This window comes from Neofelis nebulosa, chromosome 11 (assembly GCF_028018385.1).
Source record: "Neofelis nebulosa isolate mNeoNeb1 chromosome 11, mNeoNeb1.pri, whole genome shotgun sequence".
Classification (NCBI taxonomy): domain Eukaryota; kingdom Metazoa; phylum Chordata; class Mammalia; order Carnivora; family Felidae; genus Neofelis; species Neofelis nebulosa.
This window is the reverse complement of record NC_080792.1, coordinates 75,118,338-75,190,426: the sequence shown is the minus strand read 5'-3', so window position 1 is coordinate 75,190,426 and position 72,089 is coordinate 75,118,338. Positions and strand designations below refer to the sequence as shown.

The 72,089-nt window shown below is 46.2% G+C and overlaps 1 non-coding gene and 3 gene segments (V, D, J or C); all 4 read right to left on the bottom strand.

Annotated features, from left to right (window-relative positions):
- Positions 1 to 4,118: 4,118 nt before the first annotated feature.
- On the bottom strand, positions 4,119 to 33,375 carry LOC131489630 (immunoglobulin lambda variable 1-40-like). The segment is given in 4 exon segments: positions 4,119 to 4,222; positions 4,373 to 4,508; positions 32,814 to 33,130; positions 33,242 to 33,375. Coding segments are annotated over 4 exon segments (603 nt in total).
- A 4,734-nt stretch (positions 33,376 to 38,109) lies between these two features.
- On the bottom strand, positions 38,110 to 53,590 carry LOC131489629 (immunoglobulin lambda variable 1-40-like). The segment is given in 3 exon segments: positions 38,110 to 38,213; positions 41,021 to 41,347; positions 53,427 to 53,590. Coding segments are annotated over 3 exon segments (477 nt in total).
- A 10,135-nt stretch (positions 53,591 to 63,725) lies between these two features.
- On the bottom strand, positions 63,726 to 64,550 carry LOC131489669 (immunoglobulin lambda variable 1-40-like). The segment is given in 2 exon segments: positions 63,726 to 64,358; positions 64,472 to 64,550. Coding segments are annotated over 2 exon segments (501 nt in total).
- A 5,441-nt stretch (positions 64,551 to 69,991) lies between these two features.
- Positions 69,992 to 70,095, bottom strand: LOC131490655 (U6 spliceosomal RNA). The gene has a single exon (XR_009251169.1). It is a non-coding gene; the product is annotated as a U6 spliceosomal RNA (small nuclear RNA).
- Positions 70,096 to 72,089: the final 1,994 nt, after the last annotated feature.

Below are 72,089 nucleotides of genomic sequence, written 5' to 3'. Positions count from 1 at the left end.
TGTCTCCATTGCACTGGCCACTGTACCCCGACCAGGGTCAGTCCAGGTGTCCCTCTAGGGAACCTCCCATAACCTAAGCCAGACTGGATGCTCTACTCAGACTCCTCAGGGACAGTCAGTCCATGGCTGCCTGTATGGATCATGGGTCAGGAAGGAGGTGGTGTCTCTACCAAAAGTCCACTTAGATCAAGATCATGCCCAGTGCAGTGATGAGCACCACCGGACACGTGGACCCTTCTGTGTAGGATTCTGTGTCCTTTCCTGTTACGTGATTTCTCCCGGATTTCCAGAGCTCACCTTCCTCCAAGGTTCCCACAGCACTGAGGAGAGGGGGAGAGCTTCTGTTCAGGCTGTGAGTAGAAACAGTTGTGTGTATTCCTCGGGGCGTTACGCAAAAAAATCTTTGTCATCTGTCACTATGTCTGCTTGTTGAAAACAATAGCTCTCCTCATACTATGCGCAGTGATTCCTTCCAGGATCTGCTTTCCCAGCAAACAAACCCAAGTCTGCAGGAGCCTTGTGTGTGGCACTGACCTCAGAGCCCAAAGACAAACTTGCAGGCCGTTCTGGGAGGGAAGGAGTGACAGCAGCAGGTGCTCTGACGAGGATCCGGTGACACAGTTTATGTGTTAGTCAGCACTTAGCCCAGTGTGCCCTTTGAATGGGTGTGTTCTCCTTTATACAAAATTTCTCTCCATAAGATTTATTTCAACTCAATGACATTGTTATTATGAAAATGCAGATACAATCACTAGTATAGTTTTCATACAACTGTATTTATTGCAGAGCAAAGATGGATAGAAATTGTGGTTAAAAACATGGATGGAAAAACAAAGAAAAAGGGATGCCTGCTATAAACTTTTTCTAAAGTCATGTTTTCTTTGCCACCAGCTTACTATGGTGGAATTGTTCTGGAAGTAGGTGAGTCTGGCAGGCATGATTTGCAATGAAACCCCAGGGGGATTCTGTTCCTAGGAATCGGAGCCATCTCAGTGATTCAATTACTAAGCACACACAGAGCTTCTAGGAGCGAGGGATTTGGGGTCTGACTTGTCTCTGGGGTGAGCACAGCTCTACCTGCGTTCTTTGTGTCCAGCATATTCAGGAGAGAGCCATAGTTCATCCAGCCACCATGACTAGAGGAGTGAATTTCTATTCACCAAGGCTACGTCAATCTTCGGCGAAGATCCCACATGTGAGTGGTGGAGAGGTGGAGACGAGGGGGAATATGTCCCTGAGGTCACAGGCATTGTGGCCCCAGTTTGAGACAGAAGGAGTTTCAGCAGAGCTCCAACCTGGCTGGAGGTGTCGCTGGGGGGACTGAGGGAGTAACAGTCCAGCATTAAGAGCACAGGGAGGGTGTGATACATCCCCCTGGGCTTTGAGCTGTGTGGGAGCAACACTGAAGCTGCTATTCCAGAACTAATGTACTGATCAGCCTCAAGTGCTGACTGGAGCCCAAGGGCGTCAGAAGCTGAGCTGCCCACAGTGATAGAGACTCACCCTGGGATTCCTGAGCATCAACCTGTCTTAGGAGAGAAGGTGATCAGGGCAAGTCCTGGCTGCTCAGTGACAGGACACTGGTCACACTGGATGTCGCTGGAGTTTCCTGATGATGAGAATGCTTCCTCCTGGGCTTGTGACCCTGAGGTTGGCTGGATGAGCACAGGTTGACCATGAGTTTTGGGGAGGAAGAGAAGCCAGGAAGCTACAAAATCCCGAACACCATATACTCAGATACAGGAGAGATCCGTGTTTGTGTGTGTATGTGTGTGTATGTGTGTGTGTGTGTGAGAGAGAGAGTGAGAGAGAGAGAGAGACAGAGAGGGAGAGAAAGAGAGAGAGAATGGAAAACCTTTCCTTCAGAGGCCACACATGAAGACAAGTGTATCCCTGTCCCCTTGTGTCCTCTCTGCATTTGCTGAGTGTTGTGTTGGTCCCCATGCAAACCCATCCCTGGCGCTGGCTCTCTGTATGACCGTCCAGCGTTCTGGAGCTTGGAACTCAAGAAGACCAATGTCTGGAAGTCCACTTCTCTTGTACGAGTATGAAACTTACGCAAAGGGGAGGAATATGGTCTGAATTAGTTCTATAGGAATTTCACTGAATCAGAATGTCAGGCCTTGTGGATGGGCCTTCTATCCATTCTCATTCCTGTAGACACATTTCCCATAGCTGTGGGGTCTTCAGGTCTTCGGAAGCACAAGATAGGGGCTGATCACACAGCCCCTTCTTCATGCCCTTCACATCACAGCCCTCCCCCACTGTGCCTCTCGTACCCCCTCATACCTCCATTGGGTGACCGTCAGATAGTGTCTACTGTTATTTTGCAAAAGGTTTAATGCTTGACACTGCATTGCTTGGTGCCAAAGTGTGTGGCTGAGTGAGTGACCTTATGGTCTTAGAAACCAATATTCTCAAGACCAAGAAAAGCTGTCATGTATTGAAATATGCAGCCAATCCTTCCTTCATTCACTATGGCAAAAGTTACCCAGTGTGCAGCCTCAGTCATTCTGAAGGAGGAAGTAATTGCATGAATCGCTTCTCTGTGCAAATACTCAAAAGCTGGGTGGACATTCATTTCACGGAAATACGGTAATCATTTTGTCGTATTACAGAGATTGATGAGGTTGGTGGGGCATGAAAACTACAATCAGAGATGAGAGCAGGAATCACATGAGGAAGTGATTTCCTGCTGGTCCATTTCTGCATCGTCTCTGTAGAGATGGACCCTGGAGAGTGGAAACTCTTGCAAGATTATAGTTTTCTCTGAAATCCTAACATAGAGATGGAGTTCGGGCCTGAAGAGCCATAGAGAGAGACGGAAGGCCTGAGGGAAGCAGGAGAAGAGGGGAGACGAGCAGAGTGTGTGTGGGGGAGGGTGCAGTGAGGAGAGTCTGAAGACTTTGGGACTCACTTTTAGTCAGATGGGTGAGAGAGGAAATTGTCTCTGACCAAGGTGCTTATTAACATGTCAGATATGGTTGTGTCATCAGTAACACAAGAGACACAGTTTACGGCTTGAGATTTGTGGATGAACGTGAGTACCTCTGTCACCATTTTCAGTCCAGACAACAGTACTGTATGATCTCAGAAACTACACACTTGTCTCTACATCCTAGATGCTGACACCGAGTTGCTGAAATTCTTGTCATTTTCTAAATGAAAAGAACACTAGAAACATCCTAGTTCTACTGATGTGACTCTAGGTGGGCTCCCTGAAGCCTCCTGGATGGGGCTGGTCCCCAGAAAGACCAAGGCTTGGTCAGAGGCTGGGAATCTTCACCCCTCATACTTGAGAGACAGGAAAAAGGCTGACAGCGTAGTTAATGTCTGATCATGTCTCCCCGAATCCTCAATAAAATCACAAAGCACAGTGATTGAAGAGCTTCTGGTTTGGCGAACACATCCACTCCCAGAAGAGATGCACCTCAACTCCCCAGGGACTGATGCTCTGGTGCTCGGGACGCTCCCAGACTTGACACTAGGTGGCTCTTCATTACTTGTTCCCCTGTCCCCTTCACCATATCTTTAATGAACTGACTAAAGGAGTCAGTGTTTCCCTGAGATCTGTGAGCCCCTCAGGCGAATAAATGGAACGCATCGAGGGAGTTGTGGGAACCTCCAATTTGTCGCACGTTGGACAGAGGGTACAGGTGAGCTACTAGCTGCTGTTGGCATCAAAATGGGGAGCAGCCTCCTGGTGCTGAGCCCTTCACCTGTGCACATGTCTCCGTTTCCTGGCAGATAAACCTCGGTGTGAAATTCAGGTAAATTTGAGGACACTCTCCACATGTCCCAGAGAGTTCCTTGTTGTGGGAAAACACATAAACAGACAAACATATAATCAATGACCAGGAGTGTGTAAAGTGAATTATTCTGAGACTAGTAAAGGAGAGACAACAAGAGAGAGAGAGACTGAGGTTTATGTTGTAAAAGTATTTATTCTCCAGACACCATAAGCCTGTGCCATCGGGCTCTATTCCCTCACCTGTGTGCGCTCCTGGGACACCTGTGCTGTCTCAGGCAACAGCATGATCTGTGTGTTATTCCTTCTTCCTCAAGGACACGTGACCCCTCAGAGGACTCCCTCCTACAGGAGCGTCCACACAAGTGTCTCAGTACAGGATGTTCGGAGACAAGGCTTTCAGCCCCAAGTGTTTTTGTGTCACTCCCTCCTTGTCTGAGACACTGTAAGGAAAGCTGCTCCCACTGCCAGGATCTGTAGCACAATAGAAGCTTCGTGCTTAGGCTGCTCATCAGAGATGAGCAGAATTCCTGCATTGGCCCAGGCATCTTTGGATTCAGAGAAGCAACTGGGGACCCCGGACCCTGGTGCTTATTTGAGTGTGAAGAGAACCAAAGAAGATACCAGGGAGGGCTCCCTGGCTTCTCTGGAACCTGTCTATGTAGTAGCTGCAAACACGAAATCCACTGTTCATGGCGCAGGTGAGTCCGGCCGTTGCTTCTGGAGATGCAGGGATGGAGGGCGGCTGGGTCAGCACAGGCTGGGATAGGGGACATGCGAACACAGACACTCAGGGGGGATGGGGCTAGAAAGGAAAAAGAAAAAGCATCTCTCAGGTCACTGAGGACAGAAAGAGTGATTTGGAGCCCACCCTGTGTCCGCAAGGCCTGTCCCTACCTGTGCAGTGCGGGAGGAGCTTAAGGAAGACAGGAGTCCAGGCCATGGTGGCACAGCCTCTGGTCCCCACACTGGGCTGGGCTGCCCCAGGCTCTCATTTCCCCTCCACCCCTGACACAGGAGGGGCTGTCCATGCACAAGGGTCCCATTCAGTGACCGTCCAGCCCCTCCCTGAGCCCTGGTGCTGGAGCCCAGCCCACACCACACACTGAGGAGGGTGGAGGTAGGACTCATCCCCCGGGGAGAGCTCTGGAACAAGCACGTGCTGACATAGCTCAAAGCCTCCAGGTTGGGCTCCTTTGGGTGACTGGTCGTCACTGACCCGCACTGTAGGGTCCACAGGGCTGTTGCAAGCACATCCTATTGAACTCATGTTGAAACACGAAAAATGAATGGAAGCAACTTGTGAGCGATAGCTCCTATTAAGAATACATTGAATGCATACTTTCTCAAAAAGTTACAATTTGGCTATAAAAATATACTGAGTGTATAGACCAACTTTAATTGAAAAATGGAAAATGTTTTTCTAGAAGCACTCCATAGAAATGCATAAGATACAGATGTTTTCACAGAGGACAACTAACAAAACTTCAGAATTGAGAAGAATATTTTTTATTTGCTCCTTGTTTTTTCATAATATCAAAAGGTATATAATATTTTTTAGTTCGTTTACAAGGGTTATAAAACTCAAAAGTACACTTTCAAAAAACATTGCCCTAAAAGGAAAATTACAGACCATTATTATTAAATAGTGGTAGAAATACTCTGTATAAAATATTAACAAAGAGACCTCAATACCATATTATAAATTGATACACAATTATTAAGTGTGATTTACTCCAATGATAGTAAGAAAATCTTTACTTACATACCATCTTATTACATTAAGAGATACGATCATATTGCCCCAATTGGTCTCAAAGAGCCTTTGGCCAAATTTCACACCAAATCCTAATAAGAGCCACATAAACACAAAAACAGATCCATTTATAACATGGTAAAATGCACACTCTCACACACTTATGATGTGGTCCTGAGGCCGGCATGCTTGTTCATGGAGTAGCGTGGGGACCAGTTCCAGAAGGATCAAGAACTTGCAAAGGGAATCTTCACGTCCATTATTTTGCAACATTATTCCTCACGTGTTAGACAATGTAACTAAAAAGCCAAAATCGATGGTTACTACTTTGCATGGATGTGAAAGGAAAGTGGTCACTCTTGAAGTCCCAGATGGATGTCATGGCCTTAGATAGGGCCGTGCTGTGGCAGCAGTGACAGCAGAGATCTTAGTGAGTGATTAGTCTCAGTGTTGGCGACTTACTGGTGACACTGGGTACCAGAGACACGATGGGTGGAACAAACGCAGCAGAGAAGAGGTCTTGTCCCATGTGAGCGGGTGAAGAGCCCTTTGCAAGGTGTGGGGCAGTGACCCTGAATCTGAAGTGATTATTTCCTCCCATTCTGGCTGCATCCTATACGATGTCAAGCTTCACATTGATGGGGCATCTGTCCCACACCCAGAATAGTGCATATTGCAGAGGTTTCCAGTGGGGACCTTGCCTCAAGTGACCAGTTTACTAAGAGACGGGTTGTGAGTCTCGTATTGCTGCCCTTGCTCCTTGATGAACTGAGGAGAGAGCATGTCCTGTGTGACCTCAGGGACTGCTTTCTGTAAAATCTGGCAAAGTCTCCCTGTATAAAGGACTGAAGGAGACACTCCAGGACATGGTGGACACCACACAGAGCTCTGTTCCCTGAGGTTCCGTTGAAGGGATTCTGCCCACAAGCTGCCTTATCCTCTGGGTAGGTCCTGAGAGCCCACTTCCTCCTGGGAAATGTGCTCTGTCTATGCCTTGTGTATAAGCCTGCAATTTTCCAGACGCCAGAGGGAAAAAGGAAGAAGTGATCCACGTTGGAAGCAATGTGGTGACGCAGCCAGATGCAGGGGCTCACAGGGCAATGGACGCTCCCAGGTGGAGGCAGGTCACATAGCCCTGAGGCTCCAGGGCTGTGCCTACTGCCCCCAGGCAGCTTAGCTGCTGACCCTCACTCTGCAGGCCCCTGTTCACTCTGCTCCCCTGCTGCCCTAGGCACCATGTCCTCTGGCTGCTGTGATCCCCTCTGCACACCAAGCAGAATGTTCATTTGGACAGCAGTCGTACTGATGTTGTGAGCCATGGGAGCGGAGTACGAAAGGGCCTTTCTGGGTCCCTTATTGGAACCATGACACTCTCACGTTTGGAAAAGTATCTCAGTGGAAGCTTGTGATTTGGTTCGAAATGTCCATCTCTGCCAACAGTATCCCCAGAACTGCTCTGTGTCTCCTGTTCACAGATGCTGCACATGGTAAATGTAAGGACAGCGAAGGGGTGTTGCTGGGACACACATATGGGGACACGGCCCGTGTGCATGTGCGGCGTGCAGGGGAGCTGGGACAAAGAGGTCTTTACAGAGCTGCGGTACGTAAGGGGGGAACTGTAGGGTGAGCCAAGGGATGTCCCTGAGAGGGGGAGCCCTGGGTCGGAGGTCAGGGCGTGTGTCAAGGCCCGAGAAAGAGGGGTGGCTGCTTGTCGATGACTCTAGTGGACATCCACTGGAGGTCTAAGAGGTAGGCCAACTGACCACCTGAATCCAGCATCTCCAAATGGAATCGAAAGGCAAACCTAGGAAGAGAAATATACCTTCCTTAACGCTGAAATCTGGTTTGACTCGTGCATGTGTGTGAATGTACATATATTCAAGGGCCACAATATATGAATACTTCACGTAAAACATCTGATCCTTGTCTTTCATAGTGAGTCAGGTGATGACCCAAAATGCTCCATGACCTTGAGAGTTTACTTTGTCCTTTGTAGCACTAAGTGTCTGCAGCTTACTGCTATGTCCTTGGTGCTCAGGAAATGGTTTTGAATTAAAAAGAATCCATCAGTGAATTAACAAAGGAAAAAATACCAGTCTCCACATTCTTTACCTTATGGCTAAAACGGGCATCGGCTCTTTCTTTTGGGCCATCATCATCCATTCAAATTGTGAACCACAGACACGGGTGTCATCTTGGACACATCCTTCGACCTCACACACAGCCTCCACGTAATTCCTACATCCAGCGTTTTCTAAACCAAAAGCCATGTTACAATGTACACACTGCCCAAAGCAATCTATAGACTCCATGCAATTCCCATAAAAATTCCAGAGACAGTTTTCACAGAAATAGAAAAAAATCTCCCGACTTTTATACACAACCAGAAAGACCCCAAATTGCCAAACAATATTGAGAGAGAAGAACAAAGCTGGAGGCACCAGACTTCCTGCTTTTGAGTTATATTACAAAGCTATAGTAATGAAAACCAGTAGGGCATTGGCCTAGAAAGAAACACATGGATTGATGCGACAGAATAAAAAGACCAGTAGAATAAAACAAGACCCCTCTTCCCCAGTGTTCTAGGAGTCACCTGCCTGACTGTGGTCCCGCTCAAGATTCTGCCTGCAAACGTTTTTGTTCTGTGCGATGGCCCAGACGTCGGTGCCTGGCCTCAGGCCTGGGGAAGGGTGCCATGGGGTTGGAGGGAGAAAGGTGATGTAAGGGAGTGAGTCAGAGCTGAGCACTCCCGGGGCCCCTGAGGCCCAGGTGAGGGACAGTCACACTGCAATGTGGACCCTGTTTGCCTTAGTAGATGAGAGCCATTCGAGTATTTTCCTGCTGGCCTGGCCCAGAGCCCAGTCCTCTCAGGGCAGTCTGAGCAGCCCACCGATGACCCCTGTCCTGGTCACCCAGCTGCTCTGACAACACACAGCATCCCTAGAGGACGCTCTGACCTTTGCAGATGGATATTTGAGCTTTCAGTGTCCAGGGAAGGATCATGAGTGGATCCTCTCCTGGGTGCTTGGGATGGAGACATTTATTTTCTTCAGGTCACTAACAGCATCCAGGCTGCTCACCATAGGGCTTATTTTACAATATTTATGTTCCTGGACATATTAGTGTTCCCTGACATTGGGTTTGCTTGCTGCAGGGCCCTGCCATCACTACCAGTCTCCAATATGAATTTGTTTTAATGTTTATTTCTTTTTAAGAGAGAGAGAGGACAGAGAGAGAAAGAGAGAGAGGACAGAGAGAGAAAGAGAGAGAGGACAGAGAGAGAAAGAGAGAGAGAGAGAGAGAGGCAGAGAGAGAGAGAGAGGGAGAGAGAGCAGGGAGGTACAGAGAGAGAGCAGGAGACGCAGAATCAGAAGCAGGTTTCAGGCTCTGAGTTAGTGGCACAGAGCCCAAGGCAGGGCTTCGGCTCACGAACCATGACATCATGACCTGAGCTGAAGTCTGAAGCTTAACCGACTGAGCCACCAGGCACCCCTACCAGTCTCCAATCGAAACCAATTTCAAGGCCTCGTATTTCCCAGGATCACTCCCGGTTCGTATGTGATAAAAAGTCCATGCGGGTTATCCTTGAACTTTGAATACTTTTTGCTGTTGCTGCTGTATTATGAGAATCTCCTGTTATATCCCATCACCTCCATGGTACAGGCTCTGGGGCCTTTGAAGTCTCCGTTTGTCAAAGACTACCAGGTCTCCGCAGAGAAGTATCCACTGTACTTAATTCCCAATTTGGGTTTTGACTGGGCCTTTATACTTAGTCTGGAATTTAGTTTTCTTCTCTGGTATACTTATGACTCATTTGCCTCTCTAATAGTCCAGTTTTGTAAGTGTTTTCAGGATGACCATGATGTAAACCACTATACAGTACAAGGGAATCGATCTTCTTAGAAATTTGTTCTCTGCTCATCCATTAAGGGACATTCAGGGAAGGGAATCCCACTCACATTCAACCCTATTATATTTATTTGGTAAATGTTCCATTGGTTAAGAGTGAAAAGACGACAAAATGTCTAGATTTTTTCTGGTGATACCAGGGTTCTCTAGACAATGTAGGATGGGTTCATAGGCCTTTTCTCCAAAATAGTGAGATTCCTTTCAGCATCATTCCAGACCGAGTCAGAGGAAAAACAAAGACAGAGAAAGCTTAGAACAGATGCAGTTACACTCTACTGGTCTCACCCTGGTAATTACATCTGCAACAGTCTCATTTCCAAATACAGTCTCATCCTGAAATATGGGAGTTTTTAGAACTCTTAATCACATGAATTGTTGGAGACACAGTTCAACGTGTAACAATTAATATCCACAGTTTATTCAGGTTTTCTTAGTTTTTACCTAATGTCCTTTTTCTGTAGTAAGATCCAGTTAAGATTCTTTGCGACATTGAGTTGTGAATTGTCCTTAAGCTTCTCTTACTGTGACACTTCTTCAGACTGTCCCTCTTGTTGGTGCCTTTGTGCATACTAACTGAGTGGGGGTTATGCCTGACGTCATTCAAGCCAAGGGTTTATACCTGTTCCATGAAATTTCTGCACGGGAACGTGTCTCATCTGATTCCATTTATTTATACCATCAGTTAACAATATAGATGGCAGATACATGTGTAGACACTGAGTTTCAACCCAATCCTTTTATGTTCCTGTGGTTGAAATCGTTCTATTTTGCCTCATGGGGGCCCTTTAGGTTGGCTCGTGAGCTCCTAGATACAACCTGTCCTTGTGTGTTTGCTCACATGGGTATGTGTGGCCGTTGTGCGCTGATTTGCTTGCGTTTGTTTGGGAGACAATGCCAGACAATGACAGAGTGTCATTTAAGGGCCATTAGTATCATATAGAATAATCTGTGGCTCAGAGTGTTTTCCTCTGTTCACATGATTCTTTTTCAGCGTTTAGCACCCCCGTGACCTACAGATGTTTGCAGAGTTTTGCTTCTTCCAATGTTGGATATAATTATCAAATTATTTATAAAAGTGGCACCTCCTGGTGACCTCTTAGTTGGTTCCTGGTTGGGTGATTACATTTAAACGTAGAATAAATATCCATGTGCCAAGTTTAGGTTGCTTTCAGGCTTTGTGATTAGGAATAAGTTGTTATAAACATTGAAGTGCAGGGTTTTTCCTATGGACAAAGGTTTTGAAACTTATCTTCATAATTTTATACTTTTAAATTGGCTTTTTTTCACAAATCAGAGATAACAAGAAGAAACTAGCCACTGCCATGGACATAATAGTACCAGATGCAGATAAGGCTAACTTATTTTTCAGGCACCACATGGGTAGAGTGCAGAGGAAAAATGAAAATGCTTCATTTCTTTTTATATCAGAAGGAAAAATTGATATGATCAGGCCTAGAAGTAAAATACCTCAGCTGATAAAAGAAGAGATTTCTCTTTAATGGAGACTCTTTATGTCAGAAGGGGTTTCTGAGAGTGACTTTGAGGACAGAAAGGACAGGAGGAACCTCACTCACGGAGGTGCCCTTGCATGGACCTGGGCCCAAGTCATCAGCCACAGAATGAGCAGAATCACAGGCTAAGCTGAGGAGGCAACTGCTGATGTGTTTCCCTGTTTACAGATGAGTAACTAGGTTTTTGTCTCACTTCCCCACAGGCCTAGAGCATTGTGTGAGCATTTAGACTATAGTCCCACGATGAGCAGTAATAATCAGCCTCGTCCTCAGCCTGGAGCCCAGTGATGGTCAGGGTGCCTGTGCTGCCAGACTTGGAGCCGCAGAATCGATCAGGGACCCCTGAGGGTCGGTTGCTATTACCATAGATGATGGTTTTGGGGGTCATTCCTGGGATTTGTTGGTACCAGTACACGTAACTACCAACTCCAGGGCAGGAGATAGTGACCCTCTGGCCCAGGGCCCCAGACACTTTGGATGGTTGGTTCGGCCCCGACTGAGCCCAAATCCCTGGAAAGAGAAACAACAGAGATGTTATTCCTGGGGTCTAGAGACAAGAGGAAGAATCAGGCACACACTTGTGCTTCCAGGACCCCTCTTCGTGTCCCCACATCGAGTCACCTGTGCAGTGAGCGAGGAGGGTGAGGAGGAGAGGGGACCAGGCCATGGTGGAGGTCAGCACCGATACTGCCTTCTGTTGCCTCACAGCTGAGCAGAGCCTCCCTTAACCTCTCCCTTCACCTCTTCAACTGTTGAGAAGGGGAGGGCCCAACCATGCAAATGCGATCCCCCTGTTTTCTGACTCCTCACTGATTTCTATAGGTGCCTCTGCCTGAGATTGTCAGGGGGAAGGGCAAGGGAGGGGCAATTTCAGGGCAGTGGGTAGGGAGGTCACAGATGTGAGCCCTGAGCCAAGGGCACAGACAGTTGCAGGTGGCACTTCTCATCTCTGATCTACCGTGACCCCTCAGAAACAGGCCTAGAGTGCCCCTTAGCGTCCAGACACAGTCATGCCATTGTATGAGGTGAGCACAGCCCATCAGAGACCACTTCTGCCTCCCCACTGCTCTAGCCACTCTCCCCTGCCTCAGGGCTAGACCAGGTGTCCCCACATGTGGCCCCCTATCACCTCAAGGCAGACTCTCTCTTCTACTCAGACTCCTGGGGGTGAGCCTGTCCATGGCTCCCTTGACTCTTAATGGGTCAGGCCTGAAGAGTTGTCTCTACAAACATTCCTCTAACAGTAAAGGTGTATCAAAAGGGGAAGGAGTTAATTGGGTATGACAGTGGAGGCAGGGCTCCAGGTGACCGTGCCAATGCAGGAAGCAGCAGAGAGCAGAGGGCAACTCCCATGGGGGCCTTTGGCAGATGGGACCTGACCCTGATGAGATTGTTCTTTACATGTGCATCTTACCCTGATGGAGTGTCTTGATTCACACTCTATCCCGGCATCTATGTCAATGTGCTCATTGCCAGACGTCTGAGTGATTCCAGTTTTCTCTCCCAAAGTGCATCAGGAAATACCAGTGAGATCCTAAGGATCCCATTTGGGGCATCTGCTCTAGGATTCATGTATACTCTTTCTGAATTCCTTCCCAAATCCATGGTAGCTCTGTTCCGGAGACCTCGCAAAGGACCGTTTTCAGCCTATGTCTTCCCTGGTGGTCAAGAGGAACTTGAATGACTTTCTCGTCTTTTTATTCTATGGCATCAACCTATGTGTCTCTTGAGAACAATACCACGTTGGTTTTCATGACTACAGCTTTGTAATATAATTTGAAGTGCGAAGTATGGTGTCTCGAGGTTTGTTCCTTCTCAAGATTGCTTTGGCAATTTGGGGTCTTTTCTGGTTCTATACAAAATTCAGGTGTTTTTTTTTTAATTTCTGTGCAAAACATCATTGGAATTTTTATGGGGATTTCATTGAATTTATAGAGTGCTTTGAGTAGCATGGACATTTTAGCATTATATTTAATGTGGAGATCCCTGGATTTAGGCATTACCTGGAGGCTGTGTGTGAGGTCTAAGGATTTGCCTAAGAGGACCTCCATCTCTGTGCTTAAAAATGTGGATGGATTGGGTGCCTGGGTGGCTCAGTCGGTTAAGCGTCCGACTTCGGCTCAGTCATGATCTCACTGTCCGTGACTTCGTGCCCCGCGGCGGGCTCTGTGCTGACAGCTCAGAGCCTGGAGCCTGTTTCAGATTCGGTGTCTCCCTCTCTCTCTCTCACCCTCCCCCGTTCATGCTCTGTCTCTCTCTGTCTCAAAAATAAATAAAAACATTAAAAAAATTTAAAAAAAATGTGGATGGATTATGATGATTCAAACAAAGAAGAGACTAGTTTTGGCAATAAGGTAAAGAATGTGGATATGTGCATTTTTCCTTTTTTTTACTGATGTATTCTTTAAATATCAAAAACCTTTCCAGAGCACCAGCTAACCGGTAAGCTGCAGACACTCAGTGCTGCAAGGACAAACAAAAGTGTCAAGGTCGTGGAGCATGTTGGGTTTTCATGTGACTCACTATGACAGACAAGGAGGAGATGTTTCATGGGAGGTATTCAACGGGAAGCATTAAATATTTATAGGGCTGGAGCACACGGTTCTATGTTAACCGAGAGTTGATGACTAGAAGTGTGTGTGTGTGTCTGTATAACTATATCTTATATTTTATTTATACGTAGTTTGTGTTCCATATATATATATATATATATATATATATATATATAGTACAAATCCCAGGAGATATATCCTAGATGTATTGTCATGAACAGGGCAGAGAGGGATTAGATAAACCACTGGGGAAAATAATTGTGTGAATATTTACAGGAGGAGTAGGACCTTGTGTGACACAGAGAAGGACTGGAGAGGGATCTGGGGTGAGTAATTATAAAACATTGCACACTGAGAAAGGAGGGCTTAGAGCACCAGGAACTTCTGGTTCATGGGATACAGCTCTGTTGGGTAGTAAGGTCTGTCTGGAAAATACCTGTTCGGGTATTTTCCTGCTGGCCTGGCCCAGAGCCCAGTCCTCTCAGCGTCAGTGTGAACAGGCCACCGCTGACCCCGGTCCTGGTCACCCAGCTGCTCTGACAACACACATCATCCCTAGAGGACACTCAGACCTTTGCTGACGGATATTTGAGCTTTCAGTGCCCAGGGAAGGAGCATGAGTGCATCCTCTCTTGGGTGCTTGGGATGGAGACATTAATTTTCTTCAGGTCCCTAACAGCGTCCAGGCTGCTCACCATAGGGCTTAGTTTACAGTGTTTACGTTCCTGGACATATTAGTGTTCCCTGACATTGGGTTTGCTTGCTGCAGGGCCCTGGCATCACTACCAGTCTCCAATCTAAATTTGTTTTAATGTTTATTTTTTTTGAGACATAGAGAGACAGAAAGACAGAGAGAGAGAGAGAGCAGGGAGTTACAGTGAGAGAGCGGGAGACACAGAATCAGAAGCAGGCTCCAGGCTCTGATTCCGTGGCACAGAGCCCAAGGCAGAGCTCGGCACAGTTCAAATCATAATTAATATCCACAGTTTACTCAGATTTTGTTAGTTTTTACCTAATGTCCTTTTTCTGTAGTAAGATCCGGTTAAGATTCTTTGCGACATTGAGTTGTGAATTGTCCTTAAGCTTCTCTTACTGTGACACTTCTTCAGACTGTCCCTCTTGTTGGTGCCTTTGTGCATACTTACTGAGTGGGGGTTATGCCTGACGTCACTCAAGCCAAGGGTTTACACCTGTTCCATGAAATCTCTGGACGGAAATGTGTCTCATGTGATTCCATATATTTATACCATCAGTTAACAATATGGACGGCAGACATATGTGTAGACACTGAGTTACAACCCAATCCTTTTATGTTCCTGTGGTTGAAATCTTTCTAGTTTTGCCTCATGGGGGCCCTTTAGGTTGGCTCGTGAGCTCTTAGACACACCCTGTCCTTTTGTATGTGCGCACATGTGCATGTGTGGTGGTTGTGCACTGATTTGGTCGCGTTTGTTTGGGAGACAATGCCAGACAATGACAGAGTGTCATTTAAGGGCCATTAGTATCATATAGAATAATCTGTGGCTCAGAGTGTTTTCCTCTGTTCACAGGATTAATTCTTTTTCAGCGTTTAGCACCCCCACGACCTACAGATGTTTGCAGAGTTTTGCTGCTTCCAATGTTGGATATAATTATCAAATTATTTATAAAAGTGGCACCTCCTGGTGACCTCTTAGTTGGTTCCTGGTTTGGGTGATTATTTTAAACCTAGAATAAATATCCATGTGCCAAGTTTAGGTTGCTTTCAGGCTTTCGTGATTAGGAATCAGTTATTTTAAACATTAAAGTGCAGGGTTTTTCCTGCACTTTTTTCGTTTTCTGACACTACTAAGGTCCTCCGTACTCATCCTGCACCATTGCCGTCTGGGATAAGATTCCCCCGAGAAAGCCCCATGTCTTCCCAGGAGAACGGTATTAGAAGGTAATATCTGGTAAAATGCATCTCAGGCCTTATGGGGCCTTATGGGGCGTCATTGCTTCCGGTGTCACTCAGCCTACGCATGAAGGACAAATGCATGAGGAAACTAAGCCAGGACCGTGGGCATATTGGTGACTGTGTCTACATGCAAGTCTCTGTCTCCATCAAACTACGCACGTCGTCAGACTGCCATCTGCGGCTCTAATCCGTGACCACATCCTCTCCCCAGCCTCCTCCTTTGGTTGTATCTGTGACTTTCCTTTCAAGCAACAACTGTGGCTCCAGCACCTCATTCCATCCATTTACTTCATTGTTCGGTGACAGTACACAGTGCAGTCACGTCACGATCGTCAACCTGTCCCCCCACCCACCACGGGACACAACCTTAGTTACTAGAGGACAGAACTTTCGTGCAGTTTCTTATGTCTTTACACATAGAGGCTCCACTCACTTTCAGCACCTCGGCTCAGCGGCTCGCTCCACCCCTGCACTGACGTGGGCTCACACGTGTTACTGCAGCTACATGAGTTTTGTCACCTTCTACTTTCCATCATGTGCCCCAAATTCCTACATTTTTCTACGTACTCGTTAAGTTTCTGACATGGGGCGTGTACAGTGTTCAGTGAATTCTGACGATGACAGTGTGTCATTTAAGTGCCATTAGTATGATATAGAATAATTCTGTGGCTCAGAATATTTTACTCCGTTCACATGATTAACTCCTTTTCAGTGTTTAGCACCTCTACGACCTGCAGATGTTTGCAGTTTTGCGTCTTCCAATGTTTCACATAACTATCAAATTATTTATAAAAGTGGCACCTCCTGGGTGACCTCTTAGTTGGTTTCTGGTTTGGGTGATTACATTTAAACCCACAATATATATCCATGTGCCAAGTTTAGGTTGCTTTCAGACTTTAGTGATTCAGAATAAGTTGTTATAAACATTGAAGTGCAGGGTTTTTCCGATGGACAAAAGTTTTGAATCTTATCTTCATAAGTTTAAAATCTGAAATTGGCATTTTTTCACAAATAATAGATAACAAGACAAAACTAGTCACCGCCAATGAGATAATAGTACCAGATGCAAATAAGGCTGACTTATTCTTCAGGCACCACAAGGGTGGAGTTCAGAGGAAAACTGAAAATGCTTCATTTGTTTTAATGTCAGAAGGAAAATTGATATGATCTGGCCTAAAAGTTAAATAGCTCAGCTTATACAACAAGAGATTTCTCTTTCCTGAGGACTCTTTGTGTCAGAAGTGTTTTCTGAGAGTGACTTTGAGGACAGAGGACAGGAGGAACCTCACTCATGGGAGGTGCCCTTGCATGGACCTGCGCCAAAGCCATCAGCCATAGAATGAGCAGAATCATAGGCTGAGCTGAGAAGGCAACTGCTGATGTGTTTCCCTTCTTTACAGTTGAGTAACTAGGTTTTTGTCTCACTTCCCCACAGGCCTAGAGCATTGTGTGAGCTTTTAGACTACTGTCCCACGATGAGCAGTAATAATCAGCCTCGTCCTCAGCCTGGAGCCCAGTGATGGTCAGGGTGCCTGTGCTGCCAGACTTGGAGCCGGAGAATCGATCAGGGACCCCTGAGGGTCGGTTGCTATTACTATAGATGATGGTTTTGGGGGCCATTCCTGGGATTTGTTGGTACCAGTGCACATAACTACCAACTCCATTGCAAGAGATAGTGACCCTCTGGCCCAGGGCCCCAGACACTTTGGATGGTTGGTTCGGCCCTGACTGAGCCCAAATCCCTGGAAAGAGAAACAACAGAGAGGATATTCCTGGGGTCTAGAGACAAGAGGAGGAATCAGGCACACACTTGTGCTTCCAGGACCCCTTCCCATGTCCCCACATCGAGTCACCTGTGCAGTGAGCGAGGAGGGTGAGGAAGAGAGGGGACCAGGCCATGGCGGAGGTCAGCACCGATCCTGCCTTCTGTTGCCTCACAGCTGAGCAGAGTCCCCCTTCACCTCTCCCTTCACCTCTTGATCTGTTGAGAGGGGGAGGGCCCAACCATGCAAATGTGACCCCCCTGTTTTCTGACTCCTCACTGACTTCTTTAGGTGCCTCTGCCTGAGGAGGTCAGGGGGATGAGCAAGGGAGGGGCAACTTTAGGGCAGGGGGTGGGGAGGTCACAGATGTGAGGCCTGAGCCGAGGGCACAGACAGTGGCAGGTGGCAGGACTCAGCTCTGGTCTACTATGACCCCTAAAAAACAGGGCTTGAGTGCCCCTTAGCGTCCAGACACAGACATGCCATTGTATGACGTTAGCAGAGCCCATCAGAGACCACTTCTGCCTCCCCACTGCTCTAGCCTCTGTCCTGCCTCAGGGCTAGGCCAGGTGTCCCCACATGTGGCCCCCATCACCTCAGGGCAGACTCTGTTCTACTCAAACTCCTGAGGGTGAGCCTGTCCATAGCTCCCTTGACTGTTCATGGGTCAGGCCAGAGGAGGTGTCTCTATACACATTCCTGTAACAGTAAAGGTGTACCAATAGGGGAAGGAGTTATCTGGATATGACAGTGGAGGCAGGGCTCCAGGCATGGGTGCCTGGAAGCAGCAGAGAGCAGAGGGCAGCTCCCATGGGGAAATTTGGCAGATGGACCTGACCCTGATGAGATCGTTCTTTACATGTGCTTCTTACTCAGATGGAGTGTGTTGATTCACACTCTATCTTGGGATCTATGTGAATGTGCTCTTTGTCAGACGTCTGAGTCATTCCAGTTTTCTCTCCCAAAGTGCATCAGGAAATAGCAGTGAGATCCTAAGGATCCCATCTGGGGAATCTGCTCTAGGATTCATGTATACTCTTTCTGAATTCCTTCCCAAATCATGGTAGCTCTGTTCCGGAGACCTTGCAAAGGACCGTTTTCAGCCTATGCGTTCGCTGGGTGTAAGAGGAACTTGAATGACTTTCTGGTCTTTTTATTCTATGGCATCAATCTATGTGTCTCTCGAGAACAATACCACGTTGGTTTTCATGACTACAGCTTTGTTAATATAATTTCAAAGTGGGAAGTATGGTGTCTCGAGGTTTGTTCCTTCTCAAGATTGTTTTGGCAATTTGGGGTCTTTTCTGGTTGTATACAAAATTCGGGTTTTTTTAGATTCTGTGAAAAATGTCATTGGAATTTTTATGGGGATTGCATTGAATTTATAGAGTGCTTTGAGTAGTGTGGACATTTTAGCATTATATTTATTGTGGAGATGCCTGGATTTAGGAACTACCTGAAGGTTGTGTATGAGGTCTAAGTGTTTGTCTAAGATGACCTCCATCTCTGTGGCTAAAAATGTGGATGGATTATGATGATTCAAACGAAAGAAAAGATACTAGTTTTGGCAATAAGGTAAAGAATGTGGATATGCGCATTTTTTATTTTTATTTTTTTCACTGATGTACTCTTTTTAAATCAAAACCTTTCCTGGGCACCAGCTAAGTACCGGTAAGCTGCAGACATTTAGTGCGCGAGGACAAACGAAACTGTCAAGGTCGTGGAGCCTGTTGGGTTTTCATCTGATTCACTATGACAGACAAGGAGGAGATGTTTCTTGTGAGGTATTCAATGGGAAGCATTAAATATTTATAGGACTAGAGCACACGGTTGTATGTTAACCGAGAGTTGATGACTAGAAGTGTGTGTGTGTGTAACTGTATCTTATGTATTATCTTTATGAAGTTTGTGTTTCATATATATATATATATATATATATATATATATATGTGTGTGTGTGTGTGTGTATATGTGTGTGTATATGTATATATATGTATATATACATACACATATATATGTGTATATGTGTATGTATATATATATATATATATATATATATATATATATGATATAAATCCCAGGAGATATATCCTAGATGTATTGTCATGAACAGTGTAGAGAGGGATTAGATAAACCACTGGGGAAAATAATGTGTGAATATTTACAGGAGGAGTAGAACCTTGTGTGACACAGAGAAGGACTGGAGAGGGATCTGGTGTGAGTAATTATAATACATTGCACACTGAGAAAGGAGGGCTTAGAGCACCAGGAACTTCTGGGTCATGGGACTGAGCTCTGTTGGGTAGTAAGGTCTGTCTGGATAATACCTGTTCGGGTATTTTCCTGCTGGCCTGCCTCACAGCTCAGTCTCTCAATGCCAGTGTGAACAGGCCACCGCTGACCCCGGTCCTGGTCACCCAGCTGCTCTGATAACACACAGCATCCCTAGAGGACACTCTGACCTTTGCGGATGGATATTTGAGCTTTCAGTGCCCAAGGAAAGAGCATGATTGCATCCTCTCCTGGGTGATTGGGATGGAGACATTAATTTTCTTCGGGTCACTAACAGCGTCCAGGCTGCTCACCATGGGGCTTAGTTTACAGTGTTTATGTTCCTGGACGTATTAGTGTTCCCTGACATTAGGTTTGCTTGCTGCAGGGCCCTGGCATCACTACCAGTCTCCAATCTAAATTTGTTTTAAAGTTTATTTTTTTTAAGACATAGAGAGACAGAAAGACACAGAGAGAGAGAGAGAGAGAGAGAGAGAGCAGGGAGTTACAGAGAGATAGCGGCAGACACAGAATTAAGAGCAAGCTCCAGGCTCTGATTCCGTGGCACAGAGCCCAAGGCAGGGCTTCGGCTCACGAACCACGAGATCATGCACTGAGCCAAAGTCCTAAACTTAACCGACTGAGCTACCCAGGCACCCTTACCAGTCTCCAATCGAAACCAATTTTAAGGCCTCATATTTCCCAGGTTCACTCCAGGTTCATACGTGATAAAAAGTCCATGGGGGTTATCCTTGAACTTTGAATTCTTTTTGCTATTGTTGCTGTATTATGTGAATCTCCTGTTATATCCTATCACTTCCATGGTACAGGCTCTGGGGCCTGTGAAGTGTCTGTTTGTCAAAAGACTACCGGCTCTCCGCAAACAAGTACCCACTGTACTCTCTTCCCAATCTGGGTTTTGACCAGACCTTTATACTTAGTCTGGTATTTAATTATCTTCTCTGGTATACTCATGACCCATTTGCCTCTCTATTAGTCCAGTTTTGTAAGTGTTCTCGAATGAACATTGATATAAACCATTATACAGTACAAGAAAATCTATCTTAGAAATTTGTTCTCTGCTCATCCATTAAGGGGCATTCAGGGAAGGGAATCCCACTCACATTCAACCCTATTATCTTTATTTGGTAATGTTCCATGGGTTAACGGTGAAAAGACAACAAAATGTCTAGATATCTTCCGGTAATACCAGGGTTCTCTGGACAAGGTAGGATGGGTTCATAGGCTTTTTTCTCTAAAATAGTGAGATTCCTTTCAGCATCATTGCAGGCCGAGTCAGAGGGAAAACAAAGACAGAGAAAGCCTAGAACACATGCAGTTACACTCTACTGGTCTCACCCTGGTAATTACATCTGCAACAGTCTCATTTCCAAAAAGGTCTCATCCTGAAATATGGCGGTTTTTAGAACTTTTAATCACATGAATTATTGGAGACACAGTTCAACGCGTAACAATTAATATCCACAGTTTATTCAGATTTTCTTAGTTTTTACCTAGTGTCCTTTCTCTGTTGTATGATCCAGTTTATGATTCTTTGCGACATTGAGTTGTGAATTGTCCTTAAGCTTCTCTTACTGTGACACTTCTTCAGACTGTCCCTCTTTTGGTGCTTTTGTGCATACTTACTGAATGCGGGCTATGCTTGACGTCATTCAAGCCAAGGGTTTACACCTGTTCCATGAAATCTCTGCACGGAAATGTGTCTCATCTGATTCCATATATTTATATCATCAGTTAACAATATGGACGGCAGACATATGTGTAGACACTGAGTTACAACCCAATCCTTTTATGTTCCTGTGGTTGAAATCTTTCTAGTTTTGCCTCATGGGGGCCCTTTAAGTTGGCTCATGAGCTCCTAGACACACCCTGTCCTTGTGTGTTTTATGCACACGGGTATGTGTGGTGGTTGTGCACTGATTTGTTTGCGTTTGTTTGGGAAAAAATGCCAGACAATTACAGAGTGTCATTCAAGTGTCATTAGTATCATATAGAATAATTCTGTTGCTCAGAATGTTTTACTATGTTCACATGATTGTTTTTCAGCGTTTAGCACCCCCGCGACCTACAGATGTTTGCAGAGTTTTGCTTCTTCCAATGTTGGATATAATTATCAAATTATTTATAAAAGTGGCACCTCCTTGGTGACCTCTTAGTTGGTCCCTGGTTTGGGTGATTATTTTAAACCTAGAATAAATATCTATGTGCCAAGTTTAGGGTGCTTTCAGGCTTTAGTGATTAGGAATAAGTTGTTATAAACGTTAAAGTGCAGGGTTTTTCCTGTGGACAAAATTTATGAAACTTATCCTCATAATTTTATAATTTTATTTTTTCACAAATCATAGATAATAAGAAGAGACTAGGCACTGCCATGGAGATAATAGTACCTGATGCAAATAAGGTTGACTTATTCTCCAGGCACCACATGGGTAGAGTTCAGAGAAAAAATAAAAATGCTTCATTTATTTTAATATCAATGGGAAAAATTGATATGATCTGGCCTAGAAGTAAAATACCTGAGCCGATAAAACAAGACATTTCACTTTCATGAAGACTCTTTGTGTCAGAAGGGGTTTCTGAGAGTGACTTTGAGGACAGAAAGGACAGGAGGAACCTCACTCATGGGAGGTGCCCTTGCATGGACCTGGGTCCAAGTCATCAGCCACGGAATGAGCAGAATCACAGGCTAAGCTCAGGAGGCAACTGCTGATGTGTTTCCCTCTTTACAGATGAGTAACTAGGTTTTTGTCTCACTTCCCCACAGGCCTAGAGCATTGTGTGAGCATTTAGACTATAGTCCCACGATGAGCAGTAATAATCAGCCTCGTCCTCGGCCTGGAGCCCAGTGATGGTCAGGGTGCCTGTGCTGCCAGAAGTGGAGCCGGAGAATCGATCAGGGACCCCTGAGGGTCGGTTGCTATTACTATAGATGATGGCTTTGGGGGCCATTCCTGGGATTTGTTGGTACCAGCCCACGTAACTACCAACTCCAGTGCAGGAGATAGTGACCCTCTGGCCCAGGGCCCCAGACACTGAGGATGGTTGATTCGGCCCCGACTGAGCCCAAATCCCTGGAAAGAGAAACAACAGAGAGAATATTCCTGGGGTCTAGAGACAAGGGGAGGAATCAGGCACACACTTGTGCTTCCACGACCCCTTCCCGTGCCCCACATCAAGTCACCTGTGCAGTGAGCAAGGAGGGTGAGGAGGAGAGGGGACCAGGCCATGGCGGAGGTCAGCACTGATCCTGCCTTCTGTTGCCTCACAGCTGAGCAGAGTCTCCCTTCACCTCTCCCTTCACCTCTTGATCTGTTGAGAGGGGGAGGGCCCAACCATGCAAATGCGACCCCCCTGTTTTCTGACTCCTCACTGACTTCTTTAGGTGCCTCTGCCTGAGGATGTCAGGGCGATGGGCAGGGTGGGGCCAATTTCAGGGCAGGGGTGGGGAGGTCACAGATATGAGCTCTGAGCCAAGGACACAGACAGTTGCAGGTGGCACTTCTCAGCTCTGGTCTACCGTGACCCCTCAGAAACAGGCCTTGAGTGCCCCTTAGTGTCCAGACACAGACATGCCATTGTATGAGGTGAGCACAGCCCATCAGAGACCACTTCTGCCTCCCCACTGCTCTAGCCACTCTCCCCTTTCTCAGGGCTAGACCAGGTGTCCCCACATGTGGTCCCCTATCACCTCAGGGCAGACTCTCTGTTCTACTCAGACTCCTGGGCGTGAGCCTGTCCATGGCTCCCTTGACTCTTAATGGGTCAGGCCTGAAGAGTTGTCTCTACAAACATTCCTCTAACAGTAAAGGTGTATCAAAAGGGGAAGGAGTTATTGGATATGACAGCGGAGCCAGGGCTCCAGGCGCCCATGCCAATGCAGGAAACAGCAGAGAGCAGAGGGCAGCTCCCATGGGGAACTTTGGCAGATGGGACCTGACCCTGATGAGATTATTCTTTACATGTGCTTCTTACCTAGATGGAGTGTGTTGATTCACACTCTATCCCGGCATCTATGTCAATGTGCTCATTGTCAGACATCTGAGTCATTCCAGTTTTCTCTCCCAAAGTGCATCAGGAAATAGCAGTGAGATCCTAAGGATCCCATTTGGGGCATCTGCTCTAGGATTCATGTATACTCTTTCTGAATTCCTTCCCAAATCCATGGTAGCTCTGTTCCGGAGACCTCGCAAAGGACCGTTTTCAGCCTATGTCTTCCCTGGTGGTCAAGAGGAACTTGAATGACTTTCTCGTCTTTTTATTCTATGGCATCAATCTATGTGTCTCTTGAGACCAATACCATATTGGTTTTCATGACTACAGCTTTGTAATATAAATTGAAAGTACAAAGAATGGTGTCTCGAGGTTTGTTCCTTCTCAAGATTGCTTTGGCAATTTGGGGTCTTTTCTGGTTCTATACAAAATTCAGGGTTTTTTTTTTTATTTCTGCGCAAAACTTCATTGGAATTTTATGAGGATTGCATTGAATTTATAGAGTGCTTTGAATAGCGTGGACATTTTAGCATTATATTTAATGTGGAGATCCCTGGATTTAGGAATTACCTGGAGGCTGTGTGTGAGGTCTAAGGGTTTGTCTAAGATGACCTCCATCTCTGTGCTTAAAAATGTGGGTGGATTATCATGATTCAAACAAAAGAAGAGATACTAGTTTTGGCAATAAGGAAAAGAATGTGGATATGTGCATTTTTCCTTTTTTCCACTGATGTATTCTTTAAATATCAAAAACCTTTCCTGAGCAACAGCTAACCGGTAAGCTGCAGACACTCAGTGCTGCAAGGACAAACAAAACTGTCAAGGTCGTGGAGCATGTTGGGTTCATGTGACTCACTATGACAGACAAGGAGGAGATGTTTCATGGGAGGTATTCAATGGGAAGCATTTAATATTTATAGGACTGGAGCACACAGTTCTATGTTAACCGAGAGTTGATGACTAGAAGTGTGTGTGTGTGTATAACTATATCTTATATTTTATTTATACGTAGTTTGTGTTATATATATATATATATATATATATATATATATATATATTTATATATAGTAAAAATCCCAGGAGATATATCCTAGATGTATTGTCATGAACAGTGCAGAGGGATTAGATAAACCACTGGGGAAAATAATTGTGTGAATATTTACAGGAGGAGTAGAACCTTGTGTGACACAGAGAAGGACTCGAGAGGGATCTGGTGTGAGTAATTATAATACATTGCACACTGAGAAAGGAGGGCTTAGAGCACCAGGAACTTCTGAGTCATGGGAATGAGCTCTGTCGGGTAGTAAGCTCTGTCTGGAAAATACCTGTTCGGGTATTTTCCTGCTGGCCTGCCTCACAGCCCTGTCCTCTCAGTGCCAGGGTGAACAGGCTACCGCTGACCCTGGTCCTGGTCACCCAGTTGCTCTGATAACACACAGCATCCCTAGAGGACACTCTGACCTTTGCAGATGGATATTTGAGCTTTCAGTGCCCAAGGAAAGAGCATGATTGCATCCTCTCCTGGGTGCTTGGGATGGAGACATTAATTTTCTTCAGGTCCCTAACAGCATCCAGGCTGCTCACCATGGGGCTTAGTTTACAGTGCTTATGTTCCTGGACATATTAGTGTTCCCTGACATTGTGTTTGCTTGCTGCAGGGCCCTGGCATCACTACCAGTCTCCAGTCTAAATTTGTTTTAATGTTTACTTTTTTTGAGACATAGAGAGACAGAAAGACAGAGAGAGAGAGAGAGAGCAGGGAGTTACAGTGAGAGAGCGGGAGACACAGAATCAGAAGCAGGCTCCAGGCTCTGATTCCGTGGCACAGAGCCCAAGGCAGAGATCGGCTCACGAACCACGATATCATGACCTAAGCCAAATTCCTAAGCTTAACCGACTGAGCCACCCAGGCACCCCTACCAGTCTCTAATCAAAACCAATTTCAAGGCCTCATATTTTCCAGGTTCACCACCGGTTCATATGTGATAAAAAGTCCATGGGGGTTATTCAAAGTCCTTGAACTTTGAATACTTTTTGCTGTTGTTTCTGTATTATGAGGATCTCCTGTTATATCCCATCACCTCCATGGTACAGGCTCTGGGGCCTTTGAAGTCTCTGTTTGTCAAAAGACTACCGGCTCTCCGCAAACAAGTACCCAGGGTACTCACTTCCCAATCTGGGTTTTGACCAGGCCTTTATACTTAGTCTGGAATTTAATTTTCTTCTCTGGTATACTCATGACCCATTTGCTTCTCTATTAGTCCAGTTTTGTAATTGTTCTCAGATGAACATGATATGAACCCTCATACCGTGCAAGGGACCTCTATTTTCTTAGAAATTCTTTCTCTGCTTATCCATTAAGGGGCATTGAGGAAAGGGAATCCCACTCACATTCAACACTATTATCTTTATATGGTAAATGTTCCATGGGTTAAAAGTGAAAAGACAACAAAATGTCTAGATTTTTCCGGTAATACCAGGTTTCTCTCGACAAGGTAGGATGGGTTCATAGGCCTTTTTCTCTAAAATGGTGAAATTCTTTCAGCATGATTCCAGACCGAGTCAGAGGAAAAACAAAGACAGAGAAAGCCTAGGACACATGCAGTTACACTCTACTGGTCTCACCCTGGTAATTACATCTGCAACAGTCTCATTTCCAAATAGAGTCTCATCCTGAAATATGGGAGGTTTTAGAACTTTTAATCACATGAATTGTTGGAGACACAGTTCAACTCATAATAAATATCCACAGTTTATTCAGATTTTCTTAGTTTTTACCTAATGTCCTTTTTCTGTTGTAAGAACCAGTTTATGATTCTTTGCGACATTGAGTTGTGAATTGTCCTTAAGCTTCTCTTACTGTGACACTTCTTCAGACTGTCCCTCTTCTTGGTGCCTTTGTCCATACTTACTGAGTCAGGGTTATGCCTGACGTCATTCAAGCCAAGGGTTTACACCTGTTCCATGAAATCTCTGGATGGGAACGTGTCTCATGTGATTCCATATATTTATACCATCAGTTAACAATATGGACGGCAGATACATGTGTAGACACTGAGTTACAACCCAGTCCTTTTATGTTCCTGTGGTTGAAATCTTTCTAGTTTTGCCTCATGGGGGCCTTTCAGTTGGCTTGTGAGCTCCTAGACACACCCTGTCCTTTTGTATGTGCGCACATGTGCATGTGTGGTGGTTGTGCACTGATTTGGTCGCGTTTGTTTGGGAGACAATGCCAGACAATGACAGAGTGTCATTTAAGTGCCATTAGTATCACATAGTATAATTCTGTGGCTCAGAATGTTTTACTCCGTTCACATGATTAACTCCTTTTCAGTGTTTAGCACCTCTACGACCTGCAGATGTTTGCAGTTTTACATCTTCCAATGTTAGACATAACTATCAAATTATTTATAAAAGTGGCACCTCCTGGGTGACCTCTTAGTTGGTTTCTGGTTTGGGTGATTACATTTAAACCCAGAATACATATCCATGTGCCAAGTTTAGGTTGCTTTCAGGCTTTAGTGATTCAGAATAAGTTGTTATAAACATTGAAGTGCAGGGTTGTTCCGATGGACAAAAGTTTTGAATCTTATCTTCATAATTTTATAATCTGAAATTGGCAGTTTTCACAAATAATAGATAACAAGACAAAACTAGTCACCGCCAATGAGATAATAGTACCAGATGCAAATAAGGCTGACTTATTCTTCAGGCACCACAAGGGTGGAGTTCAGAGGAAAACTGAAAATGCTTCATTTATTTTAATGTCAGAAGGAAAATTGATATGATCTGGCCTAAAAGTAAAATACCTCAGCTTATAAAACAAGAGATTTCTCTTTCATGAGGACTCTTTGTGTCAGAAGTGTTTTCTGAGAGTGACTTTGAGGACAGAGGACAGGAGGAACCTCACTCATGGGAGGTGCCCTTGCATGGACCTGGGCCAAAGCCATCAGCCATAGAATGAGCAGAATCACAGGCTGAGCTGAGAAGGCAACTGCTGATGTGTTTCCCTTCTTTACAGTTGAGTAACTAGGTTTTTGTCTCACTTCCCTACAGGCCTAGAGCATTGTGTGAGCTTTTAGACTATAGTCCCACGATGAGCAGTAATAATCGGCCTCGTCCTCAGCCTGGAGCCCAGTGATGGTCAGAGTGCCTGTGCTGCCAGACTTGGAGCCGGAGAATCGATCAGGGACCCCTGAGGGTCGGTTGCTATTACTATAAATGATGGTTTTGGGGGCCATTCCTGGGATTTGTTGGTACCAACCCATGTAACTACCAACTCCAGTGCAGGAGATAGTGACCCTCTGGCCCAGGGCCCCAGACACTGAGGATGGTTGAGTCAGCCCCGACTGAGCCCACGACCCTGGAAGGAGAAACAGACAGAGATATTATTCCTGAGGTCTAGAGAGAAGAGGAGTAATCAGGCGCACACTTGTGCTTCCAGGACCCCTTCCCGTGTCCCCACATCGAGTCACCTGTGCAGTGAGCAAGGAGGGTGAGGAGGAGAGGAGACCAGGCCATGGCGGAGGTCAGCACCGATCCTGCCTTCTGTTGCCTCACAGCTGAGCAGAGCCTCCCTTCACCTCTCCCTTCACCTCTTGATCTGTTGAGAGGGGGAGGGCCCAACCATGCAAATGCGACCCCCCTGTTTTTTGACTCCTCACTGACTTCTTTAGGTGCCTCTGTCTGAGTATGTCAGGGGGATGGGCAAGGGAGGGGCAATTTCATGGCAGGGGGTGGGGAGGTCATAGATGTGAGGCCTGAGCAGAGGGCACAGGCAGTGGCAGGTGGCAGGACTCACCTCTGATCTACCGTGACCCCTCAGAAACAGGCCTTGAGTGCCCCTTAGTGTCCAGACACAGTCATGCCATTGTATGACATGAGCAGAGCCTATCAGAGACCACTTCTGCCTCCCCACTGTTCTAGCCACTCTCCCATGCCTCAGGGCTAGACCAGGTGTCCCCACATGTGGCCCCCCATCATCTCAGGGCAGACTCTCTGTTCTACTCAGACTCCTGGGCGTGAGCCTGTCCATGGCTCCCTTGACTCTTAATGGGTCAGGCCTGAGGAGTTGTCTCTACACACATTCCTCTAACAGTAAAGGTGTATCAAAAGGGGAAGGAGTTAACTGAATATGACAGCGGACACAGGGCTCCAGGTGCCCGTGCCAATGCAGGAAACAGCAGAGAGCAGAGGGCAGCTCCCATGGGGAACTTTGGCAGATGGGACCTGACCCTGATGAGATTATTCTTTACATGTGCTTCTTACCTAGATGGAGTGTGTTGATTCACACTCTATCCCGGCATCTATGTCAATGTGCTCATTGTCAGACTTCTGAGTCATTCCAGTTTTCTCTCCCAAAGTGCATCAGGAAATAGCAGTGAGATCCTAAGGATCCCATTTGGGGCATCTGCTCTAGGATTCATGTATACTCTTTCTGAATTCCTTCTCAAATCCATGGTAGCTCTGTTCCGGAGACCTTGCAAAGGTCCTGGTTTCAACCTATGTCTTCCATGGTGGTCAAGAGGAACTTGAATGACTTTCTGGTGTTTTTTTTTTCTATGGCATGAATCTTGTGTCTCCTGAGAACAATACCACATTTGTTTTCATGACTACAGCTTTGTAATATAATTTCAAAGTGCGAAGTATGGTGTCTCGAGGTTTGTTCCCTCTCAAGATTGCTTTGGCAATTTGGGGTCTTTTCTGGTTCTATACAAAATTCAGGGTTTTTTTTTTTATCTGTGCAAAATGTCATTGGATTTTTTATGGGGATTGCATTGAATTTATAGAGTGCTTTGGGTAGTGTGGACATTTTAGCATTATATTTAATGTGGAGATCCCTGGATTTAGGAATTACCTGGAGGCTGTGTGTGAGGTCTACGTGTTTGTCTAAGATGACCTCCATCTCTGTGCTTAAAAATGTGGATGGATTATGATGATTCAAATGATAGAAGAGATACTAGTTTTGGCAATAAGGTAAAGAATGTGGATATGTGCATTTTTCCTTTTTTTCACTGATGTATTCTTTAAAAATCAAAAACCTTTCCTGAGCACCAGCGAAGTATCGGTAAGCTGCAGACACTCAGTGTTGCAAGGACAAACAAAACTGTCAAGGTCGTGGGGCATGTTGGGTTTTCATGTGACTCACTATGACAGACAAGGAGGAGATGTTTCTTGTGAGGTATTCAATGGGAAGGATTAAATATTTATACGCTAGAGCACAAGGTTCTATGTTAACCAAGAGTCAATGACTAGAAGTGTGTATGTGTGTATGTAACTGTATCTTATGTTTTATATATGTGTAGTTTGTGTTTCTTACATTTATATATATATATCATATCATTATATCATATATATATGATATAAATCCCAGGAGATATATCCTAGATGTATTGTCATGAACAGTGCAGAGATGGATTAGATAAACCACTGGGGAAAATAATTGTGTGAATATTTACATATGAGTAGAACCTTGTGTGACACAGAGAAGGACTAGAGAAGGATCTGGTGTGAGTAATTATAATACATTGCACACTGAGAAAGGAGGGCTTAAAGCACCAGGAAGTTCTGGGTCATGGGACTGAGCTCTGTCGGATAGTAAGGTCTGTCTGGAAAATACCTGTTCGGGTATTTTCCTGCTGGTCTGCCTCACAGCCCTGTCCTCTCAGTGCCAGTGTGAACAGGCCACCGCTGACCCCGGTCCTGGTCACCCAGCTGCTCTGATAACACACAGCATCCCTAGAGGACACTCTGACCTTTGCGGATGGATATTTGAGCTTTCAGTACTCAGGGAAGGAGCATGAGTAGATCCTCTTCCGGGTGCTTGGGATGGAGACATTCATTTTCTTCAGGTCACTAACAACGTCCAGGCTGGTCAACATAGGGCTTATTTTACAATGTTTATGTTCCTGGACATATTAGTGTTCCCTGACATTGGGTTTGCTTGCTGCGGGGCCCTGGCATCACTACCAGTCTCCGATCTAAATTTGTTTTAATGTTTATTTTTTTTTAAGAGAGAGAGGACAGAGAGAAAGAAAAAAGAGAGACATAGAGAGAGAGAGCGAGAGCAGGGAGGTACAGAGAGAGAGCGGGAGACGCAAAATCAAAAGCAAGCTCCAGGCTCTGATTCTGTGGCACAGAGCCCCAGGCAGGGCTTCGGCTCACAAACCACGAGATCATGACCTGAGCCAAAGTCTGAAGCTTAAGCGACTGAGCCATCCAGGCACCCCTACCAGTCTCCAATCGAAACCAATTTCAAGGCCTCATATTTCCCAGGTTCACTCCCGGTTCATATGTGATAAAAAGTCCATGGGGGTTATCCTTGAACTTTGAATACTTTTTGCTGTTGTTGCTGTATTGTGAGAGTCTCCTGTTATCCCACCACCTCCATTATTACAGGCTCTGGGGCATCTGAAGTCTCTGTTTGTCAAAAGACTACCTGTTCTCCGCAGAGAAGTAATCACTGTACTTAATTCCCAATGTGGGTTTTGACCAGGCCTTTATACTTAGTCTGGAATTTATTTTCTTCTCTGGTATACTTATGACCCATTTGCCTCTCTATTGGTCCAGTTTCGTAAGTGTTCTCAGGATGAACATTGATATAAACCATTATACAGTACAAGGGAATGTATCTTCTTAGAAATTTGTTCTCTGCTCATCCATCAAGGGGAATTCAGGAAAGGGAATCCAACTCACATTCAGCCCTATTATTTTTATTTGGTACATGTTCCATGGGTTAACAGTGAAAAGACAACAAAATGTCTAGATTTTTTCCGGTAATACCAGGGTTCTCTGGACAATGTAGGATGGGTTCATAGGCCTTTTTCTCTAAAATAGTGAGATTCCTTTCAGCATCATTGCAGGCCGAGTCAGAGGAAAAACAAAGACAGAGAAAGCCTAGAACACATGCAGTTACACTCTACTGGTCTCACCCTGGTAATTACATCTGCAACAGTCTCATTTCCAAATAGAGTCTCATCCTGAAATATGGGAGTTTTTAGAACTTTTAATCACATGAACTGTTGGAGACACAATTCAACGTGTAACAATTAATATCCACAGTTTATTCAGAATTTCTTAGTTTTTTCCTAATGTCCTTTTTCGGTTGTAAGATCCAGTTTATGATTCTTTGCGACATTGAGTTGTGAATTGTCCTTAAGCTTCTCTTACTGTGACACTTCTTCAGACTGTCCCTCTTGTTGGTGCCTTTGTGCATACTTACTGAGTGGGGGTTATGCCTGACATCATTCAAGCAAAGGGTTTACACCTGGTCCATGAAATCACTGCATGGAAATGTGTCTCATCTGATTCCATTTATTTATACCATCAGTTAACAATATGGACGCAGACATATGTGTAGACACTGAGTTACAACCCAATATTTTTATGTTCCTGTGGTTGAAATCTTTCTAGTTTTGCCTCATGGGGGCCCTTTAAGTTGGCTCATGAGCTCCTAGACACACCCTGTCCTTGTGTGTGTGCGCACACGGGTATGTGTGGTGGTTGTGCGCTGATGTGCTTGCGTTTGTTTGGGAGACAATGACAGACAATGACAGAGTGTCATTTAAGTGCCATTAGTTTCATATAGAATAATTCTGTGGCTCAGAGTGTTTTCCTCTGTTCACATGATTAATTGTTTTTCAGTGTTTAGCACCCCCGCGACCTACAGATGTTTGCAGAGTTTTGCTGCTTCCAATGTTGGATATAATTATCAAATTATTTATAAAAGTAGCACCTCCTTGGTGACCTGTTAGTTGGTTCCTGGTTTGGGTGATTATTTTAAACCTAGAATAAATATCCATGTGCCAAGTTTAGGGTGCTTTCAGGCTTTAGTAATTAGGAATCAGCTGTTATAAACATTGAAGTGCAGGGTGTTTCCTATGGACAAAATTTATGAAACTTATCCTCATAATTTTATAATTTTAAATTGGCATTTTTTCACAAATAATAGATAAGAAGAAGAGACTAGCCACTGCCATGGAGATAATAGTACCAGATGCAAATAAGACTGACTTATTCTTCAGGCACCACATGGGTAGAGTTCAGAGAAAAAATAAAAATGCATCATTTATTTTTATATCAGAAGGAAAAATTGATATGATCTGGCCTAGAAGTAAAATACCTCAGCTGATAAAACAAGAGATTTGTCTTCCATCAAGACTCTGTGTCGGAAGGGTTTTCTGAGAGTGACTTTGAGGACAGAAAGGACAGGAGGAACCTCACTCACGGAGGTGCCCTTGCATGGACCTACGTCCAAGTCATTAGCCACAGAACGAGCAGAATCACAGGCTAAGCTGAGGAGGCAACTGCTGATGTATTTCCCTCTTTACAGATGAGTAACTAGGTTTTTATCTCACTTCCCCACAGGCCTGGACCACTGTGTAAGCACTGCCACTGCTGTACCATGATAAGCAGTAATAATCAGCCTCGTCCTCGGCCTGGAGCCCAGTGATGGTCAGGGTGCCTGTGCTGCCAGACTTGGAGCCGGAGAATCGATCAGGGACCCCTGAGGGTCGGTTGCTATCATAATAGATGATGGTTTTGGGGGCCATTCCTGGGATTTGTTGGTACCAGTACACGTAACTACCAACTCCAGTGCAGGAGATAGTGACCCTCTGGCCCAGGGCCCCAGACACTGAGGATGGTTGATTCGGCCCCGACTGAGCCCAAATCCCTGGAAAGAGAAACAACAGAGAGGATATTCCTGGGGTGTAGAGAGAAGAGGAGGAATCAGGTGCACACTTGTGCTTCCAGGACCCCTTCCCGTGTCCCCACATCAAGTCACCTGTGCAGTGAGCGAGGAGGGTGAGGAGGAGAGGGGACCAGGCCATGGCGGAGGTCAGCACCAATCCTGCCTTCTGTTGCCTCACAGCTGAGCAGAGCCTCCCTTCACCTCTCCCTTCACCTCTTGATCTGTTGAGAGGGGGAGGGCCCAACCATGCAAATGCGACCCCCCTGTTTTCTGACTCCTCACTGACTTCTTTAGGTGCCTCTGCCTGAGGATGTCAGGGGGATGGGCAGGGTGGGGGCAATTTCAGGGCAGGGGTGGGGAGGTCACAGAGGTGAGGCCTGAGCAGAGGGCACAGGCAGTGGCAGGCGGCAGTTCTCATCTCTGATCTACCGTGACCCCTCAGAAACAGGCCTTGAGTGCCCCTTAGTGTCCAGACACAGTCATGCCATTGTATGACATGAGCAGAGCCCATCAGAGACCACTTCTGCCTCCCCACTCCTCTAGCCACTCTCCTCTACCTAAGTGTTAGACCAGGTATCCCCACGTGGCCCCCCATCACCTCAGGGCAGACTCTCTGTTCTACTCAGACTCCTGGGGGTGAGCCTTTCCATGGCTCCCTTGACTGTTCATGGATCAGGACTGAAGAGTTGTCTCTACACACATTCCTCTAACAGTAAATGTGTACCAATAGGGGAAGGAGTTAACTGAATATGACAGCGGAGCCAGGGCTCCAGGCGCCCGTGCCAATGCAGGAAACAGCAGAGAGCAGAGGGCAGCTCCCATGGGGAACTTTGGCCGTTGGGACCTGACCCTGATGAGATTATTCTTTACATGTGCTTCTTACCCAGATGGAGTGTGTTGATTCACACTCTATCCCGGCATCTATGTCAATGTGCTCATTGTCAGACGTCTGAGTCATTCCAGTTTTCTCTCCCAAAGTGCATCAGGAAATAGCAGTGAGATCCTAAGGATCCCATTTGGGGCATCTGCTCTAGGATTCATGTATATTCTTTCTGAAATCCTTCCCAAATCCATGGTAGCTCTGTTCCGGAGACCTTGCAAAGGACCGTTTTCAGCCTATGCGTTCGCTGGGTGTAAGAGGAACTTCAATGACTTTCTGGTCTTTTTATCTATGGCATGAATCTATGTGTCTCTCGAGAACAATACCACATTGTTTTTCATGACTACAGCTTTGTAATATAATTTCAAAGTGTGAAGAATGGTGTCTCGAGGTTTGTTCCTTCTCAAGATTGCTTTGGCTATTTGGGGTCTTTTCTGGTTCTATACAAAATTTGTTTTTTTTTTTAAATATCTGTGCAAAACGTCGTTGGATTTTTTATGGGGATTGCATTGAATTTATAGAGTGCTTTGGGTAGTGTGGACATTTTAGCATTATATTTATTGTGGAGATCCCTGGATTTAGGAATTACCTGTAGGCTGTGTGTGAGGTCTAAGGGTTTGTCTAAGATGACCTCCATCTCTGTGCTTAAAAATGTGGATGGATTATGATGATTGAAATGAAAGAAGAGTTACTAGTTTTGGCAATAAGGTAAAGAATGTGGATATGTGTACTTTTTCTTTTTTAATTCACTGATGTATTCTTTTTAGTTCAAAAACCTTTCCTGGGCACCAGCTAAGTGCCGGTAGACTGCAGACACTCAGTGTTGAAAGGACAAACAAAACTGTCAAGGTCGTGGAGCATGTTGGGTTTTCATGTGACTCACTATGACAGACAAGGAGGAGATGTTTCATGGGAGGTATTCAATGAGAAGCATTAAATATTTGTAGGACTAGAGCACAGGGTTCTATGTTAATCGAGAGTCGATAACTAGAAGTTGTGTGTGTGTGTATAACAATATCTCATGTTTTATTTATACGTAGTTTGTGTTTCATATATATATGTGTGTATATACACATATATATATGGTATGAATCCCAGAAGATATATCCTAGATGTATTGTCATCAACAGTGCAGAGATGGATTGGATAGATACTGGGGAAAAGAATTGTGTGAATATTTACAGAAGGAGTAGAACCTTGTGTGACGCACAGAAGGACTAGAGAAGGATCTGATGTAATTATAATACATTGCACACTGAGAAAGGAGGGCTTAGAGCACCAGGAACTTCTGAGTCATGGGATGAGCTCTGTCCTTACAATTCCCAAGCTTCTGTGTTTTCCCAAATATGCAGTCCCGTCTGGAAGGGAAACCTATCTGGTGCCGGGGACCGAGTCACCTCCAGTGTCTCCCTCACCACTGGGGCTTCCTGGCTGCATCCTGGGATGACTGTGTTGCTGACTATCGCCTATGGGTGCTCTTGGGAAAAGGCAACGTGAGAGGCACATGTCCCTTGTTTCTAATTACAGTGTGTCCTTGAAGAATCTCATGTGCATTTTTGTTAACGGACCCTGCCCCATGAAGTGTGAGGATGGGGGCAGGTGCAGAGGATTATGGGGACTGGCTTGCCTGGGTGGGAAGTGTCCTGACATGACAAAGAGATGGGATGTCTCCTCAGGCCTTCCTGATACAACCTGTGGAGTGGTGAGCCTGCCCTCTGCCCTTCTTATCCCTCAGTGCAGGACACAACTTCCCTGAGGGGTCCCTCACCTGACGTCCCAACAACACAACTATCTAAGTGGTGGGGGAGCACCGAGTGATGCATGCTGAGGAAGCCACAACTCTGAAGTAAGGACTGAGGTGTGGTGGTGCCTGCCACACAGGAGGTCGCACTTGGGGGATCAGAAGCCCCCGACCCTGTGTAGGGATGGGTGGGGTGCCAGGCAGGCTCAAGTCCAGAGGGTCCCTCTCTCTGCTCAACTCCAGTTCCTTCTCCCAGTCCTAAGTGAGTCTGAACTCTGAGACAGCAGGGGGCACTGGAGGTCTGTCCCTCTCCATTGGGGGAGGTGCAGGGATGGCTGAGGGGTGTCTCAGCTGGGCACACAGTCCTGGAACCCTGCCTTGTACCCTCTGCTCTATGCTCACCGGGGCCCACGATTGGCTCCCCAGCCCCACCCCCCCTCAGCTGTCACCATATTTAGTGACTAGTTTTCGGGACCCAGGAGAGGAGTGATTTGCATGAAGGATTCCTCTCTGCTCTCCAAAGTGGGGAGGGGATGAGAGAGGCTTTGTGCAGTTCTCTCACTGGTGGGCTCAGTCAGGCACACAGCCTGGGCTGTCTACACCTTGACCTGGACCCCTCTCCTCCTCACCCCCCTTGTTCTCCGCTTAGGTGACTGGCTGTGGAAAGCAAGGTGAGTGATTTTGGGCTGGGGTGTGCTGGGCTCCTTCTTCCCTTCTTTTGAAGAACAAGCTGGAGGCATTCCCTCGGGACCTGCCTGTCCATGTCTCCACTGCTCTGTTGCAGGGTCCTGGGCACAGTGTGCCCCGACACAGGAGGCCTCCCTGTCAGGGTTTCAGGGGCACAAGGTGACCCTCACCTGGACGGGAATTAGCAACAGTGTTGGAGCAAATTATGTGGGCTGCTTCCAAGAGATTTCTCTCAGCGTTACCACAACTGTGGTGCTCAGAAGAAATAGGCCCTCGGGGATCTCAGCTCGGTTCTCTGGCTCCCACTCTGGGAACAAGGCCTCTAGGACCTTCTCAGCCTGCAGCCTGAGGATGAGCCTTATTGTTAGTGCTCAACATGGGGCAGAAGCATCACTTCTGACTTACTGCTGCAGGCCCATGGGGACCTGAGACAGAAAGCTGTCTCTGTCACCCCCAGGACTGCCGGTGAGAAACAGACAGGGAGGCCTTGGAGACCCTGGAGGGTCTGAGGGTCTGACTCTGAGCACAGAGGAAATTTAAAGGGTCAGTGACAGTAGTTGCCTCTCATTTGTTTTTTCTTCCTCTCCTTCCTCTCCTGTCTCTCTTTCTCTCTAACTTTCTTTCTCTTTCTTTCTTTCTTTCTTTCTTTCTTTCTTTCTCTCTCTCTCTTTCTTTCTTTCTTTCTTTGTTTCTTTTCCTTTCTTTCTTTCTTTCTTTCTTTCCTTCTTTCTTTCTTCCTTCTTTACTTTCCTTTGTTTTCTTTTCTTTCTCTCTCTTTCTCTCCCTATCTCTCTCCCTTTCCTCTTTCCTTCCTTCCTCCCTTCCTTTCTTCCTTGGATAAAGAGCTGTATTTGGATTAAATGAGAGCTGGAGAAAGCGAAGGGCCTGAGACACCAGTGAGATTAGGTTCCAAAAGGGCAGGCAGAGCTTATCAACCCAATGGACTCCATTTCCCAGCAGCCTCCCAGTTAGTAGGGTCAGTAAAGTCCTGCTGGGAAATGTATTTGCCAGTAAATGACCAACGTTTGCCCACCATCACTACAATGGTAGAGTTTCTCTTTTCCATAATTAAAACTCCATATCACTTCCCACGACACCTCGAATATTGCAAAAAAGTTTAAAAAATCACATTTGACACCTCTTATACTCGTCTTCAGTAGTTAGCTCCGAAGACTCATCATCTGCCAAAAAGAGTTCTACTAAACTCATCAGCTGAAATGTCCATTCAAGTAGTGAGAAGACAGTCTTTACTAACCCATGGTCATTCTTATCCAATTCCCCAGCCAGTCATGGCTGAACAGCAGAGTAAGGCTCAGAGAGGGGTGAAGGAGGAGGGGGATGGGGCTAATTTTCCCCAGGACAAAGATGGCATCTGATTCTTGGTCGGAGAGCAGAACCAGAAAGGCTTGAGGGAAGGGTCCAGGCCCTTTACTCAGTCAGAAACAGTGCTGTAGAAGAGAAGGAGGAGGAGGAGGAGGAGGAGGAGGAGGAGGAATGCTTGCCATGCTTGTGGTTTTGTATATCTGTAAGAACTTTCTTCATTTTCTTCCACATCTTCTTTGCATCGGCATTCCTGGTCTTACCATGCCAGGTGCCAAGGGATTCACAGGAGGGATGCCAGGAGCAGGTGGTGGGTAGGGAGCAGGTAGGGACCTAGGGGTTGGCCTCCCGGATGCCCTGGTTATGGTGCAGGATGGGGGTGCACTGGGGAGAAGGCTGAGTCCCCCGGGGAGCTGCTGCAGGAGATGGAGAGGGGCCTGGAGGGCAGGCAGCGTGGTCAGGAGGTGGATGGCAGGATGAGCACCTTCAGGGTACCTGACGCACCAGCAGTCAGGCCATTGCCCCCTCTCTGCCCTCAGCCCTTGTAACCGCCAAGTCCTTCACTTTACGTGACACTTATACAACCACATCTTTCTGTCCTTTCATTGTTTCAAGATATACTTTTCTCTACCATTCTTTTCTTTTATTGTAGTTTAAAACTTTTTGAAGTTTATTCACCTTTGAGAGACAGAGAAAGACAGAGTGTGAGCAAGGGGGGGCAGAGAGAGAGGGAGACACAGAATCTGAAACAGGTGCAGGCTCCGAGCTGTCAGCATAGAGCCCATCGCAGAGCCTGAACTCATGAACAAGGAGATCATGACCTGTGCCAAAGGCCGACACCTAACTGACTGAGCCATTCAGGCACCCCATTCACCATCCTTTTAAATTCATCCTATATGTATCTTTATTTTAAGAGTGGCCCTTTTGATCCGTTATGTCAATCCATGTCTGTAACTGGAACAATTGGTGCATTTAAATGTAATATAATTTAATATCTTTAGGTAATGTATTTAATTTAATATCATCTTTGTTATCTTATTTTGTTCTCTTCTTAAATCCAGATTTAGATTTAAAGAAGTTAAATTCCTTTCTCACTCTTTTCTTGCATCCTGTTTCACATATTGACTATTTCGCATGTTGACTGTTGTGCAGTTTTTACATTTAGTAACATGGATGATGAGTAGCCTGACCCGGAACAAGAGAACTAGGAGGAGACCCTGAGGACTGGGTGTCACCGGAAACCCAACTGGGGCCTCCACCTGGGAGCTGTTAGTGCCGGCCCATGTTTTTCTCGCGAAAGTTTGTTACACTTTCCAGAGCAGAAAGAAGCGACTGCCACAACCAGACTAGGCAGCCTTCTGAGTCCTCAGGACCATGAAGCCTGGACGTGAGGCTCGTCTCTGCTGTCGAAGAGCCTGTTCAGGGAAGGAGCAGGTGTCCCGGGTGGCACACTGAGTCGTTGGGGTTTGCCGCGTCTTCTCCCCCCTTCCGGTCTCAGAAGGATCTGCATGGCACCTGTGCTTGTACCTGCCCACGCGCCTTCTCAAAGGAAACCTAAAAAGAAGCAGTGATAAAGTGCTTGTACAGCCTGTCTACTTATTGCTAAAGTTTTGAGCCAGGGTCTTTAGGAAAGAAAATATTTCACCATTTATTCAAATTACCTTTTATGTTATTACCTGAATTCAGTGATTGTTTTCTTACAGAGCCATTTGAAATGTATACATCTTTATCCTAGGATCAAAAACAGTGAACACTCTGAATTCTTTTTAAAGTCTCTAAGAAAACAAAGCATTTGCTTTTATTAATGCTCTCCACCTCTCCTGGGCCTGCCTCCGTTTCACATCAGCACCTTGTGCCTGGGAGTGTGTGTTGGCCTGAGCTGACCAGGTGCAGACGTCAGAATGGACAGGGGCCCGAGCTGTAGTTTTATGAGATGGGAACCACCTGGCCTGTGTCTCCTCCGCAGATGCCGGAGCCCACAGACCATGTCCCAACCTGAATTACAAAGACGATGGAGGGAAGACGACACATATGGTGGGGACCTGGTTGTTCAAAGTTCTATCATCTGCCTCTCTTATCTGGACCCCAAACTTCCAAGCTACGTGGTCAGTCAGGGACTGAGTTCAATTCCCACAAGACACGCACTGTGTTAACCAAACCAATCGCACAATCCCTTCCCTTGTCGCCCAATAGCGTCAGGGCAGATGGAGGGGTGATATGATCGAGTCACGTGAAATCTGAGGCTGCTGATCAGTGGGAGATGGAGAACAAGTCTGTGTCACACAGAGGGTGTGTCGTGTGGGTGTGACCGGAGCCTGCAGAGACATTCGGTCGTCATGTGAGAAGTCAGGGTGAGGCACAATGTATTGCTTGTGTGTTCCCTTTCTTCCCCAGACAGTGTCGGCTCCCTGAGCCTGGGGACCCTCCCTGTCACTTCTGCACTGCGACTTGAGCTCCTAAACCAACAGAGGTCATGTAGTGAAGGTTCAGTAAATGCCATTCATGCATATCATGTGGACAATGACTTTCCTGAGTCAGACACAGCTGTACTGTGTGTCCGGGTCTGTCTTGACACCTTGATATGAACTCATCTGTGCCCCTCAAAACCCTGTATGGAAACCCGAACCCACATTGTGACTGTTTGAGAAAAGGCATTAAAAGATGTAATCGTGGATAATGAGGTTAGGAGGGTGCTGCCCCCATAAACAGTGCTGGTGTCTTTACAGAAGAGGTAGAGGCAGCATGGGTAAGCACACATGGGAATGCCACGTGAGGACCCAGGACGAATGTCGCCACTTGCAAGTCAAGGAGAGTGGCCTCAGGGGAAATCAATCCTGCCACCCCCTTGAACGTGGACATTTAGGCTCCAAACTGAGAGAAATTCACTACCGTTGGTGTAGGCATCCAGTGTGTGGTATCGTCATATGGTAGGCGTAGCAGACAGGCACAACCCTCAGGGACACTGGTCCCCAGGACAACCGGCCCCAGCATCCAGGAATTTCTGCTCAGCTTGTATAAAACAGAAAATATGTGCCTATAAGGACAGGCTTTGGGGACAGAATTGACAGGGAAAGGACATAGACTAGAGGAGGTTCGTTGGGTTTTGTTTTCAGGCCTCAGTTTTAGGTCAAACAAAGAGGGAAGCAGCTGTGTTGCTTCAAACAAAGAGGGAAGCAGAAGGTGGCAGCTACACAAGGAAAGCCCATCACTGTGGGGACGACAGGTTTTTGTCTCACTTTCCCACAGGCCTGGAGCTCTGTGTGAGCACTGAGACTATCGTCCAATGATGCACAATAGTAATCAGCCTCGTCGTCAGCCTGCAGCCCAGTGATGGTCAGGGAGCCCGAGCTGCCAGACTTGGAGCCAGAGAATCGATCGGGGACCCCAGAGGGTCGTTTGTTATTCTCATAAATCAGGAGACTGGGGGCCGTTCCTGGGACTTGTTGGTACCAGCTCACATAATTACCACCCCCGATGTTGGAGCTGCTTCCAGTGCAGGAGATGGTGACCCTCTGGCCCAGGGACCCCGACACTGAGGGCGGCTGAGTCAACACTGACTGGGCCCAGGACCCTGGAAGGGGTAGAAACACAGAGAGGGTGATGCTGGGGTCTGGATACAAGGGAGTGGAAGCAGGACCCACATGTCCTCCCAGAGCCCCCTCTAGTGTGCCCTCATCCAGTCACCTGTGCAGTGAGCAAGGAGAGTGAGAAGGAAAGGAGACCAGGCCATGGTGGTGGTCATCACCGATTCTGTCTTCTGTGCCTCATGGCTGAGCAGAGCCTCCCCTAACCTCTCCCTTCCCCTCTTCATCTTCTGAGGGAGGGAGGGCCCCCTCCATGCAAATGAGACCCCAGCTCTCTGACCCCTCCCTGGGCCTATGTCAGTTCCCTCCGCCTGAAGATGTCAGGGGGCTGGTCGAGGGGGGGCTGTTTCAGGCCAAAGGGTGAGGAGGACACAGTTGTGAGCCGTGTGCAAGGGGCACTGACAGTACAGGTGGTAGGTTTCAGTTCTCATCAGCCCTGAACCCACAGCAATGGGTCCTGTGAGCCCCCTGGTGTTCAGACTCAGAGCCGCCATTGTTTGAACTGGTAGGCAAGTCCACCAAAGAGAGCTCCTGTGTCCCCATTGCACTGCCCACTGCACTCTGACAAGGGTCAGTCCAGGTGTTCCTCTAGGGAACCTCCCATAACCTAAGGCAGACTGGATGCTCTACTCAGACTCCTCAGGGAGAGTCAGTCCATGACCGCCTGTATGGATCATGGGTCAGGAAGGAGGTGGTGTCTCTACCAAAAGTCCACTTAGATCAAGATCATGCCCAGTGCAGTGATGAGTACCACTGGACACGTGGACCCTTCTGTGTAGGATTCTGTGTCCTTTCCTGTTACGTGATTTCTCCCGGGTTTCCAGAGCTCACCTTCCTCCAAGTTTCCCACAGCACTGAGGAAAGAGGGAGAGCTCTGTTCAGGCTGTGGGGAGAAACAGTTGTGTGTATTCCTCGGGACGTTACGCAAAAAAATCTTTGTCATCTGTCACTATGTCTGCCTGTTGAAAACAATAGCTCTCCTCATACTATGTGCAGTGATTCCTTCCAGGATCTGCTCTCCCAGCAAAGAGACCCAAGTCTACAGGAGCCTTGAGTGTGACACTGACCTCAGAGCCCAAAGACAAACTTGCAGGCCGTTCTGGGAGGGAAGGAGCGACAGCAGCAGGTGCTCTGACGAGGATCCGGTGACACAGTTTATGTGTTAGTCAGCACTTAGCCCAGTGTGCCCTTTGAATGGGTGTGTGCTCCTTTATACAAAATTTCTCTCAGTAATATTTATTTCAGTCAATGACATCTTTATTATGAAAATGCAGATACAATCACTAGTATAGTTTTCATACAACTGTATTTATTGCAGAGCAAAGATGGATAGAAATTGTAGGTAAAAACATGGATGGAAAAACAATGCAAAAAGGATGCCTGCTATAAACTTTTTGCAAAGTCATGTTTTCTTTGCAACCAGCTTACTATGGTGGCATTGTTCTATAAGTAGGTGAGTCTGGCATGATGTGCAATGAAACCCCAGTGGGAGTCTGTTCCTAGGAATCAGAGCCATCTCAGTGATTCAATTACTAAGCACACACAGAGCTTCTAGGAGAGAGCGATTTGGGGTCAGACTTGTCTCTGGGGTGAGCACAGCTCTACCTGTGTTCTTTGTGTCCAGCATATGCAGGAGAGAGCAATAGTTCATCCAGCCACCATGACTAGAGGAGTGAATTTCTGTTCACCAAGGCTACATGAATCTTCGGTCAAAGATCCCACATGTGAGCGGTGGAGAGGTGGAGATGAGGGGGACTATGTCCCTGAGGTCACAGGCATTGTGGCCCCAGTTTGAGACAGAAGAATTTTCATCAGAACTCCAACCTGGCTGGAGGTGTCGCTGGGGGGACTGAGGGAGTAACAGTCCAGCATTAAGAGCACAGGGAGGGTGTGATACATCCCCCTGGGCTTTGAGCTGTGTGGGAGCAACACTGAAGCTGCTATTCCAGAACCAATGTACTGATCAGCCTCAAGTGCTGACTGGAGCCCAAGGGCGTCAGAGGCTGAACTGCCCACAACGATAGAGACTCACCCTGGGATTCCTGAGCATCAACCTGTCTTAGGAGAGAAGGTGATCAGGGCAAGTCCTGGCTGCTCAGTGACAGGACACTGGTCACACTGGATGTCGCTGGAGTTTCCTGATGATGAGAATGCTTCCTCCTGGGCTTGTGACCCTGAGGTTGGCTGGATGAGCACAGGTTGACCATAAGTTTTGGGGAGGAAGAGAAGCCAGGAAGCTACAAAATCCCGAACACCATATACTCAGATACAGGAGAGATCCGTGTTTGTGTGTGTATGTGTGTGTGTGTGTGAGAGAGAGAGAGAGTGAGAGAGAGAGAGAGAGAGAGAGGGAGAGAAAGAGAGAGAGAATGGAAAACCTTTCCTTCAGAGGCCACACATGAAGACAAGTGTATCCCTGTCCCCTTATGTCCTCTCTGCATTTGCTGAGTGTTGTGTTGGTCCCCATGCAAACCCATCCCTGGCGCTGGCTCTCTGTATGACTGTCCAGCGTTCTGGAGCTTGGAACTCAAGAAGACCAATGTCTGGAAGTCCACTTCTCTTGCACGAGTATGAAACTTACGCAAAGGGGAGGAATATGGTCTGAATTAGTTCTATAGGAATTTCACTGAATCAGAATGTCAGGCCTTGTGGATGGGCCTTCTATCCATTCTCCTTCCTGTAGACACATTTCCCATAGCTGTGGGGTCTTCAGGTCTTCGGAAGCACAAGATAGGGGCTGATCACACAGCCCCTTCTTCATGCCCTTCACATCACAGCCCTCCCCCACTGTGCCTCTCGTACCCCCTCATACCTCCATTGGGTGACCGTCAGATAGTGTCTACTGTTATTTTGCAAAAGGTTTAATGCTTGACACTGCATTGCTTGGTGCAAAAGTGTGTGGCTGAGTGAGTGTCCTTATGGTCTTAGAAACCAATATTCTCAAGACCAAGAAAAGCTGTCATGTATTGAAATATGCAGCCAATCCTTCCTTCGTTCACCATGGCAAAAGTTACCCTGTGTGCAGCCTCGGTCATTCTGAAGGCAGAAGTAATTGCATGAATCGCTTCTCTGTGCAAATACTCAAAGGCTGGGTGGACATTCATTTCACGGAAATACGGTAATCATGTTGTCGTATTACAGAGATTGATGAGGTTGGTGGGGCATGAAAACTACAATCAGAGATGAGAGCAGGAATCACATGAGGAAGTGATTTCCTGCTGGTCCATTTCTGCATCGTCTCTTTAGAGATGGATCCTGGAGAGTGGAAACTCTTGCAAGATTATAGTTTTCTCTGAAATCCTAACATAGAGATGGAGTTCGGGCCTGAAGAGCCATAGAGAGAGGCGGAAGGCCTGAGGGAAGCAGGAGAAGAGGGGAGACGAGCAGAGTGTGTGTGGGGGAGGGTGCAGTGAGGAGAGTCTGAAGACTTTGGGACTCACTTTTAGTCAGATGGGTGAGAGAGGAAATTGTCTCTGACCAAGGTGCTTATTAACATGTCAGATATGGTTGTGTCATCAGTAACACAAGAGACACAGTTTACGGCTTGAGATTTGTGGATGAACGTGAGTACCTCTGTCACCATTTTCAGTCCAGACAACAGTACTGTATGATCTCAGAAACTACACACCTGTCTCTACATCCTAGATGCTGACACCGAATTGCTGAAATTCTTGTCATTTTCTAAATGAAAAGAACACTAGAAACATCTTAGTTCTAATGATGTGACTCTGGGTGGGCTCCCTGAAGCCTCCTGGATGGGGCTGGTCCCCAGAAAGACCAAGGCTTGGTCAGAGGCTGGGAATCTTCACCCCTCATACTTGAGAGACAGGAAAAAGGCTGACAGCGTAGTTAATGTCTGATCATGTCTCCCCGAATCCTCAATAAAATCACAAAGCACAGTGATTGAAGAGCTTCTGGTTTGGCGAACACATCCACTCCCAGAAGAGATGCACCTCAACTCCCCAGGGACTGATGCTCTGGTGCTCGGGACGCTCCCAGACTTGACACTAGGTGGCTCTTCATTACTTGTTCCCCTGTCCCCTTCACCATATCTTTAATGAACTGACTAAAGGAGTCAGTGTTTCCCTGAGATCTGTGAGCCCCTCAGGCGAATAAATGGAACGCATCGAGGGAGATGTGGGAACCTCCAATTTGTCGCACGTTGGACAGAGGGTACAGGTGAGCTACTAGCTGCTGTTGGCATCAAAATGGGGAGCAGCCTCCTGGTGCTGAGCCCTTCACCTGTGCACATGTCACCGTTTCCTGGCAGATAAACCTCGGTGTGAAATTCAGGTAAATTTGAGGACACTCTCCACATGTCCCAGAGAGTTCCTTGTTGTGGGAAAACACATAAACAGACAAACATATAATCAATGACCAGGAGTGTGTAAAGTGAATTATTCTGAGACTAGTAAAGGAGAGACAACAAGAGAGAGAGAGACTGAGGTTTATGTTGTAAAAGTATTTATTCTCCAGACACCATAAGCCTGTGCCATCGGGCTCTATTCCCTCACCTGTGTGCGCTCCTGGGACACCTGTGCTGTCTCAGGCAACAGCATGATCTGTGTGTTATTCCTTCTTCCTCAAGGACACGTGACCCCTCAGAGGACTCCCTCCTACAGGAGCGTCCACACAAGTGTCTCAGTACAGGATGCTCGGAGACAAGGCTTTCAGCCCCAAGTGTTTTTGTGTCACTCCCTCCTTGTCTGAGACACTGTAAGGAAAGCTGCTTCCACTGCCAGGATCTGTAGCACAATAGAAGCTTCGTGCTTAGGCTGCTCATCAGAGATGAGCAGAATTCCTGCATTGGCCCAGGCATCTTTGGATTCAGAGAAGCAACTGGGGACCCCGGACCCTGGTGCTTATTTGAGTGTGAAGAGAACCAAAGAAGATACCAGGGAGGGCTCCCTGGCTTCTCTGGAACCTGTCTATGTAGTAGCTGCAAACACGAAATCCACTGTTCATGGCGCAGGTGAGTCCGGCCGTTGCTTCTGGAGATGCAGGGATGGAGGGCGGCTGGGTCAGCACAGGCTGGGATAGGGGACATGCGAACACAGACACTCAGGGGGGATGGGGCTAGAAAGGAAAAAGAAAAAGCATCTCTCAGGTCACTGAGGACAGAAAGAGTGATTTGGAGCCCACCCTGTGTCCGCAAGGCCTGTCCCTACCTGTGCAGTGCGGGAGGAGCTTAAGGAAGACAGGAGTACAGGCCATGGTGGCACAGCCTCTGGTCCACACACTGGGCTGGGCTACCCCAGGCTCTCATTTCCCCTCCACCCCTGACACAGGAGGGGCTGTCCATGCACAAGGGTCCCATTCAGTGACAGTCCAGCCCCTCCCTGAGCCCTGGTGCTGGAGCCCAGCCCACACCACACACTGAGGAGGGTGGAGGTAGGACTCATCCCCCGGGGAGAGCTCTGGAACAAGCACGTGCTGACATAGCTCAAAGCCTCCAGGTTGGGCTCCTTTGGGTGATTGGTCGTCACTGACCAGCACTGTAGGGTCCACAGGGCTGTTGCAAGCATATCCTATTGAACTCATGTTGAAACACGAAAAATGAATGGAAGCAACTTGTGAGCGATAGCTCCTATTAAGAATACATTGAATGCATACTTTCTCAAAAAGTTACAATTTGGCTATAAAAATATACTGAGTGTATAGACCAACTTTAATTGAAAAATGGAAAATGTTTTTCTAGAAGCACTCCATAGAAATGCATAAGATACAGATGTTTTCACAGAGGACAACTAACAAAACTTCAGAATTGAGAAGAATATTTTTTATTTGCTCCTTGTTTTTTCATAATATCAAAAGGCATATAATATGTTTTAGTTCGTTTACAAGGGTTATAAAACTCAAAAGTACACTTTCAAAAAACATTCCCCTAAAAGGAAAATTACAGACCATTATTATTAAATAGTGGTAGAAATACTCTGTATAAAATATTAACAAAGAGACCTCAATACCATATTATAAATTGATACACAATTATTAAGTGTGATTTACTCCAATGATAGTAAGAAAATCTTTACTTACATACCATCTTATTACATTAAGAGATACGATCATATTGCCCCAATTGGTCTCAAAGAGCCTTTGGCCAAATTTCACACCAAATCCTAATAAGAGCCACATAAACACAAAAACAGATCCATTTATAACATGGTAAAACGCACACTCTCACACACTTATGATGTGGTCCTGAGGCCGGCATCCTTGTTCATGGAGTAGCGCGGGGACCAGCTCCACAAGGATCAAGAACTTGCAAAGGGAATCTTCACGTCCATTATTTTGCAACATTATTCCTCACGTGTTAGACAATGTAACTAAAAAGCCAAAATCGATGGTTACTACTTTGCATGGATGGGAAAGGAAAGTGGTCACTCTTGAAGTCCCAGATGGATGTCATGGCCTTAGATAGGGCCGTGCTGTGGCAGCAGTGACAGCAGAGATCTTAGTGAGTGATTAGTCTCAGTGTTGGTGACTTACTGGTGACACTGGGTACCAGAGACACGATGGGTGGAACAAACGCAGCAGAGAAGAGGTCTTGTCCCATGTGAGCGGGTGAAGAGCCCTTTGCAAGGTGTGGGGCAGTGACCCCGGATCTGAAGTGATTATTTCCTCCCATTCTGGTTGCATCCTATACAATGTCAAGCTTCACATTGATGGGGCATCTGTCCCACACCCAGAATAGTGCATATTGCAGAGGTTTCCAGTGGGGACCTTGCCTCAAGTGACCAGTTTACTAAGAGACGGGTTGTGAGTCTCGTATTGCTGCCCTTGCTCCTTGATGAACTGAGGAGAGAGCATGTCCTGTGTGACCTCAGGGACTGCTTTCTGTAAAATCTGGCAAAGTCTCCCTGTATAAAGGACTGAAGGAGACACTCCAGGACATGGTGGACACCACACAGAGCTCTGTTCCCTGAGGTTCCGTTGAAGGGATTCTGCCCACAAGCTGCCTTATCCTCTGGGCAGGTCCTGAGAGCCCACTTCCTCCTGGGAAATGCGCTCTGTCTATGCCTTGTGTATAAGCCTGCAATTTTCCAGACGCCAGAGGGAAAAAGGAAGAAGTGATCCACGTTGGAAGCAATGTGGTGACGCAGCCAGATGCAGGGGCTCACAGGGCAATGGACGCTCCCAGGTGGAGGCAGGTCACATAGCCCTGAGGCTCCAGTGTGCCTACTGCCCCCAGGCAGCTTAGCTGCTGACCCTCACTCTGCAGGCCCCTGTTCGCTCTGATCCCCTGCTGCCCTAGGCACCATGTCCTCTGGCTGCTGTGATCCCCTCTGCACACCAAGCAGAATGTTCATTTGGACAGCAGTCGTACTGATGTTGTGAGCCATGGGAGCGGAGTACGAAAGGGCCTTTCTGGGTCCCTTATTGGAACCATGACACTCTCACGTTTGGAAAAGTATCTCAGTGGAAGCTTGTGATTTGGTTCGAAATGTCCATCTCTGCCAACAGTATCCCCAGAACTGCTCTGTGTCTCCTGTTCACAGATGCTGCACATGGTAAATGTAAGGACAGCGAAGGGGTGTTGCTGGGACACACATATGGGGACACGGCCCGTGTGCATGTGCGGCGTGCAGGGGAGCTGGGACAAAGAGGTCTTTACAGAGCTGCGGTACGTAAGGGGGGAACTGTAGGGTGAGCCAAGGGATGTCCCTGAGAGGGGGAGCCCTGGGTCGGAGGTCAGGGCGTGTGTCAAGGCCCGAGAAAGAGGGGTGGCTGCTTGTCGATGACTCTAGTGGACATCCACTGGAGGTCTAAGAGGTAGGCCAACTGACCACCTGAATCCAGCATCTCCAAATGGAATCGAAAGGCAAACCTAGGAAGAGAAATATACCTTCCTTAACGCTGAAATCTGGTTTGACTCGTGCATGTGTGTGAATGTACATATATTCAAGGGCCACAATATATGAATACTTCACGTAAAACATCTGATCCTTGTCTTTCATAGTGAGTCAGGTGATGACCCAAAATGCTCCATGACCTTGAGAGTTTACTTTGTCCTTTGTAGCACTAAGTGTCTGCAGCTTACTGCTATGTCCTTGGTGCTCAGGAAATGGTTTTGAATTAAAAAGAATCCATCAGTGAATTAACAAAGGGAAAAATACCAGTCTCCACATTCTTTACCTTATGGCTAAAACGGGCATCGGCTCTTTCTTTTGGGCCATCATCATCCATTCAAATTGTGAACCACAGACACGGGTGTCATCTTGGACACATCCTTCGACCTCACACACAGCCTCCACGTAATTCCTACATCCAGCGTTTTCTAAACCAAAAGCCATGTTACAATGTACACACTGCCCAAAGCAATCTATAGACTCCATGCAATTCCCATAAAAATTCCAGAGACAGTTTTCACAGAAATAGAAAAAAATCTCCCGACTTTTATACACAACCAGAAAGACCCCAAATTGCCAAACAATATTGAGAGAGAAGAACAAAGCTGGAGGCACCAGACTTCCTGCTTTTGAGTTATATTACAAAGCTATAGTAATGAAAACCAGTAGGGCATTGGCCTAGAAAGAAACACATGGATTGATGCGACAGAATAAAAAGACCAGTAGAATAAAACAAGACCCTTCTTCCCCAGTGTTCTAGTAGTCACCTGCCTGACTGTGGTCCCGCTCAAGATTCTGCCTGCAAACGTTTTTGTTCTGTGCGATGGCCCAGACGTCGGTGCCTGGCCTCAGGCCTGGGGAAGGGTGCCATGGGGTTGGAGGGAGAAAGGTGATGTAAGGGAGTGAGTCAGAGCTGAGCACTCCCGGGGCCCCTGAGGCCCAGGTGAGGGACAGTCACACTGCAATGTGGACCCTGTTTGCCTTAGTAGATGAGAGCCATTCGAGTATTTTCCTGCTGGCCTGGCCCAGAGCCCAGTCCTCTCAGGGCAGTCTGAGCAGCCCACCGATGACCCCTGTCCTGGTCACCCAGCTGCTCTGACAACACACAGCATCCCTAGAGGACGCTCTGACCTTTGCAGATGGATATTTGAGCTTTCAGTGTCCAGGGAAGGATCATGAGTGGATCCTCTCCTGGGTGCTTGGGATGGAGACATTTATTTTCTTCAGGTCACTAACAGCATCCAGGCTGCTCACCATAGGGCTTATTTTACAATGTTTATGTTCCTGGACATATTAGTGTTCCCTGACATTGGGTTTGCTTGCTGCAGGGCCCTGCCATCACTACCAGTCTCCAATATGAATTTGTTTTAATGTTTATTTCTTTTTAAGAGAGAGAGAGGACAGAGAGAGAAAGAGAGAGAGGACAGAGAGAGAAAGAGAGAGAGGACAGAGAGAGAAAGAGAGAGAGAGAGAGAGAGGCAGAGAGAGAGAGAGAGGGAGAGAGAGCAGGGAGGTACAGAGAGAGAGCAGGAGACGCAGAATCAGAAGCAGGTTTCAGGCTCTGAGTTAGTGGCACAGAGCCCAAGGCAGGGCTTCGGCTCACGAACCACGACATCATGACCTGAGCTGAAGTCTGAAGCTTAACCGACTGAGTCACCAGGCACCCCTACCAGTCTCCAATCGAAACCAATTTCAAGGCCTCGTATTTCCCAGGATCACTCCCGGTTCGTATGTGATAAAAAGTCCATGCGGGTTATCCTTGAACTTTGAATACTTTTTGCTGTTGCTGCTGTATTATGAGAATCTCCTGTTATATCCCATCACCTCCATGGTACAGGCTCTGGGGCCTTTGAAGTCTCCGTTTGTCAAAGACTACCAGGTCTCCGCAGAGAAGTATCCACTGTACTTAATTCCCAATTTGGGTTTTGACTGGGCCTTTATACTTAGTCTGGAATTTAGTTTTCTTCTCTGGTATACTTATGACTCATTTGCCTCTCTAATAGTCCAGTTTTGTAAGTGTTTTCAGGATGACCATGATGTAAACCACTATACAGTACAAGGGAATCGATCTTCTTAGAAATTTGTTCTCTGCTCATCCATTAAGGGACATTCAGGGAAGGGAATCCCACTCACATTCAACCCTATTATATTTATTTGGTAAATGTTCCATTGGTTAAGAGTGAAAAGACGACAAAATGTCTAGATTTTTTCTGGTGATACCAGGGTTCTCTAGACAATGTAGGATGGGTTCATAGGCCTTTTCTCCAAAATAGTGAGATTCCTTTCAGCATCATTCCAGACCGAGTCAGAGGAAAAACAAAGACAGAGAAAGCTTAGAACAGATGCAGTTACACTCTACTGGTCTCACCCTGGTAATTACATCTGCAACAGTCTCATTTCCAAATACAGTCTCATCCTGAAATATGGGAGTTTTTAGAACTCTTAATCACATGAATTGTTGGAGACACAGTTCAACGTGTAACAATTAATATCCACAGTTTATTCAGGTTTTCTTAGTTTTTACCTAATGTCCTTTTTCTGTAGTAAGATCCAGTTAAGATTCTTTGCGACATTGAGTTGTGAATTGTCCTTAAGCTTCTCTTACTGTGACACTTCTTCAGACTGTCCCTCTTGTTGGTGCCTTTGTGCATACTAACTGAGTGGGGGTTATGCCTGACGTCATTCAAGCCAAGGGTTTATACCTGTTCCATGAAATTTCTGCACGGGAACGTGTCTCATCTGATTCCATTTATTTATACCATCAGTTAACAATATAGATGGCAGATACATGTGTAGACACTGAGTTTCAACCCAATCCTTTTATGTTCCTGTGGTTGAAATCGTTCTATTTTGCCTCATGGGGGCCCTTTAGGTTGGCTCGTGAGCTCCTAGATACAACCTGTCCTTGTGTGTTTGCTCACATGGGTATGTGTGGCCGTTGTGCGCTGATTTGCTTGCGTTTGTTTGGGAGACAATGCCAGACAATGACAGAGTGTCATTTAAGGGCCATTAGTATCATATAGAATAATCTGTGGCTCAGAGTGTTTTCCTCTGTTCACATGATTCTTTTTCAGCGTTTAGCACCCCCGTGACCTACAGATGTTTGCAGAGTTTTGCTTCTTCCAATGTTGGATATAATTATCAAATTATTTATAAAAGTGGCACCTCCTGGTGACCTCTTAGTTGGTTCCTGGTTGGGTGATTACATTTAAACGTAGAATAAATATCCATGTGCCAAGTTTAGGTTGCTTTCAGGCTTTGTGATTAGGAATAAGTTGTTATAAACATTGAAGTGCAGGGTTTTTCCTATGGACAAAGGTTTTGAAACTTATCTTCATAATTTTATACTTTTAAATTGGCTTTTTTTCACAAATCAGAGATAACAAGAAGAAACTAGCCACTGCCATGGACATAATAGTACCAGATGCAGATAAGGCTAACTTATTTTTCAGGCACCACATGGGTAGAGTGCAGAGGAAAAATGAAAATGCTTCATTTCTTTTTATATCAGAAGGAAAAATTGATACGATCAGGCCTAGAAGTAAAATACCTCAGCTGATAAAAGAAGAGATTTCTCTTTAATGGAGACTCTTTATGTCAGAAGGGGTTTCTGAGAGTGACTTTGAGGACAGAAAGGACAGGAGGAACCTCACTCACGGGAGGTGCCCTTGCATGGACCTGGGCCCAAGTCATCAGCCACAGAATGAGCAGAATCACAGGCTAAGCTGAGGAGGCAACTGCTGATGTGTTTCCCTGTTTACAGATGAGTAACTAGGTTTTTGTCTCACTTCCCCACAGGCCTAGAGCATTGTGTGAGCATTTAGACTACAGTCCCACGATGAGCAGTAATAATCAGCCTCGTCCTCAGGCTGGAGCCCAGTGATGGTCAGGGTGCCTGTGCTGCCAGACTTGGAGCCGGAGAATCGATCAGGGACCCCTGAGGGTCGGTTGCTATTACCATAGATGATGGTTTTGGGGGTCATTCCTGGGATTTGTTGGTACCAGTACACGTAACTACCAACTCCAGGGCAGGAGATAGTGACCCTCTGGCCCAGGGCCCCAGACACTTTGGATGGTTGGTTCGGCCCCGACTGAGCCCAAATCCCTGGAAAGAGAAACAACAGAGATGTTATTCCTGGGGTCTAGAGACAAGAGGAAGAATCAGGCACACACTTGTGCTTCCAGAAGCCCTTCCCGTGTCCCCACATCGAGTCACCTGTGCAGTGAGCGAGGAGGGTGAGGAGGAGAGGGGACCAGGCCATGGTGGAGGTCAGCACCGATACTGCCTTCTGTTGCCTCACAGCTGAGCAGAGCCTCCCTTAACCTCTCCCTTCACCTCTTCAACTGTTGAGAAGGGGAGGGCCCAACCATGCAAATGCGATCCCCCTGTTTTCTGACTCCTCACTGATTTCTATAGGTGCCTCTGCCTGAGATTGTCAGGGGGAAGGGCAAGGGAGGGGCAATTTCAGGGCAGTGGGTAGGGAGGTCACAGATGTGAGCCCTGAGCCAAGGGCACAGACAGTTGCAGGTGGCACTTCTCATCTCTGATCTACCGTGACCCCTCAGAAACAGGCCTTGAGTACCCCTTAGCGTCCAGACACAGTCATGCCATTGTATGAGGTGAGCACAGCCCATCAGAGACCACTTCTGCCTCCCCACTGCTCTAGCCACTCTCCCCTGCCTCAGGGCTAGACCAGGTGTCCCCACATGTGGCCCCCTATCACCTCAAGGCAGACTCTCTCTTCTACTCAGACTCCTGGGGGTGAGCCTGTCCATGGCTCCCTTGACTCTTAATGGGTCAGGCCTGAAGAGTTGTCTCTACAAACATTCCTCTAACAGTAAAGGTGTATCAAAAGGGGAAGGAGTTAATTGGGTATGACAGTGGAGGCAGGGCTCCAGGTGACCGTGCCAATGCAGGAAGCAGCAGAGAGCAGAGGGCAACTCCCATGGGGGCCTTTGGCAGATGGGACCTGACCCTGATGAGATTGTTCTTTACATGTGCATCTTACCCTGATGGAGTGTCTTGATTCACACTCTATCCCGGCATCTATGTCAATGTGCTCATTGCCAGACGTCTGAGTCATTCCAGTTTTCTCTCCCAAAGTGCATCAGGAAATATCAGTGAGATCCTAAGGATCCCATTTAGGGCATCTTCTCTAGGATTCATGTATATTCTTTCTGAAACCCTTCCCAAATCCATGGTAGCTCTGTTCCGGAGACCTCGCAAAGGACCGTTTTCAGCCTATGTCTTCCCTGGTGGTCAAGAGGAACTTGAATGACTTTCTCGTCTTTTTATTCTATGGCATCAACCTATGTGTCTCTTGAGAACAATACCACGTTGGTTTTCATGACTACAGCTTTGTAATATAATTTGAAAGTGCGAAGTATGGTGTCTCGAGGTTTCTTCCTTCTCAAGATTGCTTTGGCAATTTGGGGTCTTTTCTGGTTCTATACAAAATTCAGGTTTTTTTTTTTTTAATTTCTGTGCAAAACATCATTGGAATTTTTATGGGGATTTCATTGAATTTATAGAGTGCTTTGAGTAGCATGGACATTTTAGCATTATATTTAATGTGGAGATCCCTGGATTTAGGCATTACCTGGAGGCTGTGTGTGAGGTCTAAGGATTTGCCTAAGAGGACCTCCATCTCTGTGCTTAAAAATGTGGATGGATTGGGTGCCTGGGTGGCTCAGTCGGTAAGCGTCCGACTTCGGCTCAGTCATGATCTCACTGTCCGTGAGTTCGTGCCCCGCGGCGGGCTCTGTGCTGACAGCTCAGAGCCTGGAGCCTGTTTCAGATTCGGTGTCTCCCTCTCTCTCTCACCCTCCCCCGTTCATGCTCTGTCTCTCTCTGTCTCAAAAATAAATAAAAACATTAAAAAAATTAAAAAAAAATGTGGATGGATTATGATGATTCAAACAAAGAAGAGACTAGTTTTGGCAATAAGGTAAAGAATGTGGATATGTGCATGTTTCCTTTTTTTTACTGATGTATTCTTTAAATATCAAAAACCTTTCCAGAGCACCAGCTAACCGGTAAGCTGCAGACACTCAGTGCTGCAAGGACAAACAAAAGTGTCAAGGTCGTGGAGCATGTTGGGTTTTCATGTGACTCACTATGACAGACAAGGAGGAGATGTTTCATGGGAGGTATTCAACGGGAAGCATTAAATATTTATAGGGCTGGAGCACACGGTTCTATGTTAACCGAGAGTTGATGACTAGAAGTGTGTGTGTGTGTCTGTATAACTATATCTTATATTTTATTTATACGTAGTTTGTGTTCCATATATATATATATATATATATATATATATATATATATATATAGTACAAATCCCAGGAGATATATCCTAGATGTATTTTCATGAACAGGGCAGAGAGGGATTAGATAAACCACTGGGGAAAATAATTGTGTGAATATTTACAGGAGGAGTAGAACCTTGTGTGACACAGAGAAGGACTGGAGAGGGATCTGGGGTGAGTAGTTATAAAACATTGCACACTGAGAAAGGAGGGCTTAGAGCACCAGGAACTTCTGGGTCATGGGACTCAGCTCTGTTGGGTAGTAAGGTCTGTCTGGAAAATACCTGTTCGGGTATTTTCCTGCTGGCCTGGCCCAGAGCCCAGTCCTCTCAGCGTCAGTGTGAACAGGCCACCGCTGACCCCGGTCCTGGTCACCCAGCTGCTCTGACAACACACATCATCCCTAGAGGACACTCAGACCTTTGCTGACGGATATTTGAGCTTTCAGTGCCCAGGGAAGGAGCATGAGTGCATCCTCTCTTGGGTGCTTGGGATGGAGACATTAATTTTCTTCAGGTCCCTAACAGCGTCCAGGCTGCTCACCATAGGGCTTAGTTTACAGTGTTTACGTTCCTGGACATATTAGTGTTCCCTGACATTGGGTTTGCTTGCTGCAGGGCCCTGGCATCACTACCAGTCTCCAATCTAAATTTGTTTTAATGTTTATTTTTTTTGAGACATAGAGAGACAGAAAGACAGAGAGAGAGAGAGAGCAGGGAGTTACAGTGAGAGAGCGGGAGACACAGAATCAGAAGCAGGCTCCAGGCTCTGATTCCGTGGCACAGAGCCCAAGGCAGAGCTCGGCACAGTTCAAATCATAATTAATATCCACAGTTTATTCAGATTTTGTTAGTTTTTACCTAATGTCCTTTTTCTGTAGTAAGATCCGGTTAAGATTCTTTGTGACATTGAGTTGTGAATTGTCCTTAAGCTTCTCTTACTGTGACACTTCTTCAGACTGTCCCTCTTGTTGGTGCCTTTGTGCATACTTACTGAGTGGGGGTTATGCCTGACGTCACTCAAGCCAAGGGGTTACACCTGTTCCATGAAATCTCTGCACGGAAATGTGTCTCATGTGATTCCATATATTTATACCATCAGTTAACAATATGGACGGCAGACATATGTGTAGACACTGAGTTACAACCCAATCCTTTTATGTTCCTGTGGTTGAAATCTTTCTAGTTTTGCCTCATGGGGGCCCTTTAGGTTGGCTCGTGAGCTCTTAGACACACCCTGTCCTTTTGTATGTGCGCACATGTGCATGTGTGGTGGTTGTGCACTGGTTTGGTCGCGTTTGTTTGGGAGACAATGCCAGACAATGACAGAGTGTCATTTAAGGGCCATTAGTATCATATAGAATAATCTGTGGCTCAGAGTGTTTTCCTCTGTTCACAGGATTAATTCTTTTTCAGCGTTTAGCACCCCCACGACCTACAGATGTTTGCAGAGTTTTGCTTCTTCCAATGTTGGATATAATTATCAAATTATTTATAAAAGTGGCACCTCCTGGTGACCTCTTAGTTGGTTCCTGGTTTGGGTGATTATTTTAAACCTAGAATAAATATCCATGTGCCAAGTTTAGGTTGCTTTCTGGCTTTCGTGATTAGGAATCAGTTGTTTTAAACATTAAAGTGCAGGGTTTTTCCTGCACTTTTTTCGTTTTCTGACACTACTAAGGTCCTCCGTACTCATCCTGCACCATTGCCGTCTGGGATAAGATTCCCCCGAGAAAGCCCCATGTCTTCCCGGGAGAACGGTATTAGAAGGTAATATCTGGTAAAATGCATCTCAGGCCTTATGGGGCCTTATGGGGCGTCATTGCTTCCGGTGTCACTCAGCCTACGCATGAAGGACAAATGCATGAGGAAACTAAGCCAGGACCGTGGGCATATTGGTGACTGTGTCCACATGCAAGTCTCTGTCTCCATCAAACTACGCACGTCGTCAGACTGCCATCTGCGGCTCTAATCCGTGACCACATCCTCTCCCCAGCCTCCTCCTTTGGTTGTATCTGTGACTTTCCTTTCAAGCAACAACTGTGGCTCCAGCACCTCATTCCATCCATTTACTTCATTGTTCGGTGACAGTACACAGTGCAGTCACGTCACGATCGTCAACCTGCCCCCCCACCCACCACGGGACACAACCTTAGTTACTAGAGGACAGAACTTTCATGCAGTTTCTTATGTCTTTACACATAGAGGGTCCACTCACTTTCAGCACCTCGGCTCAGCGGCTCGCTCCACCCCTGCACTGACGTGGGCTCACACGTGTTACTACAGCTACATGAGTTTTGTCACCTTCTACTTTCCATCATGTGCCCCAAATTCCTACATTTTTCTACGTACTCGTTAAGTTTCTGACATGGGGCGTGTACAGTGTTCAGTGAATTCTGACGATGACAGAGTGTCATTTAAGTGCCATTAATATGATATAGAATAATTCTGTGGCTCAGAATGTTTTACTCCGTTCACATGATTAATTCCTTTTCAGTGTTTAGCACCTCTACGACCTGTAGATGTTTGCAGTTTTGCGTCTTCCAATGTTTGACATAACTATCAAATTATTTATAAAAGTGGCACCTCCTGGGTGACCTCTTAGTTGGTTTCTGGTTTGGGTGATTATATTTAAACCCAGAATATATATCCATGTGCCAAGTTTAGGTTGCTTTCAGGCTTTAGTGATTCAGAATAAGTTGTTATAAACATTGAAGTGCAGGGTTGTTCCGATGGACAAAAGTTTTGAATCTTATCTTCATAATTTTATAATCTGAAATTGGCATTTTTCACAAATAATAGAAAACAAGACAAAACTAGTCACCGCCAATGAGATAATAGTACCAGATGCAAATAAGGCTAACTTATTCTTCAGGCACCACAAGGGTGGAGTTCAGAGGAAAACTGAAAATGCTTCATTTGTTTTAATGTCAGAAGGAAAATTGATATGATCTGGGCTAAAAGTTAAATAGCTCAGCTTATAAAACAAGAGATTTCTCTTTCATGAGGACTCTTTGTGTCAGAAGTGTTTTCTGAGAGTGACTTTGAGGACAGAGGACAGGAGGAACCTCACTCATGGGAGGTGCCCTTGCATGGACCTGCGCCAAAGCCATCAGCCATAGAATGAGCAGAATCACAGGCTGAGCTGAGAAGGCAACTGCTGATGTGTTTCCCTTCTTTACAGTTGAGTAACTAGGTTTCTGTCTCACTTCCCCACAGGCCTAGAGCATTGTGTGAGCTTTTAGACTACTGTCCCACGATGAGCAGTAATAATCAGCCTCGTCCTCAGCCTGGAGCCCAGTGATGGTCAGGGTGCCTGTGCTGCCAGACTTGGAGCCGGAGAATCGATCAGGGACCCCTGAGGGTCGGTTGCTATTACTATAGATGATGGCTTTGGGGGCCATTCCTGGTGTTTGTTGGTACCAACCCACGTAACTACCAACTCCAGTGCAGGAGATAGTGACCCTCTGACCCAGGGCCCCAGACACTGAGGATGGTTGAGTCAGCCCCGACTGAGCCCAAATCCCTGGAAAGAGAAACAACAGAGATGTTATTCCTGGGGTCTAGAGACAAGAGGAGGAATCAGGCGCACACTTGTGCTTCCAGGACCCCTTCCCGTGTCCCCACATCGAGTCACCTGTGCAGTGAGCGAGGAGGGTGAGGAGAAGAGGAGACCAGGCCATGGCGGAGGTCAGCACCGATCCTGCCTTCTGTTGCCTCACAGCTGAGCAGAGCCTCCCTTCACCTCTCCCTTCACCTCTTGATCTGTTGAGAGGGGGAGGGCCCAACCATGCAAATGCGACCCCCCTGTTTTCTGACTCCTCACTGACTTCTTTAGGTGCCTCTGCCTGAGGAGGTCAGGGGGATGGGCAAGGGAGGGGCAATTTCAGGGCAGCGGGTGGGGAGGTCACAGATGTGAGCCCTGAGCCAGGGCACAGACAGTGGCAGGTGGCACTTCTCATCTCTGGTCTACCGTGACCCCTCAGAAACAGGCCTTGAGTGCCCCTTAGCGTCCAGACACAGACATGCCATTGTATGAGGTGAGCACAGCCCATCAGAGACCACTTCTGTCTCCCCACTGCTCTAGCCACTCTCCCCTGCCTAAGGGCTAGGCCAGGTGTCCCCACATGTGGCCCCCAATCATCTCAGGGCAGACTCTCTGTTCTACTCAGACTCCTGGACATGAGTCTGTCCATGGCTCCCTTGACTCTTAATGGGTCAGGCCTGAGGAGTTGTCTCTACACACATTCCTCTAACAGTAAAGGTGTATCAAAATGGGAAGGAGTTAACTGAATATGACAGCGGACACAGGGCTCCAGGTGCCGGTGCCAATGCAGGAAGCAGCAGAGAGCAGAGGGCAGCTCCCATGGGGGCCTTGGCAATTGGGACCTGACCCTGGTGAGATCGTTCTTAGATGTGCTTCTTACCCAGATGGAGTGTGTTGATTCACACTCTATCCTGGCATCTATGTCAATGTGCTCATTGTCAGACGTCTGAGTCATTCCAGTTTTCTCTCCCAAAGTGCATCAGGAAATATCAGTGAGATCCTAAGGATCCCATTTAGGGCATCTGCTCTAGGATTCATGTATACTCTTTCTGAATTCCTTCCCAAATCCATGGTAGCTCTGTTCCGGAGACCTTGCAAAGGACCGTTTTCAGCCTATGTCTTCCCTGGTGGTCAAGAGGAACTTGAATGACTTTCTGGTGTTTTTATTCTATGGTATGAATCTATGTGTCTCCTGAGAACAATACCACATTTGTTTTCATGACTACAGCTTTGTAATATAATTTGAAAGTGCGAAGTATGGTGTCTCGAGGTTTCTTCATTCTCAAGATTGCTTTGGCAATTTGGGGTCTTTACTGGTTCTACAAAATTTAGGGTTTTTTTTAATCTCTGCGCAAAACTTCATTGGAATTTTTATGGGGATTGCATTGAATTTATAGAGTGCTTTGGGTAGTGTGGACATTTTAGCATTATATTTATTGTGGAGATCCCTGGATTTAGGAATTACCTGGATGCTGTGTGTGAGGTCTACGTGTTTGTCTAAGATGACCTCCATCTCTGGGCTTAAAAATGTGGATGGATTATCATGATTCAAATGATAGAAGAGATACTAGTTTTGGCAATAAGGTAAAGAATGTGGATATGTGCATTTTTCCTTTTTTTCACTGATGTATTCTTTAAAAATCAAAAACCTTTCCTGAGCACCAGCGAAGTATCGGTAAGCTGCAGACACTCAGTGTTGCAAGGACAAACAAAACTGTCAAGGTCGTGGGGCATGTTGGGTTTTCATGTGACTCACTATGACAGACAAGGAGGAGATGTTTCTTGTGAGGTATTCAATGGGAAGGATTAAATATTTATACGCTAGGGCACACGATTCTATGTTAACCAAGAGTCTATGACTAGAAGTGTGTATGTGCGCATGTAACTGTATCTTATGTTTTATATATATGTAGTTTGTGTTTCATACATTTTTATATATACACATATATACATATATATACATATATGTATATATGTGTATATATATGATACAAATCCAAGGAGATAGATCCTAGTTGTATTGTCATGAACAGTGGAGAGATGGATTAGATAAACCACTGGGGAAAATAATATGTGAATATTTACATATGAGTAGAACCTTGTGTGACACAGAGAAGGACTAGAGAAGGATCTGGTGTGAGTAATTATAATACATTGCACACTGAGAAAGGAGGGCTTAGAGCACCAGGAACTTCTGGGTCATGGGACTGAGCTCTGTCGGATAGTAAGGTCTGTCTGGAAAATACCTGTTCAGGTATTTTCCTGCTGGCCTGCCTCACAGCCCAGTCCTCTCAGTGTCAATGTGAACAGGCCACCGCTGACCTCGGTCCTGGTCACCCAGCTGCTCTGATAACACACAGCATCCCTAGAGGACACTCTGACCTTTGCAGATGGATATTTGAGCTTTCAGTGTCCAGGGAAGGAGCATGAGTAGATCCTCTTCCGGGTGCTTGGGATGGAGACGTTCATTTTCTTCAGGTCACTAACAACATCCAGGCTGGTCAACATAGGGCTTATTTTACAATGTTTATGTTCCTGGACATATTAGTGTTCCCTGACATTGGGTTTGCTTGCTGCGGGGCCCTGGCATCGCTACCAGTCTCCGATCTAAATTTGTTTTAATGTTTATTTTTTTTTAAGAGAGAGAGGACAGAGAGAAAGAAAAAAGAGAGACAGAGAGAGAGAGAGAGAGAGCAGGGAGGTACAGAGAGAGAGCGGGAGATGCAGAATCAAAAGCAAGCTCCAGGCTCTGATTCTGTGGCACAGAGCCCCAGGCAGGGCTTCGGCTCACAAACCACGAGATCATGACCTGAGCCAAAGTCTGAAGCTTAAGCGACTGAGCCATCCAGGCACCCCTACCAGTCTCCAATCGAAACCAATTTCAAGGCCTCATATTTCCTAGGTTCACTCCTGGTTCATATGTGATAAAAAGTCCATGGGGGTTATCCTTGAACTTTGAATACTTTTTGCTGTTGTTGCTGTATTGTGAGAGTCTCCTGTTATCCCACCACCTCCATGGTACAGGCTCTGGGGCATCTGAAGTCTCTGTTTGTCAAAAGACTACCTGTTCTCCGCAGAGAAGTATCCACTGTACTTAATTCCCAATGTGGGTTTTGACCAGGCCTTTATACTTAGTCTGGAATTTATTTTCTTCTCTGGTATACTTATGACCCATTTGCCTCTCTATTGGTCCGGTTTTGTAAGTGTTCTCAGGATGAACATTGATATAAACCATTATACAGTACAAGGGAATCTATCTTCTTAGAAATTTGTTCTCTGCTCATCCATCAAGGGGAATTCAGGAAAGGGAATCCCACTCACATGCAACCCTATTGTCTTTATTTGGTAAATGTTCCATGGGTTAACAGTGAAAAGACAACAAAATGTCTAGGTTTTTTCCGGTAATACCAGGGTTCTCTGGACAAGGTAGGATGGGTTCATAGGCTTTTTTCTCTAAAAGAGTGACATTCCTTTCAGAATCATTGCAGGCCGAGTGAGAGGAAAAAGAAAGACAGAGAAAGCCTAGAACACATGCAGTTACTGTTTACTGGTCTCACCCTGGCAATTACATCGGCAACACTCTCATTTCCAAATAGAGTCTCATCCTGAAATATGGGAGTTTTCAAAACTTTTAATCACATGAATTGTTGGAGACACAGTTCAACGCGTAACAATTAATATCCACAGTTTATTCAGAATTTCTTAGTTTTTCCCTAATGTCCTTTTTCTGTTGTATGATCCAGTTTATGATTCTTTGTGACATTGAGTTGTGAATTGTCCTTAAGCTTCTCTTACTGTGACACTTCTTCAGACTGTCCCTCTTGTTGGTGCCTTTGTCCATACTTACTGAGTGGGGGTTATGCCTGACGTCATTCAAGCCAAGGGTTTATACCTGTTCCATGAAATCTCTGCACGGGAATGTGTCTCATCTGGTTCCATTTATTTATACCATCAGTTAACAATATGGACGGCAGACATATGTGTAGACACTGAGTTACAACCCAATCCTTTCATGATCCTGTGGTTGAAATCTTTCTAGTTTTGCCTCATGAGGGCCCTTTAAGTTGGCTCGTGAGCTCCTAGACAAACCCTGTCCTTGTGTGTGTGCTCATACGGGTATGTGTGGTGGTTGTGCACTGATTTTCTTGCTTTTATTTGGGAGACAATGCCAGACAATGACAGAGTGTCATTGAAGGGCCATTAATATCATATAGAGTAATTCTGTGGTTCAGAGTGTTTTCCTCTGTTCACATGATTAATTCTTTTTCAGTGTTTAGCACCCGCACGACCTACAGATGTTTGCAGAGTTTTGCTGCTTCCAATGTTGGATATAATTATCAAATTATTTATAAAAGTGGCACCTCCTTGGTGACTTCTTAGTTGGTTCCTGGTTTGGGTGATTATTTTAAACCTAGAATAAATATCCATGTGCAAGTTTAGGTTGCTTTCAGGCTTTAGTGATTAGGAATCAGTTGTTATAAACATTGAAGTGCACGGTTTTTCCTATGGACAAAATTTATGAAACTTATCCTCATAATTTTATAATTTTAAATTGGCATTTTTCACAAATAATAGATAAGAAGAAGAGACTAGCCACTGCTATGGAGATAATAGTACCAGATGCAAATAAGTCTTACGTATTTCAGGCACCACAAAGGTAGAGTTCAGAGAAAGAATAAAAATGCTTCATTTATTTTTATATCAGAAGGAAAAATTGATATGATCTGGCCTAGAAGTAAAATACCTCAGCTGATAAAACAAGAGATTTGTCTTCCATCAAGACTCTGTGTTGGAAGGGTTTTCTGAGCGTGACTTTGAGGACAGAAAGGACAGGAGGAACCTCACTCATGGGAGGTGCCCTTGCATGGACCTGCGTCCAAGTCATCAGCCACGGAATGAGCAGAATCACAGGCTAAGTCAGGAGGCAACTGCTGATGTGTTTCCCTCTTTACAGATGAGTAACTAGGTTTTTGTCTCACTTCCCCACAGGCCTGGACCACTGTGTGAACACTGCCACTGCTGTCCCACGATGAGCAGTAATAATCAGCCTCGTCTTCGGCCTGGAGCCCAGTGATGGTCAGAGTGCCTGTGCTGCCAGACTTGGAGCCGGAGAATCGATCAGGGACCCCTGAGGGTCGGTTGCTATTATCATAGATGATAGTTTTGGGGGCCATTCCTGGGATTTGTTGGTACCAACCCACGTAACTACCAACTCCAGTGCAGGAGATAGTGACCCTCTGGCCCAGGGCCCCAGACACTGAGGATGGTTGATTCGGCCCCGACTGAGCCCACGACCCTGGAAGGAGAAACAGACAGAGATGTTATTCCTGGGGTCTAGAGAGAAGAGGAGGAATCAGGCGCACACTTGTGCTTCCAGGACACCCTTCCCGTGTCCCCACATCAAGTCACCTGTGCAGTGAGCGAGGAAGGTGAGGAGGAGAGGGGACCAGGCCATGGCGTAGGTCAGCACTGATCCTGCCTTCTGTTGCCTCACAGCTGAGCAGAGTCTCCCTTCACCTCTCCCTTCACCTCTTGATCTGTTGAGAGGGGGAGGGCCCAACCATGCAAATGCGACCCCCCTGTTTTCTGACTCCTCACTGACTTCTTTAGGTGCCTCTGTCTGAGTATGTCAGGGGGATGGGCAAGGGAGGGGCAATTTCAGGGCAGGGGTGGGGAGGTCACAGATGTGAGCCCTGAGCAGAGGGCACAGGCAGTGGCAGGCGGCAGTTCTCATCTCTGATCTACCGTGACCCCTCAGAGACAGGCCTTGAGTGCCCCTTAGCGTCCAGACACAGTCATGCCATGGTTTGACATGAGCAGAGCCCATCAGAGACCACTTCTGCCTCCCCACTGCTCTAGCCACTCTCCTCTAAGCGTTAGACAAGGTCTCCCAACGTGGCCCCCCAATCACCTCAGGGCAGACTCTCTGTTCTACTCAGACTCCTGGGGGTGAGCCTGTCCATGGCTCCCTTGACTGTTCATGGATCAGGACTGAAGAGTTGTCTCTACACACATTCCTCTAACAGTAAATATGTACCAATAGGGGAAGGAGTTAACTGGATATGACAGCGGAGGCAAGGGTTCAGGCACCCATCCCAATGCAGGAAGCAGCAGAGAGCAGAGGGCAGCTCCCATGGGGGCCTTTGGCAGATGGGACCTGACCCTGATGAGATTATTCTTTACATGTGCTTCTTACCCAGATGGAGTGTGTTGATTCACACTCTATCCCGGCATCTGTGTCAATGTGCTCTTTGTCAGACGTCTGAGTCATTCCAGTTTTCTCTCCCAAAGTGCATCAGGAAATATCAGTGAAATCCTAAGGATCCCATTTGGGGCATCTGCTCTAGGATTCAAGTATATTCTTTCTGAAACCCTTCCCAAATCCATGGTAGCTCTGTTCCGCAGACCTCGCAAAGGACCGTTTTCAGCCTATGTCTTCCCTGGTGGTCAAGAGGAACTTGAATGACTTTCTCGTCTTTTTATTCTATGGCATCAACCTATGTGTCTCTTGAGAACAATACCACGTTGGTTTTCATGACTACAGCTTTGTAATATAATTTGAAAGTACAAAAAATGGTGTCTCAAGGTTTGTTCCTTCTCAAGATTCCTTTGGCAATTTGGGGTCTTTTCTGGTTCTATACAAAATTTTTTTTTTTTATTTCTGTGTAAAACGTCATTGGATTTTTTATGGGGATTGCATTGAATTTATAGAGTGCTTTGGGTAGTGTGCACATTTTAGCATTATATTCATTGTGGAGATCCCTGGATAGGAATTACCAGGAGGCTGTGTGTGAGGTCTAAGGGTTTGTGTAAGATGACCTCCATCTCTGTGCTTAAAAATGTGGATGGATTATGATGATTGAAATGAAAGAAGAGTTACTAGTTTTGGCAATAAGGTAAAGAATGTGGATATGTGTATTTTTTCTTTTTTTATTCACTGATGTATTCTTTTTAATTCAAAAACCTTTCCTGGGCACCAGCTAAATACCGATAGGCTGCAGACACTCAGTGCCTCAAGGACAAACAAAACTGTCAAGGTCGTGGAGCCTGTTAGGTTTTCATCTGACTCACTATGACAGACAAGGAGGAGATGTTTCATGGGAGGTATTCAATGGGAAGCATTGAATATTTATAGGACTAGGGCACACGGTACTATGTTAACCGAGAGTCGATGACTAGAAGTGTGTATGTGTGTATAACTGTATCTTATGTATTATTTATAGGTAGTTTGTGTTATATATATACATATATACATATATATGTATATATGTATGTATATATGTATATATGTATATATATGTGTATATATATATGTATATATGTATGTATATATGTATATATATGTGTGTGTGTGTATATATATATATATATATATATATATATGTATATATGATATAAATCCCAGGAGATATATCCTAGATGTATTGTCATGAACAGTGCAGAGAGGGATTAGATAAACCACTGGAGAAAATAATTGTGTGAATATTTACAGTAGGAGTAGAACCTTGTGTGACACAGAGAAGGACTAGAGAGGGATCTGGTGTGAGTAATTATAATACATTGCACACTGAGAAAGGAGGGCTTAGAGCACCAGGATCTTCTGGGTCATGGGATGAGCTCTGTCCTTACAATTCCCAAGCTTCTGCAGGTTCCCAAATGGGCAATCCCGTCTGGATGGGGGCCCCATCTGGTGCAGGTGACCCAGTCACCTCCAGTGTCTCTCCTCAGCGCTGGGGCTCCCTGGCTGCATCTAGGGATGACTGTGTTGTTGACCATCCCCTATGGGTGCTCTTGGGAAAAGGCAACGTGAGAGGCACATGCCCCTTGTTTCTAATTACAGTCTGTCCTTGAAGAATCTCATGTGCATTTTTGTTAACAGACCCTGCCCCATGAAGTGTGAGGATGGGGGCAGGTGCAGAGGATTATGGGGACTGGCTTGCCTGGGTGGGAAGTGTCCTGACATGACAATGAGATGGGATGTCTCCTCAGGCCTTCCTGATACAGCCTGTGGAGTGGTGAGCCTGCCCTCTGCCCTTTTTATCCCTCAGTGCAGGACACAACTTCCCTGAGGGGGTCCCTCACCTGACGTCCCAACAACACAACTATCTAAGTGGTGGGGGGGGGTGGGCACCGAGTGATTCATGCTGAGGAAGCCACAGCTCTGAAGTAAGGACTGAGGTGTGGTGGTGCCTGCCACACAGGAGGTCGCACTTGGGGGATCAGAAGCCCCTGACCCTGTGTAGGGATGGGTGGGGTGCCAGGCAGGCTCAAGTCCAGAGGGTCCCTCTCTCTGCTCAACTCCAGTTCCTTCTCCCAGTCCTAAGTGAGTCTGAACTCTGAGACAGCAGGGGGCACTGGAGGTCTGTCCCTCTCCATTGGGGGAGGTGCAGGGATGGCTGAGGGGTGTCTCAGCTGGGCACACAGTCCTGGAACCCTGCCTTGTACCCTCTGCTCTATGCTCACCGGGGCCCACGATTGGCTCCCCAGCCCCACCCCCCCTCAGCTGTCACCATATTTAGTGACTAGTTTTCGGGACCCAGGAGAGGAGTGATTTGCATGAAGGATTCCTCTCTGCTCTCCAAAGTGGGGAGGGGATGAGAGAGGCTTTGTGCAGTTCTCTCACTGGTGGGCTCAGTCAGGCACACAGCCTGGGCTGTCTACACCTTGACCTGGACCCCTCTCCTCCTCACCCCCCTTGTTCTCCGCTTAGGTGACTGGCTGTGGAAAGCAAGGTGAGTGATTTTGGGCTGGGGTGTGCTGGGCTCCTTCTTCCCTTCTTTTGAAGAACAAGCTGGAGGCATTCCCTTGGGACCTGCCTGTCCGTGTCTCCACTGCTCTGTTGCAGGGTCCTGGGCACAGTGTGCCCCGACACAGGAGGCCTCCCTGTCAGGGTTTCAGGGGCACAAGGTGACCCTCACCTGGACGGGAATTAGCAACAGTGTTGGAGCAAATTATGTGGGCTGCTTCCAAGAGATTTCTCTCAGCGTTACCACAACTGTGGTGCTCAGAAGAAATAGGCCCTCGGGGATCTCAGCTCGGTTCTCTGGCTCCCACTCTGGGAACAAGGCCTCTAGGACCTTCTCAGCCTGCAGCCTGAGGATGAGCCTTATTGTTAGTGCTCAACATGGGGCAGAAGCATCAGTTCTGACATACTGCTGCAGGCCCATGGGACCTGAGACAGAAAGCTGTCTCTGTCACCCCCAGGACTGCCGGTGAGAAACAGACAGGGAGGCCTTGGAGACCCTGGAGGGTCTGAGGGTCTGACTCTGAGCACAGAGGAAATTTAAAGGGTCAGTGACAGTAGTTGCCTCTCATTTGTTTTTTCTTCCTTTCCTGTCTCCCTTTCCTGTCTCTCTTTCTTTCTTTCTTTCTTTCTTTCTTTCTTTCTTTCTTTCTTTCTTTCTTTCTTTCTTTCTTTTCTTCTCTCTCTTTCGCCCTCTATCTCTCTCCCTTTCCTCTTTCCTTCCTTCCTCCCTTCCTTTCTTCCTTGGATAAAGAGCTTTATTTGGATTAAATGAGAGGTGGTGAAAGAGAAGGGCCCAAGACTCCAGTGAGATTAGGTTCCAAAAGGGCAGGCAGAGCTTATCAACCCAATGGACTCCACCTCCCAGCAGCCTTCCAGTTAGTAGGGTCAATAAAGGCCTGCTGGGAAATGTATTTGCCAGTAAATCACCAACGTTTGCCAACCATCACTACAGTGGTAGAGTTTCTCTTTTCCATAATTAAATCTCCACAACACCTCCCATGACACCACAAATATTACAAAAAATGTTTTAAAAAATCGCATTTGACAGATCTTGTACTCGTCTTGAGTAGTTAGCTCCAAAGTCTCATCATCTGCCAAAAATAGTTCTACTAAACTCATCGGCTGAAACGTCCATCCATGTAGTGAGAAGACAGTCTTTGCTGGCCCGTGGTCATTCTAATCCAATTTCCCCAGCCAGTAGGGCTGCATAGCAGAGTAAGGCTCAGATTGGGGGTGAAGGGGAAGGGACGGGGCTAATTTTCTCCAGTATAAGTTCACATCTAAAGCTTGGTGGGAGAGCAGAACCAGAAAGTCTTGAGGGACGGGTCCAGGCCCTGTATTCGGTCAGAAGAGAAGGAGGAGGAGGAGGAGGTGGAGGAGGAATGCTTACCATGCTTGTTGTATTTGTATATCTGTAAGAACTTTCTTCATTTTCTTCCATGTCTTCTTTTCCATCTGTTTTCCATGCCAGGTGCCAAGGGATTCACAGGAGGAATGCCAGGAGCAGGTGGTGGGTAGGGAGTAGGTAGGGACCTAGGGGTTGGCCTCCCGGATGCCCTGGTTATGGTGCAGGATGGGGGTGCACTGGGGAGAAAGCTGGATTCCCCCGGGGAGCTGCTGCAGGAGATGGAGAGGGGCCTGGAGGGCAGGCAGGGTGGTCAGGTGGTGGATGGCAGGATGGGCACCTTCAGGGTACCTGACGTCAGTAGATCTGGATTTGGACCTGGCTGCTTGGCATTGGGATTCCACATGTTCAGGTGTTTCCTCCAGCCTTTACACACACCACCACCCGGGCTTGACTCACCCTGCCTCTCACCTCAAGTTCTTTTTCCTAAAAATAAAACAAATCTAGTGAGATAATTTGCATGTCACCGAGTTCACTCATTCAAGTATACAACCCAGCAGTCTGTAGTATATTTACGGAGTTGTGCAAACATCATCATGATCGAATCGACAACATTTCCATCACCTGCGGAAAAAGCGCTGACCCACTAGCAGTCACGCCATTGCCCCTCTCTGCACTCACCCCTTTGTCACCACCGGTTCCTTCCTGTCTGCAGTGACTTCCCTCTTGCGCACATTTCACAGGTGCTGAATCACAGAACAGGTGCCACTGTAAGCACTTCACTCACTGGCATTAAGAATGTGTGCATTGTTGCGGGAACATCAACACCACCATCTGTAAATATATGGATTGCTTCACTTGGTTGCTTGTCACTCTTGTGCAGCGACCATGCCGATCTATCTGTATGGTTCCAGTTTTAATGGCATCGGCTGTCAAAACAGTAATCACTTACTTTTCCTTAGTGGTTTATACAATAATTAAGGATTTCATTCTTTTTCAATTTTTATCTTCCAATATCAATTCACCCCTTCCATGATTTATGTTATATATTTGTACATACTTCTTTTTGTTCAACAATTTAGCCAGTAGTTGTGTATTCTGTTATGAAAAATAATACTGTGTGTTAATGAGACTGTTTTTCTGGTTTTGGTGTCATGCATTTTTGCTTTACCCTTGGAGAGGATGCAGGCTGTGTCTCCTTTCCCTGGTTCCTATTCCCTCGTGCCTGGTGGATGCCAAATGTTCTTGCCCCTCATTTCCCTTGACTGAGGTGTTTCCAGAGTCCCTTCCTGACTTTCTCACCCTCTGTGCCCACAGCTCTGCAACTGAGACCTCCTGTCTCCCTCTTGCTCTTCCTGGATGCATGTCCCGTGGTCACGGCTCAGGTCTCCCCACATGCCGGCCTGTGTCTTCACATTCAAGGGACTTTCTCCTCTCATGCTGGTTCAGGCCACTAGTCGCCTTCCCTTTCTGTCTCCTACAGCTTTTTCTGGAACTCACTTTTCTTCCCACTGATGCTCCTGACTTGTAGTGTGAGCACGGGAGTGAAGCCGCCAGGGTTTCCAGTCTGAGCGCTTATTTATTTGCTGATTTTCACTTCCGGGTTGTGCGAAGTTGCAACTCGGTCCATCTCATGCTTTACGGAAGGTGTGAATTTTGTGTAGTTTCCTCTGTCTTCTTAATTGTTGGTATGTTTTTAACAGCTGTCATGGGTATTTCCAATTTCTTTGTTGGATATTACCTGAGCACCAGAATTTTCCATATTTTTAATATAAAAAATAATAACAAAAGAATACCTCCTAAAATGGTTGATGCAGATGTAAAAAATAAATTATTTTATTTCATACTTTATCTAATATCTAACATTGACATAAAAGGAAAAGTTATCAGAGCTAAGTGCTATGACCAATACACTTCATATTTCTCTTCAACTTCTTACGAATACAAAAAGAATGTAACTAAAAACAGCAGTAAAGTGTAATAAGAAAGAATAAGGTTTTTATTTGAGAAATGAAATATGTTATATAAAAGGCTCAGGGCATTTAAATTTAAAAATATTTTACTGAAAAAAACAATTCAGTAAAATCATCAGAAGTATGTAAAATAAAACGTATTATTTTAATAAAATTTTAAATAAGAGTTTTACTTTTTTAAATCCCTCATTTTTTTTTACTCATGTCTTTAATTATTTAAACAATTACTGTTCACATTTGGACTTCTTTTAAGTTAATTCTTCTGTTCTCTTTTTTATGTGTACTATTTTTTTCTATATTCATTTAGTTTTTCATAAGTTGAAAATAATGAAAATAGTCCTAATAAGATTACCAAAAAAAGTTAAAGTGCTGAATAAACATGTTGAGATGTGTGCAATTTGTATTTTAAAGGAAATTGTAAAATTCCCTGAAGTATATGAAAGCACATTTGAAAAAACTGGCGAATGTTTACTTTTGTCTTCAATAAGAAAACTAACCATAAACATGTTAACCTTTTTAGCTGGTGATCTCATTTCTATCTTCTATGTTTTAGTTTGGAGTCTGGATAGAAGATACTTTCTAACTTCAAGGAAGTTGAGGGCAATCTGACTATGTATTGAAGACAGGGCAAGACATACCAATGAGTTACGGAGAGACTGTGGGAAGTGAAGGGTCATGGGGTGTCTGAACTAGGGACACCCCGGAGGGAGTTTCATAAATCCATAGTGGGAGCCGTCAGCGTGGCGTGTGCACCTGCAGCCACAGTCAGCTGGCAGATTTAGGGGGAGAAGAAGCATCCTGGTGGATTCCGTGGGCGTGGGGAGGGGGCTAGTGAGGTGAGGAGACTAATCCTTGGTGGGTGATGAGGGATGGAGTATGGGGATAATGGTGACCCATGACTTGATGTAAGTGAGGAGGGATAAGGGGTATAAGGAAGTGAAGAAATCAGCAGGGAAAGGGAAA